The sequence below is a fragment of the Eurytemora carolleeae genome, unplaced genomic scaffold (genome assembly GCF_000591075.1).
Source record: "Eurytemora carolleeae unplaced genomic scaffold, Eaff_2.0 scaffold154, whole genome shotgun sequence".
Lineage (NCBI taxonomy): Eukaryota > Metazoa > Arthropoda > Copepoda > Calanoida > Temoridae > Eurytemora > Eurytemora carolleeae.
In genome coordinates, this window is record NW_019396344.1 from 607,878 (window position 1) to 677,576 (window position 69,699).

General features: G+C 32.0%; 8 protein-coding genes across 20 annotated transcripts in view; 1 reads left to right on the forward strand and 7 right to left on the reverse strand.

Moving 5' to 3' along the window:
• Positions 1-934: 934 nt before the first annotated feature.
• On the forward strand, positions 935-6,019 carry LOC111701394 (uncharacterized). 2 transcript variants are annotated; one of them, XM_023472669.1, is made up of 9 exons: positions 935-1,610; positions 1,891-1,965; positions 2,036-2,092; positions 3,044-3,108; positions 3,332-3,377; positions 3,822-3,899; positions 5,082-5,134; positions 5,718-5,839; positions 5,926-6,019. In XM_023472669.1, the coding sequence occupies exons 1-8, from the start codon at positions 1,593-1,595 to the stop codon at positions 5,821-5,823; spliced, it is 498 nt and encodes a 165-aa protein (XP_023328437.1). In that variant the 5' UTR covers positions 935-1,592; the 3' UTR covers positions 5,824-5,839; positions 5,926-6,019. The 2 variants fall into 2 exon arrangements, with proteins under 2 accessions (XP_023328437.1, XP_023328436.1); XM_023472668.1 differs by having other exon boundaries at positions 5,718-6,019.
• Positions 6,020-8,485: 2,466 nt separating this feature from the next.
• Positions 8,486-19,322, reverse strand: LOC111701389 (PCI domain-containing protein 2). 4 transcript variants are annotated; one of them, XM_023472659.1, is made up of 18 exons: positions 19,236-19,322; positions 18,783-18,860; positions 18,320-18,422; positions 17,337-17,654; positions 16,722-16,811; positions 16,334-16,433; positions 16,169-16,269; positions 15,482-15,648; positions 15,136-15,219; positions 14,204-14,263; positions 13,654-13,716; positions 13,039-13,124; positions 12,599-12,651; positions 11,125-11,183; positions 10,605-10,673; positions 10,001-10,075; positions 9,365-9,443; positions 8,486-8,811 (listed from the first exon to the last, which is right to left on the reverse strand). In XM_023472659.1, the coding sequence occupies exons 4-18, from the start codon at positions 17,370-17,372 to the stop codon at positions 8,734-8,736; spliced, it is 1,200 nt and encodes a 399-aa protein (XP_023328427.1). In that variant the 5' UTR covers positions 17,373-17,654; positions 18,320-18,422; positions 18,783-18,860; positions 19,236-19,322; the 3' UTR covers positions 8,486-8,733. The 4 variants fall into 4 exon arrangements, with proteins under 4 accessions (XP_023328427.1, XP_023328429.1, XP_023328428.1 ...); XM_023472661.1 differs by lacking the exons at positions 8,486-8,811; positions 9,365-9,443 and adding an exon at positions 9,646-9,745; XM_023472660.1 differs by lacking the exons at positions 8,486-8,811; positions 9,365-9,443 and adding an exon at positions 9,752-9,866.
• A 1,047-nt stretch (positions 19,323-20,369) lies between these two features.
• On the reverse strand, positions 20,370-28,822 carry LOC111701390 (ADP-ribose pyrophosphatase, mitochondrial). 3 transcript variants are annotated; one of them, XM_023472663.1, is made up of 14 exons: positions 28,646-28,822; positions 27,500-27,550; positions 26,791-26,818; positions 25,696-25,791; positions 25,285-25,384; positions 24,830-24,872; positions 24,056-24,128; positions 23,708-23,766; positions 23,510-23,619; positions 23,340-23,427; positions 22,715-22,801; positions 21,745-21,846; positions 21,259-21,313; positions 20,370-20,888 (listed from the first exon to the last, which is right to left on the reverse strand). In XM_023472663.1, the coding sequence occupies exons 1-14, from the start codon at positions 28,690-28,692 to the stop codon at positions 20,844-20,846; spliced, it is 984 nt and encodes a 327-aa protein (XP_023328431.1). In that variant the 5' UTR covers positions 28,693-28,822; the 3' UTR covers positions 20,370-20,843. The 3 variants fall into 3 exon arrangements, with proteins under 3 accessions (XP_023328431.1, XP_023328432.1, XP_023328433.1); XM_023472664.1 differs by lacking the exon at positions 26,791-26,818 and having other exon boundaries at positions 28,646-28,666; XM_023472665.1 differs by lacking the exon at positions 28,646-28,822 and having other exon boundaries at positions 26,791-26,854.
• A 329-nt stretch (positions 28,823-29,151) lies between these two features.
• On the reverse strand, positions 29,152-37,151 carry LOC111701392 (electron transfer flavoprotein subunit beta). Of its 2 annotated transcripts, none has more exons than XM_023472667.1 (11): positions 37,140-37,151; positions 35,660-35,737; positions 35,207-35,291; positions 34,348-34,416; positions 33,685-33,777; positions 32,536-32,664; positions 31,926-32,009; positions 31,040-31,117; positions 30,132-30,200; positions 29,670-29,800; positions 29,152-29,408 (listed from the first exon to the last, which is right to left on the reverse strand). In XM_023472667.1, the coding sequence occupies exons 2-10, from the start codon at positions 35,716-35,718 to the stop codon at positions 29,699-29,701; spliced, it is 768 nt and encodes a 255-aa protein (XP_023328435.1). In that variant the 5' UTR covers positions 35,719-35,737; positions 37,140-37,151; the 3' UTR covers positions 29,152-29,408; positions 29,670-29,698. The 2 variants fall into 2 exon arrangements, with proteins under 2 accessions (XP_023328435.1, XP_023328434.1); XM_023472666.1 differs by having other exon boundaries at positions 29,152-29,413.
• Positions 35,858-39,367, reverse strand: LOC111701388 (adiponectin receptor protein). 4 transcript variants are annotated; one of them, XR_002765188.1, is made up of 2 exons: positions 37,533-39,367; positions 35,858-37,207 (listed from the first exon to the last, which is right to left on the reverse strand). XR_002765188.1 is itself a non-coding variant. In XM_023472657.1 (2 exons), exon 1 carries the CDS (start codon positions 39,259-39,261, stop codon positions 37,597-37,599), a length of 1,665 nt encoding a protein of 554 aa, XP_023328425.1. In that variant the 5' UTR covers positions 39,262-39,367; the 3' UTR covers positions 35,858-37,207; positions 37,552-37,596. The 4 variants fall into 4 exon arrangements, 1 of the variants encoding a protein (XP_023328425.1); XR_002765189.1 differs by having other exon boundaries at positions 37,528-39,367; XR_002765187.1 differs by having other exon boundaries at positions 35,858-37,230; positions 37,528-39,367.
• A 3,290-nt stretch (positions 39,368-42,657) lies between these two features.
• On the reverse strand, positions 42,658-47,835 carry LOC111701395 (uncharacterized). The gene is made up of 8 exons (XM_023472670.1): positions 47,762-47,835; positions 45,698-46,524; positions 45,563-45,633; positions 45,297-45,341; positions 44,257-44,306; positions 44,010-44,026; positions 43,823-43,878; positions 42,658-42,936 (listed from the first exon to the last, which is right to left on the reverse strand). Exons 1-8 carry the CDS (start codon positions 47,797-47,799, stop codon positions 42,706-42,708), a joined length of 1,335 nt encoding a protein of 444 aa, XP_023328438.1. The 5' UTR covers positions 47,800-47,835; the 3' UTR covers positions 42,658-42,705.
• Positions 47,836-50,192: 2,357 nt separating this feature from the next.
• Positions 50,193-54,083, reverse strand: LOC111701397 (sperm acrosomal protein FSA-ACR.1). Of its 2 annotated transcripts, XM_023472674.1 has the most exons (6): positions 53,977-54,083; positions 53,447-53,530; positions 51,897-51,966; positions 51,697-51,742; positions 50,917-50,983; positions 50,193-50,856 (listed from the first exon to the last, which is right to left on the reverse strand). In XM_023472674.1, exons 2-6 carry the CDS (start codon positions 53,478-53,480, stop codon positions 50,579-50,581), a joined length of 495 nt encoding a protein of 164 aa, XP_023328442.1. In that variant the 5' UTR covers positions 53,481-53,530; positions 53,977-54,083; the 3' UTR covers positions 50,193-50,578. The 2 variants fall into 2 exon arrangements, with proteins under 2 accessions (XP_023328442.1, XP_023328441.1); XM_023472673.1 differs by having other exon boundaries at positions 50,193-50,983.
• Positions 54,084-59,308: 5,225 nt separating this feature from the next.
• Positions 59,309-69,699, reverse strand: part of LOC111701368 (uncharacterized) — a 15,373-nt gene continuing 4,982 nt past the window's right edge. Inside the window, exons 5-13 of one of the 2 annotated variants that reach the window (XM_023472625.1) lie at positions 66,578-66,592; positions 65,922-66,018; positions 65,768-65,811; positions 65,676-65,716; positions 65,539-65,597; positions 63,190-63,248; positions 62,528-62,662; positions 59,854-59,912; positions 59,309-59,466 (exon numbers count right to left, since the gene is read on the reverse strand). In XM_023472625.1, the coding sequence (XP_023328393.1) occupies positions 59,328-59,466; positions 59,854-59,912; positions 62,528-62,662; positions 63,190-63,248; positions 65,539-65,597; positions 65,676-65,716; positions 65,768-65,811; positions 65,922-66,018; positions 66,578-66,592 (648 nt within the window). In that variant the 3' untranslated portion in view covers positions 59,309-59,327. The remainder of the gene's footprint in view (positions 59,467-59,853; positions 59,913-62,527; positions 62,663-63,189; positions 63,249-65,538; positions 65,598-65,675; positions 65,717-65,767; positions 65,812-65,921; positions 66,019-66,577; positions 66,593-69,699) is intronic. The other variant, XM_023472626.1, reaches the window with a different exon arrangement.

Here is a 69,699-nt window from a genome sequence, read left to right on the forward strand (position 1 = left end):
CAAATACAGAGTTTAATCCCATTTTGTAAAGTTGGATCTGGCTCCCATGTTGTAGAGTTCCATAATGCAGAGTTTATTCCCATATTGTAGAGTTATTCCCATGTTGTTCAATAATAATAATAATAATAATATTAATAATAATAATAATAATAACATCAATAATATTAATAATAATGTTGAATATTAACATGGAATGAATGCTAGGGTTGGGACGGATGAGCTTCTTCTATATCTCGGTCTAACTAACCGTCTTCAACCAGGTTCTTCAGTTATGCTCTGATATACGAACTAACAAATATACAGAAAACACAGAGATTACAACTTTATACATAAATGTTGGGTGTAGTGCCTTTTTAACCGTTTCGAACAACGCTTCGCGACCCATTACTATTAACAATTATAGCTGTTAACGGTTGCTCTTTTTTATTATAAATCGTATCTCGCGGATTTTTCTAAGTTTGCGCATTTTTAAAATAATCTCAACATTTTTCGAGCTAATTTTTTCACCTTTAACCATTCATAAACCTGTAACAAATGCCTTACTCCTATATAGTTCTTTTAAGTCTGTATCAATCCAAGTACAACCCAATCTCGAACTCTATATTCTCCAATTATACGTTAGTCTGTTTCAATCCAGATACAGTTTTTTAGTATGTTTCGTTCAAATACAACTCTCGAACTCAATGGAAAACCAATAATACTTCAGTTTGCATCAATCCAGATTCAGCACTCTCTGTATTCTAAAGTATGTATCGTTCAAACTGGATGCTCTCTACACGAGAAATAATACGTGTCTAAGCGTAATAAAGCAAAGATTCATATCCAACTGATCTATATTTCGGATTTTTATCGTACATGTTAAAAATATGGAGGATGGTCTGTTCAGAAATTAAATAGTAGTTAAATTAATGAACGTAGTTAAATTAANGAAATGGAACAAATATTTGAGTAGTCCTAGTTCTTCCAACGGAAATGGAACAAATATTTGCCATTTTTTTAAACCCTTTTTTTGAATTTTAGTTTTCCAATATTCTCATTTTTTCGTTTTTACAAGTTTACCAAACAAAGAGTTTTATGTTTAATTGTTTATGTGTATCCGTGTTGCTGAAATAAGAAGTCGTCTTCAATTGTATTAATAAGTACGATGAAGACTGAAGTTAATTTGCTTAAAAAAAATTTGAACCTAAGAATATTTTTGTCTTTTAAAGTCGGCTTTGTTATTTCTTGAAGGAACTGTAAGCGTAATAATTTCAATTGTGACCTTTCATGTAAATATGACAATGCCTGATTTACATGGATACCGTAGAACCCTAATTTTGATTTTTTACTAGATAATTTGATAATTTGCAGTAGTATTGTGCAAGTCAGTTTTGTTGAGAACTTACAAGTGAAAATAATCAATTTTCAAATTTATAAAGATTAATATATACTTTATACTTGATCAGATCCAAACCATTTAAGGGTACCGCTGCCGTCTTTGCATGGAGGGTCACTTAAACTTTCACTCTCAACTTTCTTAGTTTAAATTTAAATATGGTATTGTTCAGGTGGCACCGAAACGGAGGAAATACCCAAACCTTGTAAATCTTCAGATGGAAAACTTAACAGAGGAAATTATATCTTTATCCAAGTTTATAAAACTCAACAACATGAAAACAACTTATTTTTTTACAGTTAGAATCAGAAAACTGTGGAATAGGAAGACGACACTAAAAAAATACAAAAGGGTTTTAACAAAGCGCAGCAAATAATTTTACTCATAACTTCTTAAATCACTTTTATAGTGAAATGTGAAGTTGCTGTCATAATTTAAGTCTTTAAGTCGTCTTCCTTTTGCAGAATTTTCTGATTCTCTCTGTACTTGAAAAGATGTAAAAATGTTAATATTAGAAGGAAGACTCTCCTTCAAGTTACCTCGAGGAAACCCCGGCTCAGAAACTAACGTTAAATGCAGCAGTTTTACAGGTATAAAGGCCCAGTTTAGTTAAAAATATCTCTTTTAATATAATTGTTGATTTGATCTATATTTTTGTAGGAAAGAGTTGCAATTATCAAGTTTCCTTATTCCGACCTCTCAACAATCCCGTCAGAGGTAAAATAAAATTATATTTCCTTTTTTTGAAAAAAATCTAATCCCTGTATTACTTAAAGGGAGTGTTCGCGAAAAATGAAAGGGGGTATAGGCTTATGCGATAAAAAAGCGCTTTTGATCGCTACTAATCTTACTTCTATCTGTTGCGTCTGTAAGGAGAAAATTGTTAAAGACTTCTCATACCGAAGAGCGTAGTGTCCATACAAATTAAGAAAATTGCAACATAATATGTTTTAATTGTTATGATCTGAGAGTTACATTTATTCCTGTTTCGAAGATTTTTGGTGATGAAGACGACATTTTCATATTTTCCAGGATTGTTCGAAAACAAGTTATAAGCTAAATATTATTTTATAAAACAAAATCAAAACTAGTATGAAATATCAAATGTATACAAATGTGGCGAAAGATAATCGATGACTATAGATTGTAATATCTGAATGATTTGTTTGAAATTAAATGGATTTTTTTACGGTCTAAGTCGTATGTTAATTTTCTCAATTTGTATGGACGCCATGTTATTCGGTATGAGACGTCTTTAACAATTTTCTCCTTATAGACGCAACAGATAGAAGTAAGATTAGTAGCGATCAAAAGCGCTTTTTTATCTTATTAAGCAATACCCCCTTTCATTTTTCGCGAACACTCCCTTAAAGCTTAAAGAATAAGTTAAGTTACACTCACAAAAGGTTTGTTTAAATAAAAATTTTTTTTATTTTGCGGTTTTTGAAAAAGTAAATTTTTAATCAAAATAATTTAATTTGAAATCATGATTTTGAAAACGAAAAAAAAACGTTCTTGTCTATTTTGTAACACTCTTTAAGAAATGTCAAATTTTGTTAGATTAAAATATTACATTTCTTAGAGTGTATGTTTTGATTAGTTTTGTTTATAACGCAAAAATGTAAAAATATAAATATTATACTTCTTAATTTTTTATATTTTCAAAAGATGCCTCGGAAAGCTGTTTACAATTCTGTAATATCCATTCCTCAAGATATAAGAGAACTTATCAGGTATTGTACATTTTCACTTTTAATTTAGAACATGAGTAATAATTAATTGGGGTCCTTTTCTCATTTGCTGGTTTATAAACAGTTGCAACTTGCAATATGATATAATTGCATCAATAGTTTGTAATTTAAAAAACGTCATGTTGTCATATTTTACTGTTCGTTTTTCGTAAATACATTTAAATTTTATAAATGATATATTAAAAAAGAATTTTTAAATTTTTAGATTATTACAGCGGTGTGAACAGTTATCTACGCCAATGAACCTTCAGGTAGAAAAAAAAGAGAAAAAAATGTTTAGTTTTGATAACATTTTGCAAATCCTTCCTTAATGATTATATAAGACAACTTGTTAATTGATTTTTATTAATTTGAGAAATATGGTTGTGTCACGATGTTATGACGAAGGTGCAGCATTCAAAGTTTTTTTTTAAAATTTATATCTAATCTGCATTTTTTGTTTAAATGCTAACATCCCAGAAAATTCAGAGATAAATTTGAAAAAGTAATTATTAAATTTTTTTGAGTGTTCTATTTTTTCGTTAATTAACATTAAAAGTCATGAGATATAAATAATGATAAATATATGATAATTTAGTTAAATATGAATGACACTGAGCTTGAAGTTACTAAACTACTAAATATATGATAATTTAGTTAAATATGAATGATACAGAGCTTGAAGTTACTAAACTACTAAATATATGATAATTTAGTTGAATATGAATGATACTGAGCTGGGTCAAAAAATATTGACTGCCATTAAACAAGTTTGTGCTGAACAGAAGGAGGAGGTAAAAAATTTACCATTTTTTTGAAAGGCCGAGAGGCAAAGAGAATAGATCTGTATAGAGTGGAATTAAGTCAAAAATATATTTTCTTAAAATTATTTAATTTTCTCTAAAACAATTCTCTGACAACCGGTTATGCATTCCCATGTTTATTTTAGCATAAGCTGTACTTTACATTTCCGAGTTCATTTCAGCATAAAAAGAAGAATTTGAATAGGATATGTCCAATTCTCTAGGGATCAAACTGTATTATTGTGTATAATTTGTAAACATTTACATGAATTTTACACTTTGAACTTCTTTTCAAGCTAAAAGGGACTGCAAAAATTTATACCGAGGGATAGACTTATTTCCCTTCTTTTCTAATCTCTGTTCTGTTCAAAGAGGGTAGGGCTGGGCATATTTAAACTTGTTTTATACCGTTAGTTAATAATTAGTAAACATCGCTAGAAAAACGTTCGTTCTTTAGTCTAGAACTGCACGTTCTGTTCGTTAACGGTATTTTTCGTTCTTTCTCAAAGTTTCCGTTTGTTAACGATCTCAATGTTATTAACGGCGTTAACAGTAGAAATTTTTGAAAGTGTTAGAGTCGCCATTAACGATTATTTAATATAAAATAGCTAGAAAAAAAACATTTGAAAACATCAAAATATGCTTTTATTCACTCTTACTTTAAAAATTCTTCTACAGACGTTTAGGCATTTTTAACGCTCATAGGACGTTTAGTGGCCATCAATAACTTGAAGTACAATGACGATTGCAATTCGACATTTTTTTCCAACCTCTAAATTCTTAAAATATTTGTTCATTTGAGGTATTTATTTGCTGAATTTTTGTCAAACATTTAATTCAAATGAACAACATATTCTAAAATGAAGCATTCATAAAAATCGGTATAGTTCACTTCACAGTAGTTCAATTCGTCTTCCAAGGAATTCTCGTAAAAGTGTTTAAGTTTGATCAACGTGTAATGTAAAGTGACCCTCCATGCAATGATAGCAATGCCTGATATACAACGGTACCCTTGAAAGCTTAATCCTATCAAACTGTGGAAGATACCGTCCTTTTTCTTACTCCGGCACTAACATTTTTGCATGGAGGGTTGTATAATATCGTCCCTGTGAGTAACATTAACATAATTTTTAAAATTGTAATAAATCGCATTTTTTCACTTTTTTTGCCTAGATAACGGGCTGTCAAGTGCCTGAGAAACAGTCCTGGAAAACTGTGATAAAGAAGTAAGATTTTATTTTAAACATCATTTTAAACAAAAAATATTATAATTTGAGCCAAGATAAGGGAAAAGGAATCGACCCGGCCCGCCCTACCATATGATTATACATGCTTTGCAGACGGGGTACTTCATTTGAAAAAGAGTTTTTTAAAGATCGTCTTTTATTTTATAAGTTGGTATTTACTATACCGTGTTAAATAAAACCGATTTTTTATTCTATATAATACAGTAAGACATTTATGTATATATATGTTGCGTATAGCCGGCCAAACGGCTTGAACGATTGGGCTGAATTTTTTTTGTGGACACTCATGGGTGGCTGGGGGGTGTTATAGGCTTAAAAAAATTTAACATTATTATAAGTTTAACTGTGTATATTCATTTTCACCATTTTCGTTATAATTATTATAATTATCAAAGACATTAATCATGATCTTAATCAATCCTGTTAACATCACGTACAAGCAATGTTAACTTTTTGTAAACATTATCACTCGTCATTATAGCATAAAGTTTTATAAAGTTTTTCGATATTTTTAATAATTCAACAGAAAATTAAATAATTTTTTTTTCTATTTTTTCCTTAGATCTGTTTCCTTCCTATCCGGAGGGGGTGGAGACGGGTTGGATACTTTCCTTGTACCTCTAGCAACCTCAGAGGTTTACGAAGATAAAGATGAGACCTCAGTTTAATCCTTATCTTTAACCACAGAGGATTTATGGGAGATAGAGATCTGACTTAGTTTAATCCTAATCCTTAAAAACCATAGAGGATTAAGAGGAAAGATAAGACCTCAGTTAAATCTTAATCCTTAGCAACCAGAGGATTATGAGGATACAGATGATAAATCAGTTTAATCCTAATCCTTAACAGCCAGAGGATTAAGAGTGATAACTCGTTTAATCCTAATCCTTAGCAAGCAGAGGATAAAGAGGAAACAGATGAGAACTCAGTTTAATCCTAATTCTTAGCAACCATAGGATAAAGAGGAAACTGATGAGAACCCAGTTAAATCCTAATTCTTAACAATCAGAGGATTAAGAGGATACAGATGAGAATTCAGTTTAATCCTAAACCTTAGCAACCATATGAGAATAAGAGGATAAAGATGAGAACTCAGTTTAATCCTAATCCTTAGCAACCATAGAAGATTAAGAGGATGGAGATAAGACCTCTGCTTAATCCTAATCCTTAGCAACCATAGAAGATTAAGAGAATAGAGATAAAACCTCTACTTAATCCTAATCCCTGGCCGACCAATGAATCTATTTTACTTCTCCAGTGCACACTGCACATGTTTGATGCCTTCCTATCATTTAACGGTGTTGATATTTTATATAAATTTAGCTTTCTTCACTAAGTGCNATGTGGATCCGGATCCAGATTCTGGATCCCTACTGGAAAAAAATGGATCCGAATCCAGGAAGCCAAAATGTTATGGATCCAAATCCTAAGCACTGCTTAGCAGGACAGCTTGAAATAAACTTGACTGGGGTTTCCACGAAATGACCACATTTTATACGCAAAATTCACGTAATTTTCGTGCAAATATTTTTTTAATAACTTTTGCGCATCTTTTATGCATGAAGCGAAATAAGTTTTTCGCATTTTATGCCTAATTTGCGCAAAACATGCTGATAAAAATTGACCAAAATTTTAAGCTTCAGCACAAAATCAAACAACTAAAGATTTATTCAAAAATCTACATAAAAATTAAGTATGATTCTGCTCAATTGGTTACTTTTAGTAACACAATCTTCAAATAGAGGGACAAAAATAAAAAAAAACAGAAATTAGAAATTTGAAAATTGATGCATAGTTTTTATAGATGTCTGAATCTTTGAGCGGTGGTTATTTATTTTTTAAAATTGAGATTCTTGATACATTAATGGGCCTTTTAAAACGTGAAACTTGTCATTGTATACATATTAATTTACTTAATAAATATGAAATTTTATTAGAAAATTTGCTTTTGCTTGCTGGAAAGATATACCTTTTCCGCCTTCCCTCTTTTGTTGGAGGATTTAAAATTCTATTTTATTTCTTATCTCCGCAGCTAGTTAACAGTAGCAGATAGTAAAATATATTTTAATATCAAATCAGATAAAAGTGTAGGTGGTTATTACAAGATAACCTTGAAAAATACCCACTATTATATCAAAGTGATTAAATACTAAAGTATATATAAATTGGTCAGTACAGAGTGCATACAGTACAACAGAAACTGGACTCCCTTTGTTTACAAACACAGACTTAGAATTTGTATTTAACTTAAATATAAATTAACGTAAATTAAGATTTCAGAAGTGAATTTTAGCCATTTTACTGAACAATAAATGATTTCAGACAGCACAATAATGCCTGCAAGCATAATCTGTAAAACAAGGAATGCACAATTTGTGATACCGAAAAATGAAGATCTTCGAAATATATCTGTTGGTCTCCACTTTCAATTTTTGTATTTTGACAGATTTAAGAGTGGTTAAGAACTAGACATAGTTTCAAAGATATTAAGAGAGGCGTATTCAGGATTTTTTCCCCAGGAAGGGCTTACATTTCTTTTCTTTCAAGGGGGGGGGGAGGCCAAAACCCCCCCAAAAAGCATATATATTTCACTGCTCCAGGAGGGGGATGAGTCCCAAGTGTTTAAGAAATTCACAAACATATTTCGGAATGGAGTGAGATTTGAAAGAACAAAACTAAACAGCTTTAAAGATAAATTCGTATAGAATTAGAAGTGCCAGGCAAAATCAATGAATTGATTAAGCGACTATATTGTATTTACATATAAACTACATACAAACATACAAAATATTTTGATTTTAATTTTCGAAGTTCTAATTGAAGACGACATTTACATGGGACTTTAGTCTATTTTTTCTAGTCTTCACTTTCCAAAAGAAATCTTTTCATGCAATTATTTCCAAACCAAATAAAACCTTATGGCCCAACCTGTCGTCGTTGCCTTAGCCTGTTCCACTTAAGTATTTATTCACTTTGCTATTATATTGTAATGTACATTGTACAAATACATTTTATTGCGAAGACTCCTCATTTTTATTTATAAGGATATCTTTTCTTTTCTAATTTTCCAATGTCTTGAATATAGTTTTCTCTGATTGATTAAAGGGATTGTATACAAAATTTCAAGAGAACCTCTATTAACACACTGCAATGGCATGTCTGATTCCCAATGGTGGACGGTGGTACCTTTGTAATCTTTATCTGATGAATAAGGAATGAGATAACCATATGCTTCTCTTTGAAAATTAAAGAATCATTTGAAAATACGAGTCATTTTAACTTTTTGTAATTCTCTAAATCTGACAATTCTTCTGTTTTCAATTTCAATAATTTGTTAATGAAAAATATTTATTAAAAAAACCAAATGTAAAAAATAATAACATCTTGAATATTCTTTTTTTCACAGGAATAAGGAGATAATCCATTGCTTGGGAAATAAAAGTTAACGTTTTAGATGCTGATAGTATTGTGGGTTTGAATGGTTTGAGTGGAAATGGAGGAAAATGATTATGATCCATTTCTAGGGATCGAAATAAAAAAGGGGATTATGCCACTAGGGATGGGAATGAATTATGCGGTTATGGCACCCCTACTAACGATGGGAATGGATTCTGTTTGCTGACAACCAGTTTCTGATGCTGATGGGAAATGTATCCCTAGAAATAGAATATAATGACATTTTTTATACTCATAGAAACAAAAAGTTTTAATATTCATTTCATATCCATATATGCAATTCAATTACTACCCCCCCCCCCCCGGAATTATAACTGTTTCTGTTTGTTTAAGTATTAAAAAATTGAATTTAAACCAAAAACCATATATTCCCCAAATGATAACACAAGATGGTTGGATGTATTTTGATCGATTAAAATTTCACTAAAAAAAGCGAGTTTTATGCAAATCCGTGAAATGTAAAAGGAAAACAGTTTTGCCGGTATAAAATGTTACTTATTTGCCTCGTAACAAATACAAATTTGTTATACCCAAGATCTTAAAATTGTGAGTAAAAAAGAGAAATAAAAATTATCTCAAAATTGGATTAAGATCTTTTGCAGAACTTGAAAATATGTATATTTTACACCAAACTTTAAAAAAATGCATTTTAAAAACATCATTCACTGCTTTACGTCCAGCCCCATTAAAATGATCAGAAAATTAATTTTAGAAAATTAATAATTCAATTTCCTCCAAAAAGAAGGGGTTTACCTTGATCTTAGATTCGTAGATTAGGTTTGCAATAATACAGGCTGTCTCCTCATTATCAGCATCTTCTATACCCATTAACCTGGACAATATATATAATACAGGGGTCTCCTCATTATCAGCATCTTCTATACCCATCAACCTGGACAATATATAATACAGGCTGTCTCCTCATTATCAGCATCTTCTATACCCATCAACCTGGACAATATATATAATACGGGCTGTCTCCTCATTATCAGCATCTTCTATACCCATCAACCTGGACAATATATATAATACAGGGGGTCTCCTCATTATCAGCATCTTCTATACCCATCAACCTGGACAATATATATAATACAGGCTGTCTCCTCATTATCAGCATCTTCTATACCCATCAACCTGGACAATATATATAATACAGGGGTCTCCATATTATCAGCATCTTCTATACCCATCAACCTGGACAATATATATAATACAGGCTGTCTCCTCATTTTCAGCATCTTCTATACCCATTAACCTGGACAATATATATAATACAGGGGGTCTCCTCATTATCAGCATCTTCTATACCCATCAACCTGGACAATATATATAATACAATTTTTCATCAAAAATCTTAAAATTAAACACTCCTGAAATAAAAAAAATTACCTGAGAGCAACGGTGAATGCTTCAACACTGACTTGATGCGATTTCATTATTAGATAAACTTTCTTAAACAGGTTTCTGTAAACAAGTGCAATAATAAGATAAACATTCTTAATCAGGTTTCTGTAAACAAGGGCAATTATAAGATAAACTTTCTTAAACAGGTTTCTGTAAACAATTGCAATTGTAAGATAAGCTTTCCTAAACAGGTTTCTGTAAACAAGTGCAATTATAAGATTAACTTTTTTAAACAGGTTTCTTTGAACTAGTGAATTTTAAGATAAACTTTCTTAAACAGGTTTCTGTAAACAAGTGCAATTATTAGATAAACTTTCCGTAATCAAGTGCAATTAATGAAGATGCAAAGGAATTGAGTCTTTGCCACAAACTTTAAATGTTCTAATCCCTATATCTTTGCAACCTGAAAAACGTTGAATTTTCATATTTAGATATTTGATCGAACAAAATTTATAGAAAATCAGAGTTTTTGGCTAAGACTCAATTTTCTTTAGCATTATTTTACCAATTAAACGAAACAAAATGGAATAAAAAAAAAATTTTCTTTTTTGATTCCACAAAAATGTAAATTTTTTGTTGAAAAATCTACCTGTAAGTGATAATCTTGAGTTTCTCGAGAATGAGGAATATTCCCCATTTAATAAACGTCTTCTCTAATCTGAACATTTTTTTTCCTACTTTCGTTTTTATATTTTTAAGCAATAAATCGAAATAATCCTAGATAATTCTAGATGTAATCTAAACTTTTCTTATTTTAGCGTGAATGCAAAATAAGCAAGAATAAAGAACATTAAAGGCAGAATCTTGTTATTTCTTATCTTATAGAATTTGATCATATTTTTTTTCTATATTTTTTTCATGTTTTCAGGAGCACTTAAAAGTATTTAAAGGTTTTTCGCTAAAAAAAGTTTCCGAAAATATGCAAAAAAAAATAATGGATTAATCTTTAACATGTATTAATTATTAAAAAAAAAAACATCTAAAAATCTTGCTTGTAATGTCAAAAAGTTTTATATTGAAAAAATATATATTATATGGAAAATTAGTATTTCAAAAATTCTTAATTATCAAGTCAAAAAGTGGAATAGTAATTTTTCAAAAGTTTTGACCTTTCTAGCTCCTGGTTCAGATGGTGCAGGTTTCCTTCCTTCACAGAGTTCATCACACCCTGTAATGTAGCAGATATTGTCGTTAAAAAGTGTTTCATTAATTTTAACAATTTCCTTCATTGTTACTGAATCAGAAAACCGCAAGTCTCTTGACTTGAAAAAAAACGATCAATTTTCAAAAAGGAACCGATGAATATTAAATTGATTTATGATCAAATAAAAATATGTATGGAATATGCCCCTCCATGAATGAAGAGTCGGTTGAGAAAAAAAACATCTATTGCCCCATATAAACAGAAAAAAAAAACATCTTTTGCCCCATATAAACAGAAAAAAAACATCTATTGTCCCATATAAACAGAAAAAAACATCTATTGCCCCATATAAACAGAAAAAAACATCTTTTGCCCCATTTAAACAGTTAAAAAACATCTTTTTCCCCATAAAAACAGAAAAAACACATCTATTGCCCCATATAAACAGAAAAAAACACATCTTTTGCCCCATATAAACAGAAAAAAACATCTATTGCCCCATATAAACAGAAAAAAACATCTATTGTCCCATATAAACAGAAAAAAAAACATCTTTTGTCCCATATAAATAGAAAAAACCATCTTTTGCCCCATATAAACAGAAAAAAACATCTTTTGCCCCATATAAACAGAAAATAACATCTTTTGCCCCATATAAACAGAAAAAAACACCTATTGCCCCATATAAACAAAAAAAAACATCTTTTGCCCCATATAAACAGAAAAAAAACCATCTTTTGCCCCATATAAACAGTTAAAAAACATCTTTTTCCCCATATAAACAGAAAAAACATCTATTGCCCCATATAAACAAAAAAAACACATCTTTTGCCCCATATAAACAGAAAAAAAAATCTATTGCCCGATATAAACATAAAAAAACATCTATTGTCCCATATAAACAGAAAAAAACATCTTTTGTCCCATATAAACAGAAAAAAAACATTTATTGCCCCATATAAACAGAAAAAAAACATCTATTGCCCCATATAAACAGAAAAAAACATCTATTGCCCCATATAAACAGAAAAAAACATCTATTGTCCCATATAAACAGAAAAAAACATCTATTGTCCCATATAAACAGAAAAAAAAACATCTATTGCCCCATATTAACAGGAAAAAAAACATCTATTGCCCCATATAAACAGAAAAAAATTTAAAATTACGATTAACATAGAATCAGAATATTTTTTACGATTCGCATTTTTAATGAAAGAACTGTTATTCACATTTCAGTGAGTCTTGAGTCTCAAAATACAGTTGAGTACCGTATTACAACGGTACTGCTTCGACCGCAGGATGGTTTAACTCAAAATCGTCAAAATATCTTAATTGGTCTGATGCTCCAGCACAAAACTTGTGAACACTTTATAAATATACGATTTTTTTGACCATATCCAATTTATGGTTTCTGTGTGAGCTAAATCTGTCATTACCTTAAACTCCAGAAGGTCGTACTTTTTCAAGAGGGATTCCTTTGGCATCTGACCTAGATATTATTATTTGAAAAAATTCACATTTGGCTGAAATGCGTTGAATTTGCCCCCCCCCTCTCTACAAAAAAAAAACAAAATAGAAAGGGACGATGGCAGAGTAATTTCAAGTGACAATGACAAGTGACAATTCCCAGTTCACAATGGTAACTTTAAGAATTAATTAGATATCAATGTATATCATTTTTAACTGTGGTTTCTCTACAAAAGTGACTTGGGCATTTCTTTGTCAAGAGTTATCAGGATTGAACACTTTTAAACATTGAAAAACGACAATATCTTCCACATAATTGATCAGATAAAGGTGTCAAGCAAGGGTATCGTTGTGGATCGGACATTGTCCTCTTTGCCTGGAGGGTCCCATTCAATAATTTGAATCCTACCAAGAAGCATCTTGACCGGAATGAGGTATATGAGGATCAACTTCTTATTCTTCTTCATCCTCTGATCACATTTCTCAAATGCATATCTGGATAGATCACGCAGTTCAAATTGATGCTGTATCTTTGAAGAGCTACGCACATCCGCTATACTAAACTTCTGACCTACACTCTTGAGGTTTTACAACTGCTATTTGAGATGTGGCCGTAACGCAAAGCCCCCTAGCCTCTTTTAGCCGTTCGATCGTCCCCCTTTCCTATTCTTGTTGCAGCGCTCGGGCCAGCAATTGTCTTGACCTAACATAACCAATAAAAAATTAATATCTGTCGTAGGTCAGATATTGCAGCAGATCGGAAAGTTAGTTGGTCAGAATTTCAGTAAACGGAATGTTGCATACAGACGTTGTAACTTAACCGTTAAAGTACTTTAAAGTCATTAAAACTAAATAAGTTCATAAAAACTTTAAACGTAGAGTATTCGATTATTCCCTTATATAATTCGACTTAATGATTTAGTGAACAAAAATACAAAATACAAATGGAACTGAGATTTATTTTTATTTAAAACTTCAATTTAAACTATCTAATTATTATGACATAATTTGAACTGAAGATTTCCTTAGGTACTCTTCCGCCTCTCTGAAGTTGTAGTCAAACATATACTTCCGCCCCACATAGTACCTAAACATAGACATATACTTCCGCCCCACATAGTACCTAAACATAGACATATACTTCCGCCCCACATAGTAACTAAACATAGACATATACTTCCGCCCCTCATAGTACCTAAATATACACATATACTTCCGCCCCTCATAGTACCTAAATATACACATATACTTCCGCCCCACATAGTACCTAAACATACACATATACTTCCGCCCCACATAGTACCTAAATATACACATATACTTCCGCCTCACATAGTACCTAAATATTCCCATATACTTCCGCCCCACATAGTACCTAAATATACACATATACTTCCGCCCCACATAGTACCTAAATATACACATATACTTAGGCCTCAAATAGAGTACCAAATTCCTAAACGTACATATAATATAATTAAAAGAGATATTTTCAACACAATTTATAATTTTTTAATCTTTATGCCGAAATGAAATTGACAAAAAGCTTTTTTAATTGTAAATGGTGTTGTTACCTGTAGGTTACTAACTGAGACTTCTTAAACCTATCTTTAAAAGCTGAAGATTCAATGGCTCTGAGAAAATTCAACTCATGGAACAAAAATACAAGAATTTAAAGATAAATTGTGATATTTGAAAAACCCACATTTTTATACTTTTTCTAGCAACAATTTTAGCTTTTCAATGTTGCTGTTGTCAAGTGGCCTGAGCTGAAAACTTTAGAATGGTGGATATCAGGATTAAGGCTTAAACCACTATTTTCAAACTAAGTTTCTTAATATCCAGTTTAAATATTGCTTGTTCTCCACATGAATTTAAACTCCAGAGAAGTTAACCGATCGGATATCTGGATATTTCATTCTAAAGTTTTCAGCTCAGTTTTCTTTCGTAATTGGAAAACCCAACATTTTGCGGATTTTTTATGAACATTGAGTGATTTCAACATTTTTTAAAATATTACTTTGTTAATATAAAGATAACCAAAGTAATAGTGAGTGAGTACATACAGGTTGAGATTCCAGAGACGACTGTACGGAATTTATTAAGTCTTTGACCTTACACTTAAGGTTTTATGCGGCTTTAAACTAATTTATCGTCATAGTAGAAGTCTCTTCCTTTGAGGGACACCCTGTAAGTTTAAAATTTACGTAAACACAGTACAATCAATATAATAAAGCTCTTATATTTATGTGTCCTCTGGCTGGCTGGCCCACTGGACCAAATAGGCTGAATTTTTTTAAGGAAACCCGTGGCTACCCTGGGGGTAAAATTGTTTTTTTTTGCATTTTAATTTCTACGGGTAACGCCGGGCATCAGCTAAAAAAAAAATTTAATACATAGCGCGGTTGAACAGCGGGATTACCTATGACTATAATTAAAAATATAAACCTGGACAACACCGGGTTTCCAAGATAGTTGTAAATTAACCAGTACATGAGCTGAATCCCTGATGAGAGGTTTGCAGAGATGAAGTTTATTTACTTTAAAATAGATCTTGAACAGCTGGTTCACAAGATTCAGCATTCCCCATCTTAACAATTATTAATAGAAATTTTTAAAACAATATTTTTCGGAAATAAGTAAATCCTACAAATTAGCGTTACTTTTCTTTGAAACTGGGTAACTACTGTTTTTTATTTACTTTTACATTCAGCATAAAATTTAAATCTATTTTTATTTTTTATGTCAACAAGTAAACGTGCTCCTATGGCGTACTCAGGAATTTGTCCAGGGGAGGGATGAGTACATCTTTAAACCCATAATAATTTTTTAGGTTAGAAAAATTATCTCACTTCTTTGACAGTTCTTCTGCTGATCTAGCATCAGCAGCACAGACCCTGAAACAGGCCATTATCCCCTCACTAGCTTTCTCCAGAGTTTGTCCTGTGTTGTTCTTCCCACCCTTCGTCTTCTGCTGGTCAGCTCGTAGAGCAAACTTACGCAGGTCCAGGCACACAACCTTCAATCAATCAATCAATTTTAAAATCAATTTTAAAACTTAATAAAATGAATACCTTACAATTATAAAACCAATCGGTTTGAGTTCAATGTGAATTTTATCAGTTAAGTGGACTGTGAGCCTTTTTTTAAAGTGACCCTCCATACAAAGATGACAATGCCCGGTTTACAACGATACCATTAAAAGCTTTTCCCGATCAAGTATGAATTATTTATTAATATTAAATTTGTTTGCTCATTTCTACTGCAGTAAATCATATGGAAACTATTTTTCTTTTATAGATCAGACAAAGCTTTTAAGGGTATCCATAACTATATAATGTACGACAAAATGTCAATATTAACAGCAGCAAACATTTTAAAAGATAACAATTTAAAAAAATCCGTGATACAGAATTGTTTTTAGCCAAGTAAGATCATTCTAACTTTGGCCTAAGATAATCAATTTTTAATTACATAGAAAGAAAACAGAAATTTCGCTACTCTGAATTTATATCTTGCAAATTTTTCTACTTTTCTACCTGCATAACAGGAAGCAGCCAATTTTCATCTTTACATGAGCTGAGCAGTCGGGCGAAGCTGTTAACAACTATTTCTTGGCATTTGAAAGCTTCTGTGAACTCTAAATGTAAAAGTTAATTACAAAAATCCGCAAAAAATCTCGGTTTATTTTAACGCTTTTTTACCTGAGTTTGCCCAAGCCCAGCAAGCGCGCAAATGCGCCGCAACCATTTCATCAAGAGGCTGATCGATCACGCGCTCTACTGCAGCCTCAGGCTCTTGAACCTATCATAGATCAAATTAGACACATCAATCAATCAATCAATCAATCAATCAATCAATCAGGTTTTTGTCGTTTTTTTAAGTTAAAAAGTGCTTAATTCTGATAATTTATTTATGTTTTCCCAAAGCATAAATCACAATTAAAAATAATCAGTTTTCAAAATTAATTTTAATAAACATTGATTACTAATTCATGCCTGATCAGACAAAACTGTTCAGGGTACTGTGGTGAATCGGACTTTGCCCTTTACAACAAATAATAATCAATAAATTTAGTCCAGAAGAGTTGACCTGGAGCCTGCTGTTGGCAATATGACTGTCCTCGAAAGAGAGAAGAATAGAGAGATTGAATCCATCGTAGTTTTCATAAGCAACAGCAACCTACAACAACAATTATAATTTAATTTAAATTTTAATATTTAGAAGAATTAAACTAATTAATCTTTAATTTCATCGTAACATAAAGACAGAAAAAGTAAAAACTAGACTGAGCTAGGAACTTTTAAGCTGGATACTCATAATCTCGATCTATTGATCTCGATATCCACTGTGAGCAATTTTAATATTGAGGATCAATGCTTAATCTCTTCATTTTAGTAACCGTATAGGGTAGGATTACCATGCGGGATATCGAATAAAGTTTAATCTAATCTGCAGAACAAAAGATCAACCATTGATCTCGATATCCACAACGCACAAGTTCCCAGCTCAGAGAAGAAATAAGATTATTTGAAAATCAGATTTTTATTAAACATCACGATGCAATCCAACAGGAAGACTTTTAAAAATGTTGGCAAAATATTTTGTTTTAACTTTTTCACATTTTTCATCTATCCAATTTATATTTTTTGGGGGGAGGGGGTAGGGGGCTTTTTAACAAAAATCCTTTTAAAAAATATGTTATACCTTTGAGAGGTAAGCATTTAAAGAGATTCCCGTCATCTTAAATCTGAAAACATTTATATATTTCAAAAAATATAAAAATTTAGCAAAATTTCGAAAGTTATTTAATTAGATCTGGGAATTCCGTTGAATATGAAAACAATGCCTTAATTTCTTGAACAAATCCATTTTCAAAGAATTAGAATTTATGAATCCCAAGATAAATCTGAAAGAACTTCTTCTACGGGGGTGAGGACTCCGTGAGCTTTGCAAAATCTATCACGTCGCCATGCTTCTTCTTGTCAAATATAACCAGTCTCCTATCCTTGTACTTCTCAGGAGCTGGAACAACAAATAAAATTAAATAAATTCTAAGGCCATTCCTTTTAAACGAAGTCTGTTCTTTTGAGATACTTTGAGTGACGATAGATTGGCCTCTAGATGTCTCATGTAAGTTTATTATCTGATAGATAAATAACTAATGTTGAAAAGAAAAATCCTCTGAACAACAAACAAACAATGTATACATACACAAAGTACGTTTTCTTCCAAGTGCTACAATGCTATAACAGATGACGTTTCAGATTGTGTGCGTCACACTTATCTCTCGCGTCCCAATTATCTATCTATCAGATAAGAATCTTGCGTGCGTCATCTAGGGGCCAAGCTATCGTCCGTCTTTCGGGACTTTCGGGCGGAACCTTGTTATTTCAGAAAACGTACGAAGGATGAACTACAAAAAAATAACAATTTAAAGCGAACCAAAAACCCTTTGAATAATGAATATAACGAAATACGGATAATTATTGAATCCTCCATAATTTCATATTTATAGGGAATCAGGAATGAAAATTAAAGAAATTAGGAATGAAAATTTAAAAAATTAACAAATTACGTTATTATCTGAACTCTTATGGTAGGTATAATCTTGAACTTTGTACATGTAGGGGCGGGGGGGGGGGGGTCTGATACTTTTAATCTAATAAATCTCTTAAAACTAAAATTACCTAATTGTGTAGATTCCCTGACCTCTAGGTCTGCTCTGACCGCTGACCAAACTCCGTCATCTGTTGAAGTGTACAGATGATAAAATCCATTCCCATTAGGACCCTTAACATACAAATATCTATGCATAAATTTAGCTTGACTGTCGCTATTTGTATCTAATAAACGTCAAAAAGACTGAAACGAAAGGGCTAAAATGTTATTGAAATGGCCCCTAACACAGCAACAGCTAAACGCTAAAGTATTAAACTGAATTAGGGGGCGCAAAACACATTTAAAGTCTGTTTGCAGATATGTATACAATACATATACAATGTTTTTTAAATACAATCTTCTAAATAATAAATTACATGGAAATATATACTTTCTTTTAATATTTTAAAAAAATTCCCCACCCCCTTCCCCTTAATTTTCTTACTACTAAGGCGAGGATAATTCTTAAATTAAATAAACAAAGAAACCTACCTTTACTGGGATTTTATAAATAGTCTGATTTTCCTTTTTAATAAGAGAATTTACATCAGAAGAATCTATTTTAAAATCCTGAAAATAAACAAAATATCACTGTATAAAATTTGTTCTAAAGAGACGCCAAAGCAGTTTTAAGTAACCCTATATTTGAGAAGTGTCAAGTACAATTAACAACGGTACCCTTTTAACCGTTATCTGGGTAATATAATAAGTCATGATATCATCCTTCGTCGTGTCTAATTTATAAATGGTGAGAATTCTGTGGTAGAAAGCAGAAAGAAAACAAACAGTTGAAAATTATCAATTTTCAGAGAGAAAACAAGAATTTCTTTAAAATCCTTGGTTTGAAAAATATTTGAAGGGCACCGTTGTGAATCGGAAATTGCGCTTTTACATAAAGGGTAAATTTAAAAATAGCCTGACATTGTCTTTAAGAATTTAGATCACCTTTATAGGGTTTCCTAAAATATGGAGTGCCCCTGGATTCTTCTTTAGTATTATTAACGCACTTTTCACGACGGGGGTCTCCTACTTTATAATCAATTTCTTTTAAATTATGTCTTCTTTTATACTTAATTACAAATATAATTTGTTCGTTTGTTTATATCTATCAAATTAAACGCCGAACCGATTAAATTAAAACCCGATGGGTGATTTGATATGACCCCGGAGTAACCCTACCGTCAACATTTGAACATTTCCGAAATCCCCCCAAAAAAATTGAAAATCTGCAAAAATTATTTTGTTTTTTTAAAAACTTATGCTGACCCCAATTTTTTTAAATAGGCAAATTACATCAAGATCTCTGAAAGTCAAGAGTAAAAATACGTCAAGATCTCTGAAAGTCTAGAGTATAAATACGTCAAGATCTCTGAAAGTCATATATCATTAAGAAATTATTTCCCTTAAACTTATTTTGCAGTCTAGAATTGATGTTTAATCCAGCAAGACCTAAATAAATCAATTATCACAATGTATTATATGTCTGAAAGCTTAACTTCATGCGAAGACCGATTCAAAAAGGTATCATTAAATGCTTTATTTTATCAAGTTAGGTTACTAATTTCTGATTACATTAATTATGATTTATCTACTAAAGTGACTTCCGCATTTCCACTTCAGGGAAACATTCAGCAATTATCAGAATTAACCACTTTTTAACCCAGAAAAACGGCAATTTTTCCACAATGTTGATCAGATAAAGATTTTAAAGGCCCTGCTGTCATTTGGACATTGTATCTTTGCATTGAGGTAAACTTTAACACGTACAGTCCCTTTAATAAAGGAAATATTCACTTAAATAATCAATTTAGCAATCAACCTATTTATTTTTTTATCAAATATTATGAAGCCTATCCAATCTTAAACAATATTCAAACACAATTATTTTATTTTTCTTTATTTTATAACTTTATGCTAAGCGAAACTTTTTTTTCTAATATCTTACAGGTCTTGAAATTTCTAGCTCATTTAAACACCGTAAATAAAATTCAAACTATTATTTAACCTACTATCATTCCTCCGACTCCCGCTATTCCCATTAAATCACGATTAGAAAATCGCCGAAAAAACATTTTGATCTGAAAATTCTAGGTCTAATCGTCTTTATGTCGTTTGAAAAATCAAAACAAATATAATAAAATCAGACAAATCACAGATAGTATCTAATGGACGGAACAAATGTCAATATTTAAAATCTTATTATAACTAAAATGTGAACATAACTAATGTTACAATAAGAGATAAAAAGTTATTAAAATTAATATGCAACCATTAATCAAAAAATTTTAATAATTGTGCGTGCAAGAAACTTGAAAACATGGTATTTTAAGTGTTTAATCATAAGAAATGCACAAGAAATGATGAAGATTGATTTATCAGGATTTCCAAACTACTGTGATTGTACTTCAATAGAGTATTGTAGCCACTTCGCCATTTTGTTCCTTTAATCAGCTGTCTTTCTGATTGGCGCCATTGTGTTCATAAAATCAGCTGAATTTCTAGCTAACGCCATTTTGTAACTAAATCAGCCATTTTATTCTTAATTACAATGATTTACCAATGCGCTTCCAGCTTTTCTGCAGTTTTCTGGATAAAATCCTGGAATTAAAAAGGTGAGTGTGAAACAATCCTGATTCTGAAAATTATAAATATGAACATTTCATAAAGGTATTAAGTAATTGCCACAAACTTTGATTTTCTAATACCTTTATCATTGTAACCTAATGTCGTATACCTTTAATATTTCAAACTATGAATTTTGTTAGATCAAATAATTTAAGCTTGAAATATCTAAGGTTTACGCCCTCAGGTTGCAAAGATATTAAGATTAGAAAATTTGAGTTTGTTGCAAAGACTCAATTCCTTTGGAAAACGTGATCTTACAATTTTAAAAATGTTTTAAATTAAAGAAGAAGAATTGATTTAGAGTTTTCAGCACAACGTGGAAGTTTATTATTTTATTACTAACCTTATGACTAGCGTACAAAGTTATCATTCCACTTATAGGTTTCCATTCAAGGCTCCTATAATTATGTTTTTGAACTGTTTTGCAAAAATTATGGAAAAATAATTCAACTATTTATAATTTGGGTAAATCTAAATTTCTAAAAATCTTTTGATATACAATTAATGTAACCAGTAAAAGGTCAATTTCCATACTCTACATGAAATTCAACTAGACTAGACTAAAAAGTCAAAACTACTTTGACCTTATTAAAGGTTTTATTTGTATTCTACTAATTTCGTATACAGGGTTACCCTCAAAGAATGAGATATAAAAGACGCCTGTTTGTAATTTGTACTGTCAGCTTCCTTATTTTTAAACTTGTTTCTTTCGTTTGCAAATCATTTATTAATTAAAGGACTTTATTAAAGAGAAACCACTTAATTTAACCCACACAACAGTTCCCAGCTCAGGATAGATACTTTGGAAGTAATTCTATTATTTACTAACTTTGCATCATCCCCAGCCTTGAGTTGCCATCTCCCAACCTTCTCCCCTGTATCATCGTGAAAGTTGACCGCTACAGTTTCCATCCACGCGTTATCTGTATTCCTGAAGGTCAAGAGTCGAAGTAATTTCAATACCCTTAAAATGGTGTTAGGTACTTTCCCAAAGGCGACTTCCCAAGTGACAATTTCGCAAGTGGCAACTTCCCAAATGTGCAATTTCCCAAACGGCAATTTCACAAACGTTAGGGAAGTTGCTAGTTGGGAAAAATCCTTTGGGAAAGTACCTAACATTCTTAAAACTAGGGCTAGGCAACGTTCCATTAACGAACGGCAAATTTTGAAATCGTTAACAAACGGAAATTACCGTTCACGAGGACAAAATAACGGCGACAATCGTTAATTTTTTTCTTAAAATTGCAAGAATCTTAAAGAAAATAAGATAACATTGTATATTTTGAAATGTTTTTTTTTTAATTATGTTACATAATTAAATGTTTTGAAATGTTTAAATTTTGTATGAAGTCTTCTTGGAATATTCACCGCTATCCTTATTTTTATGTTTATTTTTTTTTCTCTCAGTCAAAATATTTAGCATAGTTAGGAAAGCAAATGTTTTCCAAGTTGATAATTTTAAATATTTACTTTTTCCCCTAGGCAGATAATAAAAGCAAACAAAAAAGTTGTTAAAACGATCTTTTTTCTTTGTTTTCCATTTTTAAGAATATTGCAAAGTTCAATAAAAGTAAACTTTAATAAAAGTAAACTGTAATAAAAGTAAACTTTAATAAAAGTAAACTTTAATAAAAGTAAACTTTACTAAAAGTAAACTTTACTAAAAGTAAACTTTACTAAAAGTAAACTTTAATAAAAGTAAACGTTCACAGTTTTGAACTGTTTGGAGTTTTTAAAAAACCAACCAACGATAAAAACACTAGTTATGTTCATAATAAAAATGCTAAATATTGCAATACCTTGGATCGTCAACATATCCTTTATATATTTCTTCTCCATTTAAGAAATATTCATCCAACATCTTTGCATTCTTTGCATTCTCTTCTCTAAAGATTAAATAGACTAACATTGAATTAATGCTCATTTTCTACATTAAAAAGTTGCAATCTTAGGCGAAATTTTTGTCGCTTTTTCAAAAGACATTTTGTTATAATCACACTTTTATATTCACATCTTTTGTCCTAGCAACTATAAAATATGGTATAGTGCTTAAATAGCTTAATAAATCTCTTCTGCGGATCATATTTAGGACAAATTTCGTGATGTTATGCGACTCATTCTATGAATAAAAATTGCTTTTTACTTTTTTTAGTTTTTGTATTACTCCAAGGACCTATAAGGGTTTGTGGTAGGAGTTATAGTGGTTAAACATATAAAATCTGCATTGGAAGTTTCTCATTATTATTCTGTTAGTAAAACAAGGCAGATTTAATGCATGAAAGTATGAATATATATTCAAAGATGGGTCTCTGTTATTTTTTTTAAAGGCATGTTATCATTTGATGTTAAAAATATTCTTTTCTAATTTTTGGGAATTTTTACCTAAAATTAGTTTATTTTGTGTTCAATATAAAATAGAATTACTCGTTTTTAGTGGTAGAGTCCATAGCTTCCTCCATAAATTCTCTTTTAAGTGTAGCCGACACTGTTTCTCCAGGATCTACCATCCCTCCTGGAAGTTGCAAAATTCAACTAATTACAGAGACACCTAGTGGTTACTTTAAAAACTTATTAGTAAAGAGGTTTATCCGAACCTGGAATAGCCCAACCGCCGCCATCTTTTCTTTCAATGCTGACAAACTCGAGGATTTTCCTCCCAGTACTCTGGTTTATTTCCACCACTCCTTCCTTATTCCTTCTCCAACTCAAATAATAGTGTTCCCGAATAATGATTTGAAAAAAAGACCAAAAAGATATGAAAAAATACCCCCCTCCCCATCCCAACATCTTACCGAGTGACTATTGGATCGGCAGCATGATTGGGACCCCATCTTCCTAACACACCTCGACCCTATATTAATTAGTCAATCAATTTCCTAATTTATCAATCAATCAACCAATTTAATATTTTATAAATCAGACAATGAGTCTACTAATTCATCAATCAATCAATCAATCTAGTTATGATTCAATCAATCATTTTGAAATAAATACATCAATCAATCAATCAATTATTCATTTAATTGGTCAAACAATCAATCAAGAACTCAACCTATTAAAAAGATGTCAATTGAATTAAGAATTTTTCAAGCAACAAGGGTCAAACTATCGTCCAATAATTCGACTACAATATTGTAAACCTGAATTCCTGTTCTTCCTTCAGGGTTTCTAGGAGCCCCATCCACAACACTGTATTCGCCATTAAAACTTTTCCTGTAAGAAAACCAAGATGACTGTTCCTTTAAATTATCATGCAAAATTTTTATTCTCATCCAAGTGCGTTGTCAGCTTGTCATTCTTCACAAAACATTCGTGGATTTCTACAACCCAAAAAGTGTCTCAGATTTTTCCAACAAGATTTGAATATGAAAAAAGAAATAAAAAAATTGCTGAGGACGGTCAGAGAGGCTCTTAGATCAATTATGATTTTCATAGATTTAATTAAATCTGTTTTTCCTGGTGAGATAAAATGAAATAAGCCAATAAAATACAGAGGTCGAAATTAATGAATAGAGAGAAATTAGGTCAACCACTCCTCTTCTTGAATTCCGAACTCTAGTCGCACAATTTAAAGAAACTGTTAGCGTAATTACAAAGATGGCAATGCCCGATTTACAACGGTACCCTTGAAACCTCAATATGATCAAAAATGTAAGAGTAACTGTATTTGTTCAAACTCAAAAGGTGTTAAATTCTGACATTTTCTCCATTGCTTCTTAAAAGCAAGAAATGAGCAAGTCACTTTAGCAAAGAAGCCACAAATGAAAATAAACAGCTTAAAGAATAAAACAATGATATACAATTAAAACTTGACAGGCAAAGCTTTTAAGGCTAGTTGTAAATCGGGCATTGTCATCTTTGAACGGGGGGGGGGGGCAATTGAAACGATACTTTGTACTGTTCCTTAAATTCACCTGTTTACTTTCCCATCCACACTGTTCCATTTTGGATCAAATCCTATATAGTAAAATAAAATAATTTTTAAATGTAAAAAAAATTACTGATGAAATTTTTGCCTTCATGGCTTGTTTTATTAAAAGTTTACGCAGCGGATAGCATTGCTTGAATCCGGATCCAACAGTTTTTGGGTTTTTGAATCCGGATCCGCAAAAATATGCGGATCCACAGATCCAGATCAAAGGGCAAAATAGCAACCAAAAACTGCAACAATATCCCCTAATTCAGGAGTCACATGTATATATGTTTTTTAGAATAACCCCCTCCCCCGGCGAAAATTAAAAAGTTGACATCAACTAGAAGGTTTTACCCCTTCTATATATTTCTAAAATAATCAATCTAAAAATATTTTAGAGGAGGGGAGAAGGGGAGTGATATATTATACAAAATATACACCCCTGTAGATCCCTACCTGGAGTCCCTAGGGGTGGATCCGCCCATGTGGCGGTTAGCACAAAGGGAGCTGTGAACTCTACAGGTTTATAATCTTCCCAAACCTCACTCCAGTTAACCTGAAAGCATAAAGTAATTGGACGGCTTTATGGTGTCAACTACTTCCACTCAGGCATAAAAGCATCATCCATCTTCTTCAGAAGGAGACAGGATTGTGGACAGGGTGTATAATAATTAATAGATAAGTCAACAGGGTTACCCATAAAGGATGAGACTGTAATGACAACCCAAAACTCTTTAATATGACGATTCCAAGGTTAAATTAGTTGATGAATGTGCAAAAAAAGAAACTAGTTTATAGTTACAGGGGGGTCCGTCCTAGTATACGATTTTTGGACGAAATGAATTTTATTAATTAAGGATTTACTACCTTGTCCTCAGGAACCGATGTCCTTGTTACAACCGTGTCCTCATTCATCCGAACCGGGTATATACTTGTCCTAGCCTTGATATGCATCTTACAAACCTAGATAATAGATATATACTTGTCCTAGCCTTGCATCTTGCAACCCTAGATATGTACTTGTCCTAGCCTTTATATGCATCTTACAAATCTAGATATTAGATATATACTTGTCCTAGCCTTGCATCTTGCAACCCTAGATATATACTTGTCCTAGCCTTGATGTGCATCTTGCAAACCTAAATATATACTTGACCTAGCCTTGATATGCATTATACATCTTGCAAATCTATATATATACTTGTCCTAGCCTTGATATGCATAATGCATCTTGAAAACCTAGATATATACTTGTTCTAGCCTTGATATGCATTATGCATCTTGCAAACCTAAATATATACTTGTCCTGGCCTTGATATGCATCTTGAAAACCTAGATATATACTTGTCCTTCCCTTGATATGCATCTTGCAAACCTTTATATATACTTGCTTGATGTGCATCTTGCCTAGATATTTACTAGTCCTAGCCTTGATACACATCTTACAAATCTAGAAATATACTTGTCCTAGCCTTGAACTTCTTCAAGCATAAATATATACTTGTCCTAGCCTTGATACGCATCTTACAAACCTAGAAATATACTTGTCCTAGCCTTGAAAGACATCTTATTCTTGCTTAGATATAAACTTGTCCTAGCCTTGATATGCATCTTACAAACCTTGAAATATACTTGTCCTAGCTTTGAACTTCTTCAAGCATAAATATATCCTTGTCCTACCCTTGATACGCATCTTACAAACCTAGAAATATACTTGTCCTAGCCTTGAACTTCTTCAAGCACAAATATATACTTGTCCTTGCCTTGATATGCAGCTTACAAACCTTGAAATATACTTGTCCTAGCCTTGATATGCATTTTATAAACATAGATATATACTTGTCCTAGCCTTGACATGCATCTTACAAACCTTGATATAATATTGCCTTAGCCTTGATGTTCTTCTAACATAGATATACATATGTTGAATTAAACAATACATATATATTTCTTACATTTTACCTGAAAATATTCTGGACGGAGGAGTCCTCTAAATTAAATATTTTTAATATTTAGAATTATCAACCTAACAATACCGTCCTTTATGCTATGAAAGGGGTATTTTTTTCTTAAAAATCATTTTTTTCTCAATCCCCATTTAAAAAACCATTTTACCCCCCAAATGATGGGAATGCAAAATTGGTTGAAGTTTTATTCGCTAAGTTGGGGTCAGAAAAACTAACAATGAGGTTCAAAACTTTATTCCACCTCACCCCCTTTTCTTCCCATGAGCCTCAAAATAAATTTTCTTGAATGTGTTTACCCCTCTATCTTGATCTAACTCCCAAGTGTCTATTAATTCATAGGTGAGGGTCAATTTTAACATTTAACAATAAAAAAATCTAAGTTCTAGAGCATTTTTTTAAATTTTTACTTTACGTTTTCTTCTTTTTTATCTGCGGTGAAAACCGGTACAGTGAGAATCAGAAACCCCTAGAACAGGAAGACGACTTACAGACTTAAGTTATGATTTAAAACCCAGCATGCCATAAAATAGGGGTCGTCATAAGACGCAGCAATTGTTTAATTTAACAGACCCCATGAATTTTATTTAATTAAGTAAGTTACAAGAAAAATTGTTTTCTTTGTTACAAAATCAAATACAAGGAAGCATTGTTTTAATGTCGTCTTTATATAGCACAGTTTAAAGGTAATATTAGGACGAATATACCTGATATAGTTGTGTAAACTGTTTACTCCAATTCCAACTTCAATCAACTGTCTACAACATAAAACTAGTAGATAAAGGGAATATTAAAAAAATGTTTCTATACTGAAAATTTTTGTTAATCAAAGATAAAATCAGAATGTTCGCTAAGAAGTATTTTTTTCTCTATGTTCAATTAAATTTGCAGTTGCAAAATTTTCCGGATTTTCCTTTAAGTGAATATTTTCCGATCTGTGACTAATAACCAACTTATCAATTTAGTAAAAAATAAAAAATAAAACAATAAAAGATGCAAAAAAGTATGAATCGAACGAACAGACTAGAGCGGTATAATATGTTACATATACAAAATTGGTCCCGGGGTATATCTTTGCTTTAAAATCATTTCTCCAGATTTTGGGGGAAATAAATGATTTAAATTTATATTATTCAAAGCTTTTTGACAACTACGCAGTTCGCCTCAAACTCAAATTTGCAACCAAATATTCTTAACAATTCTGCAAAATCACATTTATAAGTTTGAAAGGAGCAAATGAGTATTGAAAAGGAATGAAAAGATGGATGAATGAGGATGAAATCAATGGATGAATGAGGATGAAATCAATGGATGAATGAGGATGAAATCAATGGATGAATGAGGATGAAATCAATGGATGGATGAATGAGGATGAAATCAATGGATGAATGAGGATGAAATCAATGAATGAATGAGGATGAATACAAACCTAAATAAGCAAGTTACAGAAGTGTAGCTTTAACTTAACTTCAATGTGGCCTGAATCATTGAGAAAATGAGAATGATAAAAAGGATGAATGAATGGGACGAATAAATGAATGAGGACTTTAAGGGCGCTTCGCCCTCATCTTCTATTTTTATTGTGAACATGTTCTCTCTGTGTATTTTAACTAAAAATTTCGTGAATTTTCTAAAATTTAATGAACATCGAATTTTGATAGGAGACAAATATTTGAAATTTTTATCATTCATAAACCTTCCTGGGGCCACGTGAGGTCCCACACAAAATTTGGGCCTGATAGGTTTAGTCATTTATTATATACAAACAAACAGACAGCCACCCAAGCTAAGCTTACACACAAATGGCCCCTCAAAGATGTTGATTGTGGAGAGCTGAATCATTATAAGCTCACCCTCTACACACACTTGCAACTAGTAAACAGAGAGTCTTCGTCAACATTCGTCCCCGCACATTTTTCTGAAATTAAAAACCGTGGCATTCTCTTCTAAAATCATTCATTGATCATCTTTCAGTTGAAAGTGGTTTTTTAAAAGTATTTTGGAGAAATATTATTTTCTCTTTTTTCTCTTTCTTTTACCTTTTTTAAACATTCCGAATTTAATTCCAAATTTTTTGTTATCTCTGTTCTGGCTCATGTCATTTTTTTCTATTGAAATTTTAAAGAAAATATCTTGGAATATAGATTATTTAGCTACAAATCAAGATCTTCTTGAATTGAAATTTTACTTTAAAAAATAATTTAATTTTTAAATTTTTAAAATTTAACCAGACTAACATAAGAGAGGCCGGAAGATAAAACTTTTTTGTTTGAGCATATTACAAGTATTTAAAAATAAATTTATTTAATTTATATATATTTATTTCTGTCACCTAGATAACAAAGGATAAATCAACTAGTAGAGAAGATTCATTTTATTATTAATCAAATACATAATTATTAATACCCTAACAATATTTATTACTTATTCTATGCTTGCCTTTAAATGTTAGGTTTTTATAAAGTTTTCTTGAATAATGATAAAATATTTAGTTTCATAGTTTGTTAATTCAAAAAATATACAATTAAAATTTTGTTTTGTTAAAACAAACTTAAAAATCAACGTTTTACAAGATTCAAGATTGTTATCCAGTGTAGAGTCGACAGTCACCATAACCTTCACTAGTCACCAATTTTAATGATTAAAATTCTATGATTTATATGTAAAGAAACAAGTGTTTGGAAACTCTCTCCCCCCCCCCCGAGCCAAATAATTGTATTGCAAAATATTTTCCTTTCCTTTTATAAGACAGTTTTTGATCCCGTATATCACATATTTTGCCCAATGATGCCCATTTTCAAAAATCAAAAAGAAAAAAACAATATTTTAGCGAAAAAGAAGATTTTTTACTACGCAAATAATTATCGATTAAAATTCCTGAGTTTTTAGAATCCCTTCTCTTGAGTTTAACTGGAGAATCCTTTGTCTTTAAGTTTACTAAGAAGCTCGGGAACATCAGCTACAGTTTGACCAGCCTCGCGCACAGGAGGGTCAAGCACAGATACAATCTAATTAATCAACTGAAAGGGACTGTAAGCGTGATTCTCCTCCATGCAAAGATGGCAATGCCCGTTGTGAATCTGGCATTAGCATCCTAGCATGGAGAACTACTTTAAACTACGCTTACAGTCCCTTTAATTCAATTCAGAACAAGAACCAAATCTTTTTCAAAATATATCAATATGAAAATGAGACCAAGTGGTTGTTAAATATAATCCAATCTAGTCAAATATTTTAACTGGTAGACTTATCATTAGAAAATAGCTCTTTGACGTGTTTTTTATAACTTTCCCGTTAAAAAAAATGTTGAAAGGCATTCCCCTTCCCCGGTCCCCATACCTCTATTCTGGCTCCCAGGTCTACTCCTAAATCTGCGGCAGAAATTTTGTCAATCTTCTTCTTTTTAGCCTGTAAACATCAAACATATCTTGCTTTCAATAATTGTAAGACTCAAAATATCAATAAACTCATGTTCACTTCAGGATTACTAACAAAGGATGAATAAAGACGACCTGAAACGCATTAAATAGAACAATCCAAGGTTATATTAAGTCTTCTTCCTTGAATATCGTCTTCTAATGGCTTATTTGATAATTTGGCAAGAAACAAGTTTACAGTTAGTTACATGACCGTGAATATAAGGATAATGGAAACAGACAGTATAATCTCCGTACAGTCGTCTCAACCGTTAATCTAAGATTCTAGGGCGTCGGAAGCACGCCAGAGTACTTGTTTCATCTCTGGTTCGTGTATAAAGTACAAAGTATAAAGTTTTCCGTCGGATTTTAAAACTTTAAAGCAACATTATTACGACTTACACAATTATCCCCCAAAACAACGTGAGCGGCCGAGCCTTCTTTGACTTTAATAAGAGGTTTATGGTGAAAACTCATTTTCCCCACTCAGCATTCTCATGTGGGGGCGAAGTGGCACAGGCGTGAGAAATCTATACAATAAAAAAAGACATTCGTAAATATATATATAGCCGGCCAAACGGCTGGACCGATAGGGCTGAAATTTGTTGTGGACACTCATGGGTGGTCGAGGGGTGTTTTATTTTTTTCGAAATTTTTATTTTCATTTTTTTCAAAATAAATTTTTTTTTTCAAAGGAAACGCCGGGCCCTTCAGCTAGTTAAAATATAAAATAATGGGAATACTGACAGTGCAATTCTGAAAATAATTTTTGAATATTTATAAAAATTAAAAAATTTGAAAAATAAAATTGTTTGAAAATGCGACTGTTTCCTTCATAATATTGGGAAGTGTTGCGTATCTGGGTTCATTTAGTCGGAGGTCCGCTGAGAGAACACATGGTAGTTTTATCTAGAAAATAACACAAATATTAGTTTTAAATATTTATCATTTATAATTAACTTTTTAATTAATTCATTAGTATGGTATGCCCGATTCACAACCGTACCCTTATAACATTAACCTAGGCAACATCGATAAAACTTGTCATTTTTCTATAAAAATAAAGTGCTAAATTTTCTTTTTATTCATATTTATATTGCAAATATCCGCAATTAACATTTATACAGAAACTACAACTTTAAAATAGTTGGTTTAGATTGAAGGATATCTTCATTTTGTTCATACGAATGTTTGAAGGGTAAAGTTGTGAATTGGGCATGCCGCTTTGTAAATGGAAGGTCACTTCAAATTCAGTAAACAGTCCCTTCACTTACAGTCGTTATTGAGAAAAAAGAGAAAAAAATACATTTTCCAAATTCATTTTCATTCTGCGACATTTTGAAAGTGACACAAGGAAATTATACGAAAGTTGCAATCAGGAAATGTTAATTTTTTACAAAAATGCTTTGAAATTACATTAACTGCAATTAAGAGCTCCATCCACTTCTCTTAACCTCCAATATTTACCTAAATAATCTCCAAACCTCCATCCACTTATCTTAACCTCCAATATTTACCTTAATAATTTCCAAACCTCCATCTTCTTATCTTAACCTCCAATATTTACCTTAATAATCTCCAAACCTCCATCCACTTATCTCAACCTCCAATATTTACCTTAATAATCTCCAAACCTCCATTCACTTATCTTAACCTCCAATATTTACCTTAATAATCTCCAAACCTCCATCCACTTATCTTAACCTCCAATATTTACCTTAATAGTCTCCAGCCCTCCATCTACTTCTCTCTCAACCTCGAGAGTATCTCCATTCACATTCACTTTGGAGGCAAACACTCCCTAATTATGTAATACATAACACTAATTACTTAATACTTGCTAATGTTAATGTTAATGTTAATTATTCATACACAAACACCTAAAAAAGAACTATTAATAAATTATCCCCCCTCCAACCATTCTCCCCAAACACCCCTGATTAGACAGTAAGCAGTACAATACAATTATATAATAACATAAAGATTGTTGAATATTTTTTGTAATAATATTTTTCTTAATGGTCTTAAAGAAACTTAATAAAACACAATTCAGGGGTGTTAAATGTTTATTGTTTAAGAACTTTAAAATGATTTTTGAAGATCAAGGAGGGAAAACAATGAAAAATTGGACATCCAACGCAAATTCTCATCTTTTTTTACTTTTTACCCCATTTTTTTTTTGTTTTCCAATAAAACTATTATTATTTCTCCCAATTCAGCGAAAAAAACGCACTTCTAATAATAGTTACTTTTATAAGGAATTTTTCAAGAACACACCCCTGTGAAAACGTTACTACCCCCCCCCCCCTGGCCGGCTCCTTAAATACCTGTGCGCAGTCTAGAAGGGCGGCTGTCATCTGTGCTGTTTGATTGCTGTCATCATCAATAGCTTGTTTACCAAGGAGAACAAGATCAGCTGATTCTTTTTTAACAAGAGCTGCCAGGATCTTACTCACCTAGAAACACAGTTTGTATTATTAAGCAGTGATTAGGATCTGGATCCGAATCCGCAAAATATCCGGATCCACGAGGCAGAATATCAACCAAAAACTGCAAAAAAAAACTTTTTTACTCTCAAATCCCAAACCTGAACTGTTGTAAAAAGAGAGAATCTAAAAGTTTCCTGAACTCTGAATGGTTCATCAAGTTTTAGCGTACATTACAAATAACCAAAAAAAGAATAAAAATTATTTGACATTTATGTTTTGTTAAAACAAATTCAGTAAATCTAAAAGAAATGTTCATGACCCGGATCCGGATTCATTTTCTTCCAGCAGGATCCAGGATCCACATCAAAATTGAATGGATCCTAAGCACTGTTTTTGAGAAGGCAAAATAATTTCCGAAAAGTTTTGAAGAAATAAAAATTATTTATAATTCCCAATTATTTCATTTTTTTTGATAATTTTTAAACTTTTCGTTGCAAATACAGTAATATTTTACATTTCGTCATAAATAGTCAATCATAGTCATATAGAATTTTCGAAAAATCAATCTAATAAAAAAAATTTATATTATTCAAAGCTTTTTGACAACTACGCAGTTCGCCTCAAACTCAAATTTGCAACCAAATATTCTTAACAATTCTGCAAAATCACATTTAAAAGTTTGAAAGGAGCAAATGAGTATTGAAAAGGAATGAAAAGATGGATGAATGAGGATGAAATCAATGGATGAATGAGGATGAAATCAATGGATGAATGAGGATGAAATCAATGGATGAATGAGGATGAAATCAATGGATGGATGAATGAGGATGAAATCAATGGATGAATGAGGATGAAATCAATGAATGAATGAGGATGAATACAAACCTAAATAAGCAAGTTACAGAAGTGTAGCTTTAACTTAACTTCAATGTGGCCTGAATCATTGAGAAAATGAGAATGAAAAAAAGGATGAATGAATGGGACGAATAAATGAATGAGGATGAATGAATGGGATGAATAAATGAGGATGAATAAATGAACACTAACATGAAGAGGTTGCAGAAGTGCCATCTGAGCATCTGGGACTTCAATATGGATTCCACGATCTGCTCCCATGGCCAGCGCAGTTCTAATAGTTTCCTAAAGAAAAATGGTGAGATGACTAATAGTCATTGACTATAAGAAAGTTTGGAAGGATTTGTGCTTAAAATAGATCCTCTGTGATAATTTAAATTCGTATGCAATAAATGTTGTTGATTTTACCGATGTTTTTATATTGTTAATGGAACTCCAAATGCTTAAAAATAAAAATATCAATGAAATCAAATATGTACTGGCATCAATAAATTAATTAATCAATCAATTATTAAAAGAAAAAGGGCCGAAGAAATGAATCATTCAATCCACCAATCAATCAATCAATCAACCATTTATTAATAACTCGGCTGGATTGTGAAAATCATGCGAGTCAAAGAATGTCTTGGATTTTTTAAACTTTGCTGGACCATTTTTATCAAAAATGTCTCCTTTGACTTCTTGAAGGTATTTTGAGGCTAAACATTGACTTGCATGGGGTGGCTGACTGAAAAAGATTGACCCTGACATGTATTAACCATTTAACGAATTATTGAATCAATCAATGCAATGAACCAATTGAACAAGGAAAAAGTAAATGTATCAATCAATCAATCAATCAATTATTGAATTTACCTGGCTCTGAGTGGGTCCACAGCTGACAACAATAATCTCCTTAACCAGCTTCTTCTCCTTCATCCTTACCTAGATATTAAAGGGACTGTCAACGTATTTCAAGTGATCCTCTATGCAAAGATGGCAATGCAAAATTCACAACGGTACCCTTGAAAGTATTTTCTGATCAAGTATGAAATAGAAATCCATATGTTTAATTTTTAAAACTTTTGAATAGGGTACAGTTTTGTTTCGGACAATGCCATCTTTAATTGTAATATTGGGTCACTTGAAATTACGCTTACAGTCCCTTTAAGGTAGAATCTTAGAGGTAGTGGTGCGGGGGGGGGAGGGATTTTTCAGCAGGGAATGGAAGATTTTGGAATATAGGGGGGTTTCATANTCGACAATTTTAAAACAATTAATTTCAGTTTTTGTTTTCTGAACATTCAGACAATAATTATGCTCGAAATCTGTTCAAACTCGACAATTTTAAAACAATTAATTTCAGTTTTTGTTTTCTGAACATTCAGACAATAATTATGCTCGAAATCTGTTCAAACTCGACAATTTTAAAACAATTAATTTCAGTTTTTGTTTTCTGAACATTCAGACAATAATTAGTTAATGTTTGCTGGGGTGTAAATTTTTCCGAAAGAAGATTATTTTTAATGAATTGTGCAGAAAAAAAATAAAAGATGATGATATACATGAAGTTTATTCATTCTTTTTGATACTTTTTACCCAAAAATGTATCAGTTTATCCATGAAAATTATTATTTCCCCAGGTACAACGTCTAAACACCTAATATTCTTCTAGGGAACAAAAAAATTCAAAGGGGGATGATTTTTGGGAAAATCCCTGATAGCTAATGCTTACCGCCTCCTCCACTGCAATCTCGTCGAAGGGGTTCATGCTGTGCTTCACACCATCCGTCACAACTCCAAGTTTGTCAGGACGAACCCTAAATAATAAATATTATATTTAAAGGGACTGTAAGCGTAATTTCAAATGCCCTCCATTCGAAGATGACAATACCCGATTAAAAACGGTCCCCTTAAAACCCTAATCTGATAGTAAAATAAATATCGTATTTTGTAAGTAGCCAGTATAATTACGTAAAAACTAAAAAAGTGTGCATCCGGACCCATGTAGCTAAAAATTTTGTCCGGATTTACAGAACTGAATTATTGAATCCGGATCTAAGGAGCTAAAAACTATTGATCCGGATAAGCAGAGCTAATATATAAAATCCAAATCCAAGGACCTAAAATTAATAAATCCGGACCCACAGAGCGGAGTTTTTAAGTCCGAATCTTAATATTTTTTCACCTGATTTTGACTGCGTAGTCGATAACCCTCTTACAACCGACCAGAACTTTCATTGCCATTTTTAAAACTTAAATTTATCTAAAATATAATTTATACATATTTTATGGATAGCATTATTTGGGATTTAAAAACGAGAAACTAAACATACAAATAATAAAAATATCAAATTTTAAAGTGAAAGGAACTGTGAGCTTAATCCTAATCTTAAATGCCCCTCTATGCAAAGTTGGCATTGTCTGATTTACAACGGTACCCTTGAAACCTTAATCCGACCACAAATGTTGAAGATAACATCGTTTTCCCAACACGGAAAATCGTGTAAGCAAAAAAAAGCGCAAGTCACTTATTCCAAGGAACCCACAAATGAACATACAACAGTTAAAAGAAAGAAAAAAATGTATATTTAATTCAAACACTATCAGACAAAGCTCTAAAAATTGGGATTCCCATCTTTGCATGGAGGATTACTTGAAATTAAGCTTACAGTCCCTTTAAGGAACAGTTTCGTACAAATAGATTCCATAAACTTTTTTTAAAAATTATTTATATAAATTATTCCCATAATTTTCTTTCTGATTGTAACAAAACAATAACATTTAACATACTGGGCTAGTTATTATTTGAGGAGGGGAATGACAATACACACCAATATATTTAATAAAATGACATTCTACGAATATAGCCAATTATATTTAAAGGGTGGGCGCACAATAACACATCTCAGGGTTAAATCGTTAAATTTGAATCTATAACCTGGCAAGATTTTAAATGACAAATATTTAGAATTTTTTTCAACAACATGCCTCGCAGTTTTTTTTCTGACAACAATAATGCTCATTTAATACTGAATTTAGGAGGGAACGTGACATTTCTTAAATGCACTAAATAGACACTTTTTAACATCACACATGTTTAAATTTTTTAAGTGTTAAATGAAAATTTTTTAGTGTATATGCAGTAATATTTCAGAAAAGATTTGAAAATGAAAATTATTTGGGCTTATGTAAAATCAACTTTCAACATTTTCACAGATTTAAAGTGTATATTTTAACCACAAACCTTTTCAAAATCTAGAAATGAACAACATAAATTAATAAATTTATGCCCCCCCCCCCTCTCTCACAAAAAATATTCTTGGCAAAAAGTAAACCGAATGCCATATATTGGAGAAAAATATACACTTCTGTAAAATATAAAATATATATAGTAAAACTATTTCATCAAGCTATCATTCAATACCCCTAAGCTTGAAACTTTTAAACAGAAAGAATCAGTTTCAAGTCCTAATGAGTAAAACTTACCAGATCTTTTAAAAGTAGTTTGAAGTTTAATTTTTACGATTTACTAATTTCCTCCGATTAAATCTTCCCAGCTTTCAGTTTGAATTCTATGCTGTTTGTGAAAAATGCAAAATTTATTCTGTAAATCATTTCTTGTAATGTTTTTATTTACTGAATAATCTGAGGCTTGTCGTATATACCTCTGTAGAAAGTTTGATAGATTTTGTTTTGATGCAATTAGCGAACAAAAATCATGAATCTTGTTTATCTAATTTATCGGCATTAAAGGGACTGTAGGCATGATTTTGAGTCACCCTCCATGCAAAGATGGCAATGTCCGATTCACAACGGTATCTTTGAAACCTTTATTTAATCAATTATCTAATAGATAATGTCGTTTTTCTTTGTTTAATAGGGATTAATTCTTTTACAAAAGTGACTCGCAATGGAAATGCGCGAGTCAATTTTGTAAAAAAAAAACACAATAGAAAAGATCATTTTTACACTTGATCGGCAAAACTTACAAGGGAACCGTTGAGAATCGGCCATTGCCATCTTTGCATGCAGGGTCACTTAAATTTTCCTTACAGTCCCTTTAATGATTTAACCAACCCAAGGAATATCACTTTTCACTCCGCAGCAACGTTTGGTCACAGACTAGAAGGAGTTATACTCCGAAAAATCTACAGCTGGGTGGGGGCACTCTCCAATCTGTAATCTGTAGAGGGCCATGTTCGAAATGCCATGATAGTGCACAAACGCTCCCGCGATAACAAAGCAGTGGAAAAGCTGGTGTGAGTGGAATAAGATGTCTACTTTTCCCGGGAAAAACCGTTCAGGGATTCTAAATGCGTACAGAAGGGCTCCGGATATGTAGAGAGCACCCATTAGAATTAACCAGCCAAGCGCCGCCTCGTTGATAGATTTCTCCCACCCGTTGATGATCGAGTAGTGTGTCGCGGGGGCTATCCCAGAGAGCCCGAATGTGATGAAGACCCCGGCTCTAAACGGACGGTATCTAGGTGTCCCAAACTTGTCCCACAGACTCACAATGACCGCTAGCAGTCCGAGCAGGACTACAATACAGCAGTAAACTACTTTGGGAGTGTAACTACAGTAGAAACTGTAGTATAGCCAGGGCACAAAGCTACCAACAGTCAGAAATGCAATCCCACAATAATCAAACTTGGCAAAGAGTTTTCCGATAAACTTGTTTTGATGGCAGCAGACCGTATGGTATGTAAAGGATAGACCCATGCATACAATTGCTCCGGCAAAAAAGCTCATAAATACAAATTTCTCTTGAACCTCTATTTCCGTGGACGGCCTCATCATGAAGTACAATGCGAGGCCAAAGAAAGCTACTACACCAAGAAGATGAGTCCAAATATTTCCGGTTTCAGTGTGAATGCGAAATATTGACTTGAAGCATTCTCTGAAGCTAGGAAGAGGGGGCCTGTGCCCCTTTCTCAGGAAATCATTGTCTTGGAGCCACTGGGGCAGATTATAAAATCCTACAACATTCCACGATTGGAATTTGTGCCAAACATTGATAGCAAACTCTTCTGCTTGCTCTGCTGCATTGTACATGAGAGGCCGAGGATCTAACCATCTTGGATCCAACCAACCGATTTCTTCCGGCAATTCCTCTTCATGAATAGTATTGATAACTACGTTCCCCAGCTGTTCCTTCAGCTTACGGTCAGCGTGGGGGAGTTGGTCTTCGTCCAGGGGCGTGGAGGGGAACAGGTCGTTTTCGTCAGGGGTGCCTCCCTCTTCAGGGTGGTAGTAGAGATGAGGCCCGAAAAGGGGTTCCAGGGGGGGCAAGTCAAGATCGGAGAAATCAGACACCCGGCGGGAATGGCTGCGTGAATGGGTTTCAGCTTTAGTCTTGGAAAATCTACGATGTTTCAACATATTTTCTGGAACTTGGGAGCTCACTGTCGCCACTTCTTTACTGCAGTCGGAGAAAACCTCACTCTTAGCGTCCTCAAACTCTGAGGTTGTCGGAGTCGGAGATTGGGATAAAGATTGGTTGACCCGGGAAGGAGAATTCGGGAGAGACGACAAACGGGAGTTGGGAAGGGAATGGACCGGAGTCGAATTCTCGATGGAGTACAATGGAGTGGAGGAATCGGAGGGTGGCTGGCCATTGCTTGCAAGGTTTTCATTGCTTCCGTTGATTTTATTGACCGAGGTATCATCGATAGACTTGGCAAGTTCCGATGCAGACTGAGAAAGGAGTCGAGATGTTTCGGTTTCTCCATCTTTTTCGTCAAGAGGAGGCTTTGATAACTTGGAGTTATTATCAAACGACTCCATTTTCGTCAGATTCCTCTTCTTTGGACGTGAATCAAACAAAGATATGCTTGTTCGTTTTGTGATCTCAATCTCCAACAGGCAAGAATTTATCTACAAGACTAAGAGTATGGAAATCAAAAAGTCTGCGGCATTTGTTGCTTTCGAAGTCGTCTTCATTTCTGCATTGGTCAAATGTAGGTTAATGATAAGGATCTAAAGAATTTAAAAGATATTTTTCAAATATTATAAGAAATCATTTAACAAAAGGAATTAAATTGCAAAATTTTAGGATGAAATTTTGCATACATTTTTGCACAGACACCCTTAAAGAGAATTTGCAAATTTTTAGTTTTCTTGAATGCACATTCAGTTAAAAAAATGTTTGCAAATTTTCTAAATAATATAATTTTGAACTTAATCCTTGGGACCCCCTCCCCAGCCAGACTATTTTGCGTGAATGAGACGTCAGCCTGAATAGGTTTAAGAAACTAGTTGCATTAAAACAAAAATTGTCTTTTAATAGATTTCCTTTTTTTCAAACTTATATATATGTAATAAAACAGGTAGCGTTACTAGCGTTAAATTATAACGTCATAGTAAAGTCCCCTAACTGTTACATAACATTAGCAACGTTAAAGAACCGTGAACGTACTCGATCTTTAAATGTAACTTTAATTCTGTTAAACAACGTTATTTAGTATTGTTAGATAAAGTTGTGTAATGTTAAGAAACGTCATTTTGAAACGTTAAATAACGTTATGTAAGTAACGTTACTTTTACGTAACAGAACTATTCAGAATGACGTTATACATTACACAAAGCAGGACTAAATATTCACGAAACATCAACTGCACAAAAATGCATTTTTAAGTGATAATCTAAAAATACTTGATGTGTTTCAAAGGCATTGATACATAAGAAATTTATTTAATGCAGACATTGTGGTAAATTCAATGTTTAAAATTTCTATAATTTGGAGTAATATGATGTTTTCATTAGAATTAATGTCATTAAATTCTCGATCATTTGATAAATAGAAGTTTCACTTTGGCATTCTAGTAACAGGTATAATGGTAAGTGTGTAAAAAAAACCTAAAAAATCTAATGAATCAGGAATTTTTAGGGTTTCCTATGCGTAAAAATACGTATTTTTAAGGCGTATTCAAGTTTTAACACCAAAATGTTGAGAAGGTAATGAGTGATGACTATAATTATGCATGCACCATGCACATTGTTCCTTCATATCCATATAACTAATTCCACAAATTTCTTACATCCATATTCATATCAATTAATTTCAATCCAATCCAATATTCTTCTACACAAATTTACACCATAATCTTTCCTTCATCTGTATCCATCTTTAAATCAATATTTATACATAAACTGTTAAAGTGTAACTTCTATTCATCAAAAAATTGAGAATTTACTGACATATTGATTCTAATAAAAAAAATCAATTTACTCTAAAACAATAGAAATTTTAAACATTGTATATTTACTAAAATAATCATAAATCATAAAAAATTATTAAATTCTAACTTCAAAAGCATTTTGTGCAGTTGAGGTTTTGTAAATATATTACATTTAGAAAAATTACTTTTAGTATGAAATTTACGAAAATATACGCATAGGTTTGCAGCATCAAACTTTTAAACGATAAAAACGAATACAATTTTTAAGTAAAAAACCTTTAAATTTTGAAAAAGTATTTGGTTTAAATTTCGCGAAAATATATGAATCATTAGATTTTCATCAAACTTTAAACTCTAAAAAAATACAATTTTTAAGTCAAGAAAAAACAGAAAAAAACGTTAAAGTACGTAAAAATAATTACAATAAAAACCTAAAAACTTGGAAAAATCATTTGGTATGAAATTTACGAAAATATACATATTTTTAGGTTTGCATCAAACTTTTAAACTTACCAAAGAAATACATTTTTTAAAGAAAAAAACGAAATAATACGTAAAAATACGTAAACTAAAAAACTAAAAACTTTAAAAAAAATACTTTATAAAAAGTAAATCTAATTATTCGTATAAATATATTTCTGGAAACCCTAAGCATTTAAAAAAAAACGCTAGGTAGGATTAATACGGAAAAATACGTAAATACGTACGTTCTTCACCAGAAAGTTAAGCAAACAAATTTTTACGTAAATATACCTGATTGTATGTATACCTACAGAGGCGTTAGTATTTTTAGGTTTTCGGGTTAGTGGGGAGGGATAGCAGATTTTGAATACATAATTGTTGATGTTACAGAAAAAAAAATGTAAGGATGTTGACAATGGTGTGATTTTGTGTAGAAGAATACTGGATTGAATTGGATTGAAATTAATTGATATGAATATGGATTTAAGTTTTATTAAATCCATGGATTTAAGATAGTTGTGGAATTAGTTGTATGGATATGAAGGAACAATATGCATGAAAAATTAGAGTCATCAAGTTCTTAACATTTTGGTTTAAGAACTTAAATATCCCTTAAAATTTACAGGAAATAACGTTAAATATATGTTACTTTACGTTAATTAACGTTACATTTTTCGTTAATGTGCAGGTATGTTTGTGCATTACTAGGAAAGTAAAATTATTGTGACTTTAATTAACGTTAATGAGTCATAAAAGGACCGTTATTTAACGTTCTAAGAACGTTATTTCGCAATTATTGGGTGCAGAGGCCAGAGACCCCATATTTTCATCAGAAATACGAGGTTTAAATTGAATTATCTGATTATCATTGGAGACTGTTAAACATTACATCTGCTCTCCCCCTTTTTATTGATGAAAATCCGTGGGTGTCCAATGAAAAGGGTTCTTTCAAGATAAATCGTCTCCAATGAGAATTTGAAGATCTTGACAACGATGAGACTGTAGAAAGACGATTTAAAACTCTTTCAACATGACGATTTTAAGTTAAAATGAAGTGTCTGCCTTGAAAGTGATCTTTAAATGGCTACTTAATTGATTTGCAAAACAAAGAACAAAGTTTTTAGTTCCAGGGAGTCATGTAAATTCCATACAGTCATCTCTGAAGTCTCATCCTTTGAGAGTAACCCTGTAGCTAGACGAGACCCATGCAATGTTTCCCAAAAAAAATGTAAAAATGTAAAAATGTAAAAAATCAATGTAAAAATGTACAAATGTAGAGATTTTATATAATGATTTTAAAATTGAATCCCATGGGTATTTTAGTATTTATTTTCAAACACAAAATACAAAATAATAATGTATGATGGTTCAGCTTAAAATAAAACACAAAAGAAAATTGAAAATATAATGTTTAATTTTCTTTAATTCTAATTGATAAAGATATATAATTGTCAGATTTGTAATTGCTCCAATCAAATTGTTTTTAATCAATAAGGAAAATATTTAAACACTTAATGAATACTTTCAGTTTACATGAGAATGAGATCTAAATGGTGTTTATTAGTTGATCTAAAAAGTTTAACATAGTTTAAACAATTATTGTATTATAAATATTGTTTGTTGTTTCAACTTTCCCAACATTCATTACAATGCCAGCGCTAGTCTTTCCATCTGCTGTAAAAACTGTCTTGTCGCCATCTTTTGAGATTTTGGCGCCGTTTTGAGAATCAGATGAGTACACAATCTTAGCCCCAGTTTGAGGATCTGGTTGGTGTGACTCAAATTCTATTTCCATTAATCTCTTCCCTGCTACTACTCCCTGAAGAAAATATTGGCTTTGCAAAGTGAAAAGATCAACATTGTCTGGAATAAAAAGTATTTCATGCCATGATGCCACACCATAATTTGGAATGCATGAGGATGCTTCTAAAAATTCTATAAAATTTAAATTTAAAGGATTTTAACATAAACATGCATGATTATGATCATATATTTTGCAATCTGCAATGTAAAAAAGTATTGACTACAGAAAGAACCAGAAAAATCTGGAATAAGAAGATGACTTTCAAACTGAATTTTTGACTTTGTGAACATGAGACACAGCAATTGACAATTGTGCAGTGTAAACAGAACATTTAATTATATATGTGATTTAAAAAATTATTTGATACTTGAGTTGTGCTATGTTGTCGTCTTCATATTCCACAGTTTTCTGAATTCTCACTGTATCTTTTAAAAGAATTTTAAATAACAAATCATTTTTCACAAAAAAGGGACTAATAAAGTAATTTAAAGTGATGGACCAAAAAAAAATTTACTGCCCTTTATTTTCAGAACGAATCCCTTAAACCTTTTTCTGAACAGCGATGAGGAAGAAATCGTTGTTTTTTCATCTTGAAATAATATTGATTTGCCAATTTTCCTTACTTTTACAGTTGCACCAATGGCTCAATTTAAATTGAACCTGTATACAGTTCATTAAAATTCAAATACTGAACAATATAACCTACATTAGATTCTTGTTCCTCCGCTGGATCTGTCCCTTTAAATTCATAAATTAAACAATATAACCTACATTAGATTCTTGTTCCTCTGCTGGATCTTTCCCTTTAAATTCATAAATTGAACAATATAACCTACATTAGATTCTTGTTCCTCTGCTGGATCTTTTCCTTTAAATTCATAAATTGAACAATATAACCTACATTAGATTCTTGTTGCTCCGCTGGATCTTTTCCGAACAAATGCTTGAACTCTTCACCTACAAAATAAAAACAAAATTAAATTCTAATTAGAAAAGAAAAATGCAAAAATTATGGCTATTAAATTATTAACTAATTTATGTTTGACTGTTTAAGAAATAACCAAAAAAATATGAGATTTTAGACTTACCCAATACTCTATTTTGCCTTCAATCATAATTGCCATTTTATATTTTTTCTTCTTAACCATGATCAAATTCAAGCCAGAAGAAAAGTACTTTTTTAAAATATTTTTTAATTGTTTAGATATACAATTCCAGCTTTGTAGGGATTGCAATGATTATACCCACATGAAAAATATGAAGAAATATCATCCAGAGTAAAAATATTGCAAAAACTTAAAAAGAATGGTGAATTTTGTTTTAAAATGGCAAATCCTTGTCTTCTTTAGTTTTCCATGTCGCATCCTTTCCCTTTCATCCCTTCTCTTAAATCAGATAAATACATGGTTGTGTAAATGAACTGGATTTTCGATATTTTGGACATAATTTTGAAAACTTGTGCTTGCTTCGGATTTTAGAAATCTGCAGTAATTGTTATCAAAAAATACATTATATCTGAATTATGACTTTAAAAATCCAATTAGTTGGTAAATTTACTTTACTTTTTATCTCATTCAATTTTTTTAGTTTTTTTTTTATGAAATTTTGGAAAACAACAGAAAAAAAACAATTTCTCTTTTAATTTTTAAAAAAATTGGATTTTTATTAAAAATTGGTTAGACGGGTTTTTTCATGTCCAAAAATATTTTTAATTTTGTATTCCTTAAATTGGAAGCAAACAAAAATATTGAAAATTTTGTCCAAAACATTGATAATCTCGGTTTTTTTTACTCACCCTGTATAATAAGAACATTATGAATCAAGGTTAGAGTCTGGAGATAAACCTGTTACTTTAAAGATTTTAGGGTTTTTGACTGTGATTAGTTACAAAAATACACTTTTTCTAATGCAGTATTATTTGAAGAGATTGTTTTGCATCGCAACAAAACTCTTTAAATTTGTCACTGATCAAGAATCGACTTGGAAATCTGATTAATCTCCAAGACAGCTGGCAAATTAAAAACTTCGTTAGCAAGCGGTTTTAAATTGAAAAATATTAATTTTTACTTTCTAGAAATTTGAAGATGATAAATATATATTTACTTTCGAAATTTTAAAAACCACTTTAACTAAAAATATTCTGAATTTCCGATTGACAAAAGTATCGTCAGCTTAGTTAAGTTCACACTGTACACTAGTGTACACGGTGTACACTCCAGATTTACGGAAATTCGAACAATATTTGGGAGATATAACCAGCAAGTTCTCTGTACTTGATGAAACGACAAGTGCAGGGTTGTAAATCGGACAAAGTGCCATATTTGCATCGAGGGTTACATGAAATTACGCGTATAGTCCCATTATAATATGTTTACCTTGGCAATCTGAGAGTCTAACACCATCCTTATTATTGGGTCCTCCTACCAAACAATGTTACAATAGTAATTTTTTAGGGAAAAATCTGGGAATAACTTAAGAAAAATTATAGTAGTGTTTTCAAAGTCTCACATATAAAAATAAAAAAATGGAAAATAAAATTTTCCCATGGATTTGGAACTGTTCATATCTACAAATTAGAATAATACTTGACTTGACATGTTTTGATTGATTTAAGGTGTTAACATATATGTATATTGTATACCCCTCTCTTAAACATCGAAAGTGGAATTTCACAGCAGACCCCGTCTAGAATTGTCCGGCAACAATGACGACCTAAAAATAAATATAATATTGCAATATTGCTGTCCCTAGCAAACAAAACCTTTGAAACACCAACCTGTGTAAAGAACTCGATTGTTTTCATCCCTAGAGCAGAAACAAGTTCTTCCATCAGGTTCAATATCTGCCTCCCTTCTGTGCAAACCACTCTCACCATGATGTTTGTTTTTGTCTGTTCGCTTTATTTCCCCAGCAACAGTATTTTGTTTATTAACATCATTAATAACGTCAGGTTTTATGTCTTGTTGACTCGCATCATGAACAGCATGTGAATCCCAAATCTCTGGCTTTTTCTTAGGACCATTATTAGACTTCTGAATATTTCTGCGCTCTTCAACATAGCTGTTTGATTCTTGAATACCATTCTGCTCATGATTGTTAAAAATACTACTTGATGCTTGAGTCACGTTCTGGTTGTGCTTTTCAAAAATACTGCTTGATGTTTGAGCCACATTCTGTTGGTGCTCTTCAAGAATAATGCTTGATGCTTGAGCCGTATTCTGTTTGTGCTCTTCAAGAATAATGCTTGATGCTTGAGCTGTATTCTGTTTGTGCTCTTCAAGAATAACGCTTGATGCTTGAGCTGTATTCTGTTGGTGCTCTTCTAGAATACTGCTTGATGCTTGAGCTATGTTCTGTTGGTGCTCTTTAAGAATTCCGCTTGATGCTTGAGCCGCATTCTGTTGGTGCTCTTCAAGAGTACTGTTTGATGCTTGAGCCACATTCTGTTGGTCCTCTTCAAGAATATTGCTTGATGCTTGAGCCACATTCTGTTGGTGCTCTTTTAGAATACTACTTGATGCTTGAGCCGCAATCTCAATATTATCTTTAATGTTGCTTCCATCCTTCTTATTCTCTCGATCCAACTCTATTCCAAGAACCGAACTAAATATATAAATTCATATTAAATATTGGAATTATTTAATAACTTAAAAACGGCTCAGTTTCATTTGTTAATTCTTACCAAATTTAATTTTAATTATGGCAAGTGTTGCATATGGCACATGTATTATGGCAAATGTAATTATGGCAAAAGTATTTATGGCAAAAGTATTATGGCAAATGAAACTGAGCCCTTAAACACATTTGTCTTTAATAAAAGGCCCAGTGCATTTATTTCTAAATTACCAGAAAACTGTAAAATAGGAAGACAACATTAACACAATACTTAACTGTAAAATAGGAAGACAACATTAACACAATATTAAACTGTAAAAAATAGGAAGACAACATTGACACAATACTAAACTGTAAAATAGGAAGACAACATTAACGCAATACTAAACTGTAAAATAGGAAGACAACATTAACACAATGAAAATGTAAAATCACTTAATCAGTTAAATGGGTCTTTTTACACTGCACAATTACTGTGCCTTACGTTCATTGGACTTTTTAAAGTTATATCTTATGTCTTAAAGTCGACTTCCTATTCCAGAGTTTTCTGGTTATCACTGTAACCGATATAATGTCGATGCAGATTTTTTTTATTCAATAGTTGAGGATTTGCAAAAAATGTCCGGAACAAGTTTTAAAATAGAAATTAAAAAGTCTTTAGAGACATATCAAATAAACTTTAACAGTAGCCAAGACAAAAAAATCGTTTCTTTTTTATTAATTCCACTCTACCAATTGTGCCAACTGATTTTTAACAAAAAGTTTTACTATTTTAAAAAAAAATGCTTGTCCCTTTTTTAAAATAAATCTCTGTAAAGTCATTTTTTGACATTTTCTTGGTCTAAAAATCATTAGGTATACAAAAGATGAAGGAGTAAACAAAATGGTTGAATTGAATTGAAATCTAGATCTAGAGCGTTTTTCATAAAATATATGGAATAGAAATACTGATTTTAAAGTCAAGTTAAGACATTAAGTAGTCTGATGTGTATGAAACACAGCAATTGTTTATTGAACTGAGGCCCATTTCACTCATTAACCTGGCAGTCGAGCAATTGAAAAAAAACTTTTTGTTTTTAAGAGACACTAGATGCACTTTGTTAGTTTGGTCGTGGAAACCAATGATGGTAAAATTATTAAATTTTCCCAAAAATGAAGAAAAAAATGCACGATTTGGTTTATTATGAGTTGTTCTTATTAGTCAAACGTTATTTAAAAACCTAACCTGAAGATAAAGAATACGAGGACAAAATAATCCTTCATCAGAAATAAATTCAGTTTCAATCTTTTCCATCCAAATCCAACTGATTCAGATTTTAAATTTTTAATGCACCGTTTTAAAATTGGCAATTATAAAAAAATGTTTTTTTTGTCAAATTAATATTTATCTAAAGGGTAAAAAGTCTAGGAATATTTGTAGTGCCTGAAAAAATTTTGTGAAGTTTTTTTTGACCGGTTCCTTGAAATATATTAGTCTGCATAAACAATAATTATAAAATTTGATTTTGTCGAGTCATTCCTTAAACAAGAACTTAAACTTCACGGAACAAAAAGAAAATCTAAATTAATATTTCTATTTGAGTAAAAACAATTTTAACCTTTTTCCCAAGGTCATTCTAAAGGGTAGGGTAGGGTAGTATAGGGTGTAATACTAATAACCACATCCTTTTAGAATCAAAATGATGCACCCTTCCTGACTAATAATCTATATAATCAACAAACTTTTTTGATGAACAAATCCTTCTATAAAAAGCAGTATAAAAGTTCAAAGAAATAAAAAAAGCTTTATTCCAAAAGAAAAGTACATTATTAAAATTAAATATATTTTTTTGTTAATAAAAGCTTTATTAAAAAAAAGTAAATTATTAAAATTAAATATATTTTTTGTTAATAAAAGCTTTATTCAAAAGAAAAGTAAATTATTAAAATTAAATATATTTTTATTTTCTTCATCAAATCTATTTTTTTTTTTCTACAAACAACATACGATTTTCCACTTAAACTGTAATTGGATTAGTTCTCAGGGAACCTTGCAGGGTTCTTCATAGAGAGGAGCTAAAGGAGGCATGTGCCCAACCTTGCGCACCAAAACCATTGGACAGGTTGAAATAAAAACTGGTATTTGCTCTGGGAGATCAGAAGCTGGTGGAGTATTATGACGAGTTGGTACAGGACGGAAACCAATCATTGTGTTGCGTAGATCTTCATTAAACTTGTCTGAAGAAGGATCCTGATCTTTCAAAAATTGACGAGGAAGGATTAAATCAGAACCGTACACAGCTCCTGAGGCGCAGGTAGCAGAATCTTCTCTAGGAGTAGCGTGTAAACCCAGGAGAACCTATGGCAAGTGTTCAAACCAGTCAGCTGAAGCCAGGTGAGCTCATAGGGAATTCTTTAATGGAATCTCTCCACCATGCAATTGAACTAAGGATGGAATGCTGTGGTGGTGTTGTGCTTGATACCTAGCAGGGAGCAGATGGTAGTCCACAAGGAGAAAGTGAACTGAGCTGGGAACTTTTGAATGGTGGATATCGGGATTAAGGCTTAATCCACTCTTTTTCTTAATCTCCAGATTAACATAATCTTGCAAGATTATCTTAAAAGTGTATGAAAAACGATAAAATTCAAATTAATATTTAATCATCTGAGAAACTGTAGCAGCCAATCAGAGAAAAGCTGGCAACCAATGAGAGAACAGAGATATTCTCATTGGAGAAAACAATTAACGGATATCCAAGGAGAGAGAAAAAGAGTGGATTAAGGACTAAAATGAAAAGTTTCCACAGTGGATATTCGGATCAAGAAGTCAGGATTAAAGTTTATCCATTCTAAAGTTTTCAGCTCAGGATCCTCTTTCACTTGTGATGATTCCAGGAACGCCGAAATCCATCCTTGAAAAATGTTTTTGGTTTTTGTAAAGTTTCTGATTTAAATAGTGGAAGTGCTAATTATTTACACGTGCAGATAAATTGCCCGCGCTTTATTTTTCAAATTATACAATTAAAGCTTAAAAGGGGAAGATCATCAATTTTCACATCGTTTTTTCACGCGATGCCCCTGCCTCAGAGAGGACTGATTGAATGGGAAAGAGGGGCCGGCCCCCCCCCCCATAATTGAGGGATGTCCCCGACCCTGGAAAAATTAGGGGTGCCAGAACAGTGAGCAGACATTTTTTAATTTCCGAGAAAAAAACTATTATTTAATCTAAATTTAAATTTTAAAAAATATATAAAAACCAAATTTTGGTAGCCCCCCCCCCTTACATCAGAAATCAGCAAGCATTTTACATGGCGTTTCCAGCAAAAAGGGGAAATGGTTTCGCAAAAAATTCGCATTTTGTTCGCCCGCGAAATGTCTTCATCAAACATTTATTAAAGGAAAGGAAGAGAAATAATTAATAATTATATAACTTCTAATGCTAAACTTTTAGAGCAGATATTTGCACAAGTTATTTTTGCGCAACTTATTGTTGCAGCCACAACTCTCATGGTTTTCGCGAATTTTTTTATCGCAAAATAATTTTCAAAGAAATTTTGCTTTCATTTTCACGAAAAAATGCGAGATTTTGCATAACATTTTTTAAAAAAAGCGAACGAAAATTTTGGCATTTTTTGACATTTTTTGTGTGCTGGAAACCAAATTTTCACAGCAGCATGGAACACAAAAAGTAACTTTCTATTTTACTTAATTTAATATTTGTAGCACACACACAGATATCAAATTGAAGATTAGTATAAAAAAGAAATTGCATATAAAGAGAGCTGAAGCTCTGGGGCAATATACATAATTTTATATTAGGGAGAAACAAAAGCAGGAAAATTCAGTTTTCCCTTGTCTACAAGGAACTACAGTGCGTAAAAAGAACAAGAGAGGAACAGAAAACAGATACAACAGTCAGAGAATAAATTCACTGCTCTTTTTGTAAAATTTTTAAAAATTAAAATTCAAAAATAAAATAAAAATATTAAATGATTTTACTCTTTATCTGTCCAAATTCTTTTTGAATTGAAGATAAAGAACAATTACAATATTTACAAAGTTTTTACAATCCAATTAAATTTTGTTCAGCTTCTGATATCTCTGCTTCAGTTTGCTCTGCTTTATTTTGCTCTGCTTTAGCTTGTTCTGATTTAGCTTGATCTGCTTTAGCTTGCTCTGCTGTAGCTTGCTCTGCTTTTGCTTGCTCTGCTTTAGCTTGCTCTGCTTTAGCTTGCTCTGCTTTAGCTAGCTCTGCTTTAGCTTGCACTGCTTTAGCTTCCTCTGCTTTAGCTTGCTCTGCTTTAGATTGCTCTGCTTTAGTTTGCTCTGCATTAGCTTCATCTGCTTTAGCTTGCTCTGCTTTAGATTGCTCTGCTTTAGTTTGCTCTGCATTAGCTTCATCTGCTTTAGCTTGCTCTGCTTCAGCTGTATTAACTTTGGCTTGGAAATTAGTGTCCCAACATATATCCTGAAATAAATTAGATTATGATTCATTTTAATAACACAAATATTTATATTTTTTATTTAGTATTGTCTTGTCTACGTTACGTTTAAAGGGAGTGTACATGAAAAATGAATAGGGGCAGGATAGATTTGAATTTGATATCGATCAGTAATACTCTTACTTTTAACTGTTGCGGGTACCACGAAGGAGAACATGGTCAAAAATGTCTTTCTCCGAAGAACAACTTTACCTCCATAAAATTTATAGTAGTTCTACGCTCTTCGGTTTTTAATCATTTCTCCTTTTAGACCCAACTAAGTAAAATTAGTAACGATCCCTTTCCTTTTCGCGAGCACTCCCTTTAAATACAGTGAAACCCTTAATAACGAATACATCGAAAAACGTTATCAAATGTCGTCTTGACAATTTTTCAATGAGTTTTATACTATATTTTGTAAATTTAAGTATTTGCGAAAATAAATAAATACCCATGAATATGCGGGAACAGTTTTAAAGAGTTCCATATAATCATTTAATTAAAAAACTAAATATCTGCAACATTCCATTATCAGAAAGTGAAAAATACGACATTGGATGAATTCTTTCGATGTATTCGTTATTAAGGGTTTCACTGTAGTATTTTCAAAAAGAAATTTTAGGTTTTATTTTTAAACTTTGTCTAATTGGGATTTTCAAATTATCGGGATTTCTATTATTGGGATTTACAGTTTGTTTACCTTGTAGCCAGTAATCCCAAGTATCCAACTACTAAACATCTTAATCCTACATTTTCATTATTGTTTAATTGTTATGAGCCACCATTTTCTTTACTATAATTTTTTGATAATTTTCAATTTTTATTATTATTTCAACAATATTGCAAAGTTTGATAAAAACAAACCTTTACTAATGACCAGGGATATATATTAATGTTTACCTGACAATATGAACAGGGTTGTTTATTCCTCCACAGCTACCTAGCTCTCCCCTCCCCCCGCTTACCAAGCCTAGAAATACATTTATTTTTGGGTCTAAACATGTAGTAAATGCCCTACTCCATAACAGTTTCTCGAACAAGTATCTATCCAGGTACAACTCAGATTCTTTTGACTATCAATGTCAACACAGGGCTACAATACCATGAACCATGAACTATCAACGCCACTACCAATGAGCGCAATCTTGTTAGCTATCTTTGTCAACCTGGACACTAATAGCAATGATCGATCAATGCCAATACTACGGGCAAGACCTCATGAGCGATTGATATCAACCGGAAACGAGCTCAAACTCTATCAATGCCAAACCAATGGGCACAATCTCAGCTCATATTTTTCAACGAGCTCGTAAATTACTCTCAACAGTGTTATCAAAGCGAAGTCTTTAAATCAATTGGCTATATTTCTTCTGTTTAGATTATCATTAGGTCTTAACAGGGTAATTACGAGTTATGTGCTAAAATATATAACTTAGTTTAGCAATCCAATATGGTTACGACAGAGTTATATATATAGGTATATTGATTGGGTTAATCGCAATACATGATTTACGTATTTACTAATGGACACATTTAGTTATATGGACAATGGACAACGTAATTTACTATGGGGTCTTTATATTTGCTGCAAACATAGTACAGAGCAAATCTGCAGAAAAGTTTGATGAGGGAGAATTTTTTCATTCTGCTGGGATTTCCACATTTTGGCGCTGAGATGAATTTTGCGGAATTGTGCAAATGACACACAATTCAGTGGAAAAATTCAAGGAGAATTTTTTTCTGCTTGAAATCCTAATCTAGGTATAACCAAATTGAAGCAATCGCTCCCCCCTGGAAAATTGCTCCCCTCTTATATCATATGCATATACATTTGAATTCTAAATGTATATGGTTTATAATTTTTTCTCACATAACATAAACGATTGCATTTATTTTTTTGCATATAAAACTAAGCAACTATTCATCACATTGCATTTTCAAAAAAGACTACCTGAAGGGCCAGTGTTGCCCTGGGGAAAAAAATTAAGAAAAAAAATCGATTTTTATCCAATGTCACCTCCAGGCTACCCATGAGTGTCCACAAAAAATTTCAGCACATTCGGTCGAGCCCTTTGGCTGGATATAGGGAACATATATACAAATGTCTTATTTCATTATATAGAGAGTATTCATCCTATAGTCTCAAAATATGAACCTTAAGTTAAATCGTTTTTGAGACGTTTCTTATTTCAAGAATCAAAATCCACAAACTTGCACTATTCTTCCACCATCCAAAACTGGACTTTCTCAATTTCATGAGAAGCAAATGTGTAACCCTGTTATTTGGAAATACATTTGTAAATATAAATAAAAAAATAACAGAATTCTCATTTCTCAACACTAATTCATTAAAAAAGGCTGTTTTCCGTTGTTCACTTTTTCAATATGTTATATCGTCCAATATAAAAAATCATAACATAAAGACGACTTTCTAAATCTGATTTACTAACCAATAAGGGTAAACCCGTTAGTTTGATTAACCATGAGAGGTGCTCCAGAATCTCCATGACAAGTTCCCGGAGAATAAACATAACCTGAATTTCAAACGTTTAATGTTACATCTTGCCAAATGATTATTTCAAAACTAAAATTGCGAATTTTCGTTTTATAATTTCGAAATTTTCTTGAATTATTGAAAATTTCTGCACATTTTTGTTTTCTATACTTTAGGAATAATTAAGTTTAGTGTTTTTTTCTGTAATAAGTAATTTAATGAGAAGTGAATTGAACATTACAATATAGCACAAAATGAAAAAAAATTTTTAGACCATACAACTTTTAAGTATCTCTATATATAAAGTAGTAATCTCTGTATGTTTGTTTGTATGTTCGAACTTCGATCATATATCTCACGAACCCCTCGACCGATCGGGAGAACCATGGAAATGTTCTTAGCTTGATTTTATAAGTCTGAGATTACTTTTAAAGGAAAAGTTTAGGTTGCCGGTTAAAGCTGCGTGCCCTAGTTTTAAATATTTACCATCTAATAAGTCAGGTGCTAGGGTTTGACCATAGTGTTTTCCTTCTGCCCGGAATCTTTCTTCAACATTGGCTCCAAGCTCCTTCAATAAAAAATCACATTATTTTTTAAACACAACAACTTTTCCTATAACAACTAGCTCTTAGTTCTTTTAATATTTTCATAAATTAGTTTTATTCTACATTAGCTTCAAGCTACTTAATATTTCAATTGTAAATATTATCAAATAATACCCCACTACTTTTATTATTTTGAAAATGCAATTAATTGTTGTTATTTCTCATTCTACTTTTAATGAATTTTTATGAAATGTTGGAAAGCAATAGAATAAACTCTTTCCCTCCCAACAATTTTTCAAAAGAATTCAATTTGTTCAATATGTTGCAAAAATATTATTGAATTTTTTATTTCATTTTATCTCTTTTAAACCTAACATTAGAATCAAACTATTTGAAAATTTTGTTAAAAACATCGATAATCCAGGTTCTTTTAAACTCAATCCTGTAAACATCTTTATATTTATGTATATATAAATTTGGCTTGTCTTGTTGTTTGTTTGTTTGTATCCAATAAACGTCTAAACCGATCGGGCCCAAATTTGTTGTGGGACATCACGTGACCACAGGGAGGTTTATGAATGAAAAAAAAATGTGTTTTAAAGGTTTTTAATTTTGTAAAAAAAATTAAATTCTTGAAAATCCGCAATTTTTTTTTTGAAAATCCGCAAAATGTTTTTCTTCTTTGTTTTCAAATGTAAACATAAAGATCATGTTCACAATTTAAATAGAAGATGAGCCAAGTATTTATATATTTACATTATATATGTTATCTATAGCTAACCAAACGGCTGAACCAATTTGGCAAAATTTGGTAAAGAGAACCCTTTCTTAATTGTCTGTAAGCTAACTATATTAAAAAAACTTTCACTTTTAGTAACACTAGGTCTTGATAGGCGCTTCTTACAGTATTCACAGATACAGAGTGAGAGAGAGAAAATGGCAAACTGGAGAAACTATAGCCAGGGGTGTATATCCCTTGTATACACCCCCTGCACACAAATGGAAAAGAAAGAAACGGAACTACAAGAAACATTAAAGGCCTGCATTATAACTATTAATTACTACTTAACCGGGAGATTAAGGGAGGACCTCGGCTAAGTGGTTTTCCCCTCAATTTAATTATCCTCCCTTAATCTCCCGGTTAAGTAGTAATTTATCTTTTCATCTCCTGTTCAACAAAATAACCAACCGTGGGGGATAAAATAATAATGAAATCAATAAAACTATCAATTATGATTTTAATTCTCTTATTTCTTACTAATGCATATGGAAGAATATTTAATTTCTTGATCTAAATCTTGAATTAAATCTGTATGGATCACAGAAGGAGGATAATTTCTTATCCTCCTTGTAAATAGGGAGGATAAGTAATTATCCTCCCTGTAAATAGGGAGGATAAGTAATTATCCTCCCTGTAAATAGGGAGGATAAGTACTTCTCCCTGTAAATAGGGAGGATAAGTAATTATCCTCCCTGGATTTAAAAAAGGAGGGAATTTAAGGTTGGTTATTTCGTTGAACAGGAGATTAATCTTTTAACGCTATATTAACCTGGAGAATTAAGGGTTTGAGGTTTTTTACTTAACTGGATCCAGATTATGCTACTGACAGCTTTAAATATACTCCTTAATGACAAGCCTAGTTAGCTATTATTGAGTATTCAAACTCGTCAGAAAGACGTTAATTCTTTCGATTGCATCTGGTTTTATCTGTAAGCATCAAGAGAGCTCAAAACAGTCAGGTTCTTATACAGCTCTCTCCAGTTTCTTGTGGCTGAACAGAACCCTGTGTGGAATAACATGGCAGTAAACCCTAATTGGAAAAAAAGAAAATATTAGTGCAGAGAAGGAGGAGTTTCTCTCTCTCTTTCTTCCCCTTCCCTCTTGCCAGAAACAAGGAAAATGGAAACATAGAAAGTAGAATCCTGATAGGTAGTGCACCATTCACCATTCAACATTCGGCTGCAGAAAAAGATTGCTGTAAACGAGGCCGTATTCTGAAGCACTAGGTCCAAGATGAACTTACAAGAATCAAGAATTCTTTTGTCGAAAATATCCACTCCTACCCTAACCTTTCTTATCATTATCAAGGTGGAATTCTTAGTGCAGTGTTACTTTTATTTTCCCAACCTGTAAGAATATTAAGGAAATTGTGTGTTGAAGCTAACCTTCAACAGTTGTTGAGTCAGACATTCTGAAGACTGCAAATACATCTGATATCTACTCACAAACAGTAACTTTCTATTATACTTAATTTGATATTTCTGGCACCAAGATATCAAACTATATAATAGTATGAATCAGAAATATGTGTCAAAATGCATTTTTCTCTTGTCTACCAGAGACTAGAATGAGTAGATCTAAAAGAGAAGAACAGAAAACAGATGTATGATACAGCGATAACCAGAAAACTATAGAATAGAAAGACGACATTAAAGCTATACTGAAGTGCATTTGATGTTGTTAAAATGATTATAAAAGTCGACTATATTGGTCACTTTTTATTACATTTTTCATGGTTTTGTTTTCAAAAGGCTTCATAAAGTTTTAAGACACTGAGCATTTAAAAAAATCCCCAAAAGTTTGTTTCCAAATTATGTGTAGACGTGAACAAATTAAAAAAATTACCAAATATTATACTTAAAATTATATTTAACGTAAAATCACTAGTTGGGGGGGGGGGCAGGGGGTGGTCAAACCCCCCTACCCCTATGATTTGCCCATAGGGTTGCGATAGGGGAGTGTGATGCATGTCCCATAGTCCAACTTTTTAAAGCAAGTTCATTAAAAAAATTATACCTCTAACTTTCATGGTAAGCAAGGGAGGCTTTAAAAAAGTTTTAAAAGTACGTCATAAAATTGTCAAAAAATACTTTTTCTAATTTTAGATAAATATTATAACATCTATTTTTCAAAAGCTTTTCAAATAAATCAATTTTAAATATTTTCAAAAAATTAATAACGCCTGATTTCAAAATATGACAATTTTCAGTGACCTCATACTGATAGAGTTGCATGCTCAATTCACAATAGTACCCTTAAAGGTATTGTCTGATCATGGAGAAATTTGATATCGATGTTTTTGTCTTATAAAACAGATTATTTTCAATTTTGGTTTTTCTCTATATTCTTGCGCATTTCTTGCTTCAGAACACCTTTCGGGAACATTACAAATACAGTTTTTTTTACATATATTGTTAAAATTATTTTGTAGACTGAGAGAACATTTTTTGTACTTTATATTTATTCTAAACTTTTTTAAATTCTATTCATAGGTCAGCTTAGATAATGATGAATATAAATTTAGAGAAATAATTTTTTACTAAGAAATGAAATAAATATCTTTGATTTTTCTGGTCATCACCACATCAAAAATTACCTAAATAGCATTCTTTGCTGCAAAATCCCCAGTTCATATCTAAAACATGAAACCAGATAAGTTTTAGATTAGTAATATATGAAATCATATAAGTTTTAGACTAGTAATATATGAAACCAGATAAGTTTTAGATTAGTAATATATGAAACCAGATGAGTTTTAGATTAGCAATATATGAAACCAGATGAGTTTTAGATTAGTAATATGTGAAACCAGATAAGTTTTAGATTAGCAACATATGAAACCAGATAAGTTTTAGATTAGTAATATATGAAACCAGATGAGTTTTAGATTAGCAATATATGAAACCACATGAGTTTCAGATTAGTAATATATGAAACCAGATCGGTTTTAGATTAGTAATATATGAAACCAGATCGGTTTTAAGTGAGTAATACATGAAACCAGAAAAGTTTTAGATTAGTAATATATGAAACCAGACGAGTTTTAGATTAGCAATATATGAAACCAGATAAGTTTTAAAAGAGTAATATATGAAACCAGATAAGTTTTAAATTAGTAATATATGAAACCAGATAAGTTTTAGGTCAGTAATATATGAAATCAGATAAGTTTTAGATTAGTAATATATGAAACCAGATAAGTTTTAGATTAGTAATATATGAAACAAGATGAGTTTTAAATTAGTAATACATGAAACCAGATAAGTTTTAGATTAATAATATATGAAACCAGCTAAGTTTTAGATTAGTAATATATGAAACCAGATCGGTTTTAAATGAGTAACATATGAAACCAGATCGGTTTTAAATGAGTAACATATGAAACCAGATCGGTTTTAAATGAGAAATACTTGAAATCAGATAAGTTTTAAATAAGTAATATATGAAACCAGATGAGTTTCAGATTAGTAATATATGAAACCAGATCGGGTTTAGATTAGTAATACATAGAAACCAGATAAGTTTTAAATCAGTAATACATGAAACCAGATAAGTTTTAGGTTAGTAATACATGAAACCAGATATAAGTTTTAGATTAGTAATATATGAAANCCGTTGTACCGTTGTACCGTTGTACCGTTGTACCGTTGTACCGTTGTACCGTTGTACCGTTGTACCGTTGTACCGTTGTACCGTTGTACCGTTGTGAATCACGCATTGCAATGTTTGCACGGAGGGTCACTTGAAATTACGCATACAGTCCCTTTAAAGAAATTAAGTCTATTTTTGTACCAAACAGAAAGATATTGTTGTTTTGTTACATCTTTAATTGTTTTAATCCTAAAATAACTTTTACAGATAAACCACAAGTTAAAATAATCAATTATTAGAAATATGTCTAAATCTGTAATATCTCATTCAATCTTGATCAGACACAGAGCAGGTCCACTTAAAATTATACTGACCTCCCCTTTAAGAAAAAAATATTTTTAAATTACTTTGAAATATTTGTAAAGCTAGCGTGAAAATTAAATTAAAAAACTTTAAACTGTTTTCAAAATGTCTTAATAATTTGTATAGATGTGAGTTACTTGCAAACAAATACACATTCCTTTATAAAAAGCTGTTTTTTTGGTATGCAACAATTTTCATTTAATCCCCACCCCCCCTTTAAAAAATAATTGATTCTAATTTGTCTGAGAGTAAATGATACATTGTAAATAAACAGGTAAAAATATCGAATATTTTTCTATTCACTAGAATCTTATTTGTTCCATTTAAAATAGGGTTTCTAGCAAAAGGAGGAAATCTTTTCGCGAAAATTTTTCGTTTTCCGCGAAATTTTTGTTCGTTCGTAGAAAAAATGCGAAAATTTAGTCTTATTTTCGCAATTTTAGTTCCGCGAAACAGATCAATATTTTTTATTGCTTTTGTTTCCTTTCTCTAACTTCATTTTCGTAAAAAATGCAAAATTTTGCGAAAACGTTCGCTGGAAACTCTAGTTTAAAGATCTAACCTCTGCTATCTTCATGATTCTCCCTGGACTTATTGCCGAAGCAGTAAGTAACATTTTCTGTAAAAGTTTCAGGATTTTGTAGAATAATCACTTCATCATTTCGATCCATTATATCTGGAGGGGTTGATGGTGCACTATGTAGTTCATTAAATCATTTTGGAGAAACTTTAAAAAATTCTCATTTAGATTTTAATATTGAAAGCACAAAAAAGGTAGACACCATTTTGAAATGTCAGGATTCTGTAATTTTTGCGAAAAAAGGAATGCTGCAAATTATATCAAAGCTTAAAGACGACTTCCAAGCGGTTACTCAGCTGTTCACCCTGTAACATCTTTATCCATGGAATGCGAGTTATGAGATGAATGTTTAATCATGAAAAAAATACATTAATGTTAACTATGTGCATATACATTTTTTAGCATTATTGACATAAAGCTTTCTTGAAATCAAGGAAAATGAATTTAAAACAAAAACATTAAAAATGTAAAACAAAACGAAAAATGAAAAATAAGGAACGTTCCTAAAAAATTCTTTGCAAAGTTCTGATCTTGGAACAGGAATACTGCTGTTACAAACATTCTAAACAATCCCAATATCTTTGCAACCTGATGATGTAAAACTTAGAAATTTCAAACTTTGACTGTTTATTCTTATGGAATTCATAGTTTGAAATATCAAAGGTCTACGATATAGGGTTGCAAAGGTATAATGATTAAACAATAAGAGTTTGTGGCAAGAACTCAGTTCCATTATTAAATACTTATATAGAAGGGTGTTCCACGAAATAAAACATACAGGCAGTCTTTGATCTTTAAAATGATTCGTCACCTTTTTTATCACTTGATTTAACACTTGATTTATCACTTGATTTATCACGTGATTTATCACATGATTTATCACGTGATTTATCACATGATTTATCACGTGATTTATCACATAATTTATCACGTGATTTATCACATGATTTATCACGTGATTTATCACTTGATAACGAGTAAATTCTGAAAGAGTAAGACGACTTTTAGAATCAAGTTATAACTTTTAAAAGTCTAGTAAGAATGAAACAAAACAATTGTGTAAACAGACCCCTTTCACCTTTGTAGTTTAAATAGTGTCTAGTAAAACTATTTGCTTTGTAACAACATCAAATACACTTAAAGCATAGTTATTATCTTGCCTTCCTATTCCATTGTTTTCTGTAACTGTATAGTATTATCTAATTTTTAATTAACAAAAACTCCTGTTCCGAGCAGTTTCAAAATGTGGTCTGCCTTTTTTATTCTTTCAACATTTCAGGAGATTAATGGTATTTCCTTCATATTTCGATAATTATTTGATTTTATGATCTAATATGATGTAATCAGAACGATATGATCTAATATCATGAAATCAGAACGAAATTCTTATTAGTTTTGTGCAAATATTAAAAGCACAAAAAAGGCAGACAGGATTTTTGAAATCCAGAACAAAGATAAACTGGTTTCAAGGATCAGGCATGTAAATTATATTTGTAAATTATTATGTTTGTTGGACACCCTGTATTTAAATTGTAAAAATATCTAAACAAAATTCCTCAGAATTTCAGGTCTGATTTCACTGATATTACTATGTGTAAAATCTTACGGGTTTACATATTTTAATTTAGTTTTAAATTACTATATCAAATCTATTTTTTGTACTCATTTAAAGTCTAAAGACTTCTGTTAGCAGCGATACTTAAAACAAAAATTTACAAATTAGAAAGAAAAAAAATGTGTCAAGACTTTATCAAATTTTTCTTTTAAAATAAATGAGAAACAATTGATTTTTTGCGTTATTAATCTTCATATTATAATTAAGTTAAACAGACGGAAGTAGGTGGAAAAGTATGACCTGTAGGAACCCCTGAACACTCTCAACACAACATAGACGGATTTTGAGGACGTGCCGGTTTAGCGAAATAGGAAGACGACTTTATAACAATATTCAATTGCAATTTGAGTTTAATATGTTACAAAACAATAGTTTTACTAGACACTTATATGACACGAATTAAGTGAGATAGGTCGTTTTTATCGCACAGTTGCTGTGTCTCATGCTCATTAGACTATTTAAACCAAATTAAATGTCATAACTTGAGTTTAATAATTGTCTTTCTATTTCAGAGTTTTCTTGTTATTACTCAAAAGTGGAGAAAAACTGGGAAGTGTCGACAAATGCTAAAGTAGTTGCATGGTTCATTGTAAATGATAAAATTAAAAATGGTAAATAAAAGATAAGTGATATATAAGTGTGAGCCCTAGGATCTACAGACTACGAGTTTTGAAAACCAAAATTTCTAATCATTAAATCTATCATTTAAAAACGTAATAATTGCGGACAGACTCAAATTTTGTGACATGGAAGACCGAACAGTTGTGGCTTCTGACTGCCGGAAGACAAAAAGCTAATTTGTCACGGTCAACTAGAGGTCCCGGTTAAAACTCTAGAGAGTCTTAACTTTAGACCCCATTTTCACACATTAAATATATATATTTAGTATTTGATATTTAATACCTTTTTGTAAATTGACTAAATATTTTGAATGTTTAAGTGTGTTAGGTTGTTTACGCTATTGTTGACGGATTTTGAATGAGAGATCAAAATATGAATGAATATATTCCGATATAGACAGGATTCACAGGATGGACTTCATTGTAGTTAGTTTTATGTGATGGAAGGGAAAAATGTTGTGGCTTATGACCGCCTGCCTTTCCCATCTCTTTACTGCAAACCAAAATAAGCAAGCTATAAAGTAAAGATCTTACAGATTTTTGCCAAATACTTTTTTGAAATAAAAGCTAGAATTGAAGTTTTGAAATAACCTAAGCTACATAAAAGTATCAGGGAGTTGGTGAGGTATAAACCAACGGCAGTGGCCGAAGGAAGTAACGTGCACTTGCCGCGTTGAATTGAAAGGAGAGAGAGCTTAGTATATATTTTAGCGCTGCGGCTAGGACATGCTTGTGGGCCGAGCGCTGCGGCTTCAACAGGCTTGAACAGGTCCGCACAGGCAGCGTTGAATTACAAGACAGAGAGAGAGAATGCGCGTAACTCCTTTGGGCCTGTTCATTTAGGTTATCGTGAACAAAAAAAACCCTAAATCTTGAAAAGACGACTTCAAGTGTTATATCTGTATTGTTAATTAATCTAAGGATATATTAGAAAAAGAATACCTTATCACAATAGTGGAATTTGAGCGGTCCTTGATCAGTTGTTAAACAGTCTGTTTCTTCTCTATTATACTTCCCATAACCCACCAGTATACCAGCGTTAGTAATATCATTGTAGGTAGGACTAGCCAAACATAGCTGCAAATATTAGAATTTTGCTTTTTTTTGCACTGAACCTATAGCTTCTATAGAGAATCTGAAGTTTTCACATACAAATGCACAGGGGGGGGGGCAAGAAGGTGTGAACAAGATGAGACTAATAATCTGAAATATATTGTAATTATGTCTCCGGCCTACCCACTATTTAAAAAAATAATTAAAATAAATGTTAAAAATTAATTTAAGGTATTTTTAAAACAAACACCGGTCTTTTAACGTCCTACTCCTGTACCTTACCTTTTGCATAAAAAAAATTGTATTTAGCAAAAAAATCCTTTAAATTAATAGTTCCTTTTAAGTGAAAAATGTCAAGGTGCAGTAGTTTCAAAAATGAGTGTGCACAGGCAAAAAATAGAGTGTTTGACGTCAACACAATTAGACACTTCTTTCATTCGCGTAGTTGCACAAAATCGTTTACAAATTTAGATTAGGTACTGTTTATTCCTTGGTAATTTGTATCTAGCGATTAAAATTCTAGCAATTGTTTCTGCAGTAAGAATATTCACCTTATTTGTTGGATTTAGAGCTGCTTCACCATCTAATTGGATCATCATAATATCATATCCTAATCATATACTTTTTTTACACCGTAAATTTCGTAACTGTCTAAAATATTCAAAATCGCATAATGCAGCGAATCGCTATTATTGAATCAATATTATCAAAGTTTTGAATTATTTTGAAATTATTTTGTTTATCCCAGCAGCTAGAAATATTCCGATATATTTAGGATTTTAATTAAAATTCTTAATGCAATGGTAAACTGAACTTTATTCTGCTGTATTGAATAAATTATTCAATAATTAGGAATGTTTTAGCGCCACTTCTTGACCCCCCGCCACAGCGCCACTTTTGTGCCACCTGGTGGCAACAATTGGCAAAACATTTGAATCGGATTATTGAATGATTCTAAAGACGATTTTATATCCTTTTCTCTCTCTCATTCTAACTTGACAATAATTCGTTCATTCTTTCCAAAATGTCGTCTTTATCCCTATTTAAAATTTTTATCTACTAAATTATACATATTCTCCATAGGTTTTATACACGTATTTTATTATATCTGTATCTTTATACTAATCTTCAATATTTTGCTTATTCTATTCTAGTACAGTGGTCCCCATAAAACATCTCTATTCATTACTCAATCTTCTCAATTACTCCAACTCCCAATTTACCAACTTTTTTATCATCCTAACATTCATTGAATCCCAATCCCAACTTAAACTCCTTAGTTGATATCCATTCCAATTCCCAACCTATATTGACCTACACCCAATTAGTCCGATTTCATTCTCATACCTTATTCCCAAACCAAGCCCAATCCCAATATCTTGGACAGTAGTTGATAATTGTTTGGGATCCCAATAGTTTGGATTATACATAAAAGTTACGACAATATAGACTTTTTATATCATGCTTCATTTACGACAAATGACAAGAAAATATGAATGAATGAATGAAATATATGAAAGAAGCAAGCCAGTCTAAAACCAGCTTGTGTGCATTTTTTTATGCAGTAGTAGACTAAGCCGAGCTAAAGGGGTGTTAAGATCCTTTGCAACAAAAGTTATTAATATGTATTCATGTTTTCACTTTTACATCTATTTTATGCCTAAAATAGTTTTTATTATCAAATTTACCATCCTTGAATTTGCCCTGAATCTGGCAACCACAAAGCAGGCCAGACAGTCGCTATAGAACCAGTAAAGAGGAAGGATCCAAGATGTAACTCCTACGAAGAAAAAAGAACTGTGTGACCCGAGTATTCTCAATGGCAAAGCGAGTTGCTAAGAACCTATACCATTCTCTGTTGAACTGAAACTGTTTCTGTATTCGTTAAATATAATTTTATGATTCTTCATCATCGATTGATTAGAGAGAATTGCTAGTCCAACACAAAGAAGCCCCTCCTATATATACTATTCTACTATCTCAAGCTACGTCCCAATACCAATAACCAATTCCTCTCACCCTTTTCCCCGACCTTCTCTCCAATTCTCTATCTCCAATTTATCTCCTTTTAAATCCGACACACATTATTGTTTAATTTGTTATTTGTTAATAATTAGGAATGTTTTAGTGACCCTTCTTGACCCCCTGCCACGGCGCCACTTTTGCGCCACCTGGTGGCAAAAATTGGCAACACATTATTGTTTAATTTGTTTGTAAATCAAATTTTTTAATATTAATTTGAAATTAATATAACATCTTGTAAAAACCTCAAAATTCTTTATTCATTCAAACCGAAGATTGCATTAAGAATAAAACATTGTGTTTATGAATAAAATGTTATCAGAAGATTTTTGCTATTTCACCGATATATTTAAGTTCTACAGGGTGAGTAAAAAAAGTATGATTAGCGGCGTTTGGTGCAAAATTGTAATTGTTTTTTGCAACTCGCAAGAATGGTACCTTTTTTCTGGAATTTTTTTTTGGATCTCCAATGGCCCCAAACAAATGCGGGAAAAGTTCAGAAGAGCTTAAATGTGTATACATTATTGCTATCAAATTCCATGAAAAATTAAAATTGAATCACAGAAAATTTGCCCAATTGTAATAAGAAAATTAGCAATTTTTAGTTCTGGCCTAATTTTTCGGGAATTAATGTTTTTAATTAGTTTTCAGTGTATCTATAATTTTAGAATATTCTACGAAGAAAGGAACTATATAGTTGATTTAGAGATCACGTTAATATCCAAGATTTTCAAGCAACATTTTCTGGAATCCGTACAACAGGAGAATTCAAAAACTAGTACAATTTTGCAACAGATGCCGCTAATCACACTTTTTTGACCCACCCTGTATTTACGTATTTTCATTTCTATTTTTAGTAAAGTAAAACCATTCCTAACCTCCGAACAGACCATAGCTGCCCGTTCTCATGGTATATCCTTCCTTCTTCTCCACATTTCTGATACAAATATAAGCGATAACAAAAATTAGTTCAATATCTTATTTTTAGAAAAAGTAGAAAATAGAAATACATTACTTTGTTGTATATAGATGCTTTACCAAGGATTTAGCTTTCATCTAAACAAAACTTTTCACAAAAAAGTTAATTATTCAATTTTTAGGAAATACCTTTTGGCCGGCATTTGTCAGATGATTGAAAATATCTGCAAACCCTATCCATTGAAATGGACATCGTTTTTCTTTAGAAATAGATTGAAAAGAAACGGAACGAAATGTGTCTGATGAAGGAACAAAATGAAGAAGAAAACGTGACCATCTCTACCTATCCATACAGTAGGTTTCCCCATCGGTTCTATTACATAGGCCTTCTTATCCTCCAGCAGCCGGCACTTTGCTGTGTAGTTACCACTTTTACCACCCTGCAGTATGTATTAACCCTATTCCTGCTGATGGTTTTCAAGTACCCCAGCAGGGATAGGGTTAAGTTTCTATAAAATGTGTTTTGGAAAATGATTATTTGGCCGCTAGGTGCCACTGCTCTTGATATTTCAGGGATTTCACTTTAGTGATCGACACCTAGCAGACGAAAAATTGTCCTCAAAGGTAAATTGTATACAAAAAAATGTGATATTTAAACTACATATGAATGCATCGAACTGAATTTGACATTTATAACTTGTAAGTTTTAAATTTATTAGAATTATCTCTGGTTTGGTTTGTGTTTAATAGTGCTGCTCCGTGAATGGGTCCTGTGCATCTTTGGTGTTAGATATGTTTAACCATCATATCTCCTTATAGACGCAACAGTTCGCAGTCAAATTAGTAGCAATCAATATCGAATTCAATTCGATATCAGTCTATACCCCAATTCCTTTTTCGTGAAATTTCGCGGGGTTTAATAACAATTCAAAATGAACTTTAAACAGTAAATATCAAAAAGTGATTCAAAATTGACCGAAAGAAGATTGTTAAAAGAACCTGTAAAATCTTTCCCTGGGATGTTTAGAAAGATGAAAATTTCCCTGTATGATAATTGAAGGACTGCAATGGTTTTGGAGAATTATATTGACGTACTAAGCCTGGGGGTGTCGGAAATATTTTTTTTGCATTTTTTTGAAAGCGTCTCATTAATTCCTGAAAAAGTTTAATTTGGATAAAACTAATTTTGTTCTGGGTGATTGCTTATATTGATAGAAAACCTTATTGCTTTATATCGAGTAGATATCCTTAAACATACCGATGTGAAACCTTTCAGAAAGTAGGAAAGATCCTGCAAAAAAGTTGCCAAACCAAACAGAATTTTTATTGTGAACAAAAATATTTAGAACTTACATAGAAGATTTTCTGGGTTGCACTCTATTCTAGTTTTGCATTATTTTCATTCATGTAAAAAAGTATAAAAGACATTCTGTTGATGGTTTAAAACTAAACAGCTGATGATTCATTAGAGGGAGGGATAAAAAAACACCAATTTATAATTTCCAAATCTTTTCATCGAAAGTGATTGTAACTGGGTATACAGAGTAATTCGGGGTACAGGATACTTCAATGTATTGATAAGTACTGGGCTTTACTATGGTATACGGGGGGGGGAAGGGGCTACAAAAACTAGGGTTTCCAATCGGAATTCCGTTGCGCGCAATGGTTGCTTCCGCTTGCACCATTTCATTGCACGCAATTGTAAAAAAGGAAGCAATTAAACATTCGCGGAATTGCGTTGAATTGCGCGGAATTGCGCGGAATTGCGTGCATCAAAATTGGTTTCATACCTAAAAATCAATAATTTTAAATGTTATACTTACAAATTTATGCAGCAGATACAAGAATGGAATTAAATATCTCTGTTGATTTTAAAATAATCAAGGCTGCAAGGAGTGTCATAGTTTCAATAGTTTTCAAATTTTAAAGTTTCTTGTGGTTAAGCTACTAATTAACAATTTGATATGATACATTTTTATTTTGTTCACATTGGATAAACATTAAAATGGAAACTTTTTTTGGTTGAATATGTTAGGTTCGTTTAATCAAAATTAGATATTTTGCTACAGTGAGAACCAGAAAACTATGGTACAGAAAGACAACATCACAGTGTATTTAATATTATAGTTACAAGTCAAACAAAACTACGTAGTAACTTATTAAATCACTTATCCAGTTACATGGGTCTGCTTGAGTCTAAACTGTCGTCTTCCTATGCCAGAGTTTTCTGGTTATCATGCTACACATGAATATTATAAAACAAAAGATTAAGTTTAAATTCAATTTTATTAGCATTTGAGATTGAAATATTAGTGAAGTTCAGTTTATTGTATGGCACTTCCAAGGTTTAAATTGAATATTTTGTTGTTGAAAGGAATTGCGCAATAATTAATTGCATTTATTGCGTGCCATAAGGTCTAAATTGAATTTTATCAAACAATTGAAACACAACGCAAGAAAGTTGGACTGAATTGCGCGCAATTGCGTTGCGTTTATTTGCGCGCAATTTTTATGGAATTGCGCGCAAGGGCTCGCAATTGCGCGCAAGTAAAATCCACACTTGCGTTGGAAACCCTAGCAAAAACCAAACAGAATTTTTATTTTAATTAAAATATATAAGTAGAGTGAGAAGCACTTCTAAGCATATTTCTTTTTAGTTTTGCACTATTTTTATGGACGAAAAAGCTAGTTTTATACTAATCAGCTGATCCCTTAATGGAGGGAGGGATGGAAACCATCGCCTATAAAGGGTACTGACAGGCACTGTGGGGGTACTGCAGAGTACTGTGGGGTACTGGAGGTACTATGGAGTAATAGAGGATATTGGGGGATACGGTGGAGTACTGTGGGGTACTGTTGGTTATTGCTGGGTACTACTGGGTGTTGGGTGGTACTGGGGGAAGGTTCTAATGGGTAACGGGGGTACTAAGGAGAAATGAAGTTACTATATAGTACTACAGTGTACTGGGAGATACTGCAGGGTCATGGTAATACTGCAGTACCCTGTAACCTGTAGTACTCAGGTCTCTGTACCCTTCAGTTCCCTGCACCCTGCAGTGCCCTTGTACCATGCAGTAACCCTGTAACCTGTAGTACCCTGTAACCTGCAGTACCCTATACTCTGCAGTACCATGTAGGCTGTAGCCTTCAGTACTCTGCAGTATTCTTTAACCTGTGCCCTGAATTACTATGTACCCTGCATACCCTGTAACATGCAGGACCCTGTTCCCTGCAGTACCCGGTACCCTGCCATCTCTCAACCCTTTTGTACCCTGCAGTCCATTCAGTACCATTCCGCCCTGCAAGGGAAATCTGGGGTACTGGGATAACTAAGCATACCGCAGGGTACCCAGCAGTAAACCCCCATTCCCCCCAGTATCCCACAGTACCCCCCTGTTCTAGGGCTAGCACCTTTCCACTTTTTTGAAATCGTTCTGTTCCGTTCTGAACGAGGGCCTTCATCTAAATCGTTCTGTTCTTGTTCCTCTTTTTTATCGTTCCGTTCTCGTTCCGTTCCGTTCTGAGTAGAAGAATGGTCTTCCCGTTCTGTTCCATTCTTGGCGTTCTTAGTTGAAGAACGGTTGCATCCCTCTCGTTCTGTTCTTAATCAAGAACGTTTTCATCCCCCGTTCCGTTCTTAGTAACGAACAATTCCATCCAAGACAAAAGTTTTATAGACAGTACCCCCTTTTACTCCCCAGTAACCCCAATACCCCTCAGTTCCCCACAGTTTCCCGAATACCCTGCAGGGTACAGGAGGGTATAGGAGGGTACAGGAGGGTACAGGAGGATACAAGAGGGTACAGGAGGGTACAGGAGGGTACAGGAGTAGCCACAGTACCCCCAGTGCCCTTTTCCCCCCATGTATACCCCTGTAAAGCCCAGTACTTTGCTGTACATTTTAGTACCCTGTACCCAGAATTACTCTGTTTAAGGATTTCTACTCGATATAAAGCACAATTTTTTAATACTTATTTTGACTCAAACTCTTAACTAAATGAATTTAGAAAAATATGCCGGTTAAAGAAAGTTTTAGATAGGTATTTGCAATCATCCAGAGCAAATAGTTTTATCAAAAATTAAAATTTATAAGTTTTATAGGAGTTTTTTAAAAAAGTGCA

Bases quoted from the DNA above. Each gene is read 5' to 3' on its own strand.
- LOC111701394 (XM_023472668.1), top strand. The intron at 1,966-2,035 runs GTATAAAGGCCC...ATATTTTTGTAG, and splicing joins TAAATGCAGCAGTTTTACAG to GAAAGAGTTGCAATTATCAA. The intron at 5,135-5,717 runs GTAAGATTTTAT...TTTTTTCCTTAG, and splicing joins TGGAAAACTGTGATAAAGAA to ATCTGTTTCCTTCCTATCCG.
- LOC111701389 (XM_023472659.1), bottom strand. From the start codon at position 17,372: ATGACGGGAATCTCTTTAAATGCTTACCTCTCAAAG. The intron at 12,652-13,038 runs GTAGGATTCAAA...AATAATATCTAG, and splicing joins TCCGGTCAAGATGCTTCTTG to GTCAGATGCCAAAGGAATCC. The intron at 10,674-11,124 runs GTCAAAACTTTT...AAAAATGTTCAG, and splicing joins CTGAACCAGGAGCTAGAAAG to ATTAGAGAAGACGTTTATTA.
- LOC111701390 (XM_023472663.1), bottom strand. From the start codon at position 28,692: ATGTTGACGAAGACTCTCTGTTTACTAGTTGCAAGTGTGTGTAGAGG. The intron at 24,873-25,284 runs GTAGGGATCTAC...TTTACTATATAG, and splicing joins TCCACCCCTAGGGACTCCAG to GATTTGATCCAAAATGGAAC. The intron at 23,620-23,707 runs GTAAGATGTTGG...CTATTATTTGAG, and splicing joins GCCGATCCAATAGTCACTCG to TTGGAGAAGGAATAAGGAAG.
- LOC111701392 (XM_023472667.1), bottom strand. From the start codon at position 35,718: ATGGCAATGAAAGTTCTGGTCGGTTGTAAGAGGGTTATCGACTACGCA. The intron at 32,665-33,684 runs GTTAGTGTTCAT...CTGTGTTTCTAG, and splicing joins CACTTCTGCAACCTCTTCAT to GTGAGTAAGATCCTGGCAGC. The intron at 32,010-32,535 runs GTATTTAAGGAG...TTACATAATTAG, and splicing joins CCCTTCTAGACTGCGCACAG to GGAGTGTTTGCCTCCAAAGT.
- LOC111701388 (XM_023472657.1), bottom strand. From the start codon at position 39,261: ATGGAGTCGTTTGATAATAACTCCAAGTTATCAAAGCCTCCTCTTGAC.
- LOC111701395 (XM_023472670.1), bottom strand. From the start codon at position 47,799: ATGAAGGATTATTTTGTCCTCGTATTCTTTATCTTCAG. The intron at 45,342-45,562 runs GTATACAATATA...ATTGTTTGGTAG, and splicing joins TTTCGATGTTTAAGAGAGGG to GAGGACCCAATAATAAGGAT. The intron at 42,937-43,822 runs GTAGGTTATATT...TATTTTCTTCAG, and splicing joins CGGAGCAACAAGAATCTAAT to GGAGTAGTAGCAGGGAAGAG.
- LOC111701397 (XM_023472673.1), bottom strand. From the start codon at position 53,480: ATGGTTAATCAAACTAACGGGTTTACCCTTATTG. The intron at 51,967-53,446 runs GTTAGTAAATCA...ATGTATTTCTAG, and splicing joins TAACGGGTTTACCCTTATTG to GCTTGGTAAGCGGGGGGAGG. The intron at 50,984-51,696 runs GTAAACAAACTG...AATTTATTTCAG, and splicing joins TTGGGATTACTGGCTACAAG to GATATATGTTGGGACACTAA.